This window comes from Gossypium hirsutum, chromosome D12, assembly GCF_007990345.1.
Source record: "Gossypium hirsutum isolate 1008001.06 chromosome D12, Gossypium_hirsutum_v2.1, whole genome shotgun sequence".
In the NCBI taxonomy this organism is placed as follows: Eukaryota; Viridiplantae; Streptophyta; class Magnoliopsida; order Malvales; family Malvaceae; genus Gossypium; species Gossypium hirsutum.
Window position 1 is genome coordinate 40096415 of NC_053448.1, and position 72089 is coordinate 40168503.

Below are 72089 nucleotides of genomic sequence, written 5' to 3' on the forward strand. Positions count from 1 at the left end.
AATTGATCAACTTCAATGTAGAATCAAACTAATACGAAACACAAGCAATGAAGAATTGGAAAGAATAAAAAAAAACTCACACATGACATACACACATTGTTGATGGAGACGCATACATTGCAATTGCACATGGTGGGATTCGAACTTGAGTACTCAATACCCTAAGGCCTTCGCCTTAAATAGCAAGCCAAAGCCTAATTGGCATTTAATCACTTTGATTTGGTATAAATTGGTTTTCTATTTTTACAATATTATTAGTATATATAAGAGTGTGTTTGATATAAACCATAGAATATTTTCATTTTATTGAAAAAGAAAATTTTTAATATTTAATATTTTAAATGTGTTTAATAGTCATTTTAATTTTTTACTTAATATAAAAATTTCAACAAAAAAAATGTTGAATTAGATAAGTAGGTAGGTAGCTACTTATGACTTAATGTAGAAAATATTAAGTTAATTTTATTTTATTAAAAATTAAAATAAGTTATCTTTTTTTAAATATTCAAATTAGCATAGGTATCTTTTATCCAAAACTATCCAAAATAATATAAAACATTATATTAATAAGATTAAAAATTAAGGGCAAAATACAAGAAAAAACCATTTTTTTAAATTTACCGAAATGGGCCCGATATTTTATTATTTACCAAAATGACCTATTTTCCCCGAAAGCGCGTCCACGTCAGCGCGGTGCCAGGGGACGTGGCAGAAAAACGCGTCTCTAAGGGCGCGCTTTGCTTATGTGGACATAAATCGCTCCCTCAAGGGCGCGTTTTGTTGCCACGTAAGCGCTCCCCTGGGGACGCGTTTTGCCCGCACATGAATAGTAGCAACGGCTACTTTTTCGACCATTGGTGACCCCCCCAACGGTAAAAAAAAACTATAAAAACCCCCCAACCTTCATTTTTTTTCACAACTAAATCCTTTCTCTCAATTTCTCTCTAATATTCTCTCAAATTCCTATTTAAAAGAGCTTCAAAATTTTAATTATTTTAAAAATAGTTTTAAAATTTATTTTTTTGAATTCTTTTTTTAAATCGTAAAAATTTTTACCAATTTAGCAATGGCCGGGGAATTAATTCGTCTTGATGACAAGCATATATCCGTGGAATAAATGAAAATGGTAAGTGTTAAATTTAATTTTTAAATATTATTTAGGATTTTTTTATTTATGCAATTTTAAATAATTATTATTTTATTATTTGTTATAAAAATCTGTAAATCAGATATTGTAATGTTATATCTGCAATATGCATGGTCCTCCATCACTGTTGGTAGAGAATTACCTGCGGGAGGCGGGTTTTTGGCACGTGGCGACAGTAGGCCGAGGATGCAAGTTGGACCCGAAACTCATCAGTCCGTTGATTGAGAGGTGGAGACCCGAGACGCACACATTGCATCTTCCATGTGGAGAGTGCACTATCACTTTGGAAGATGTCAATTTGCAATTGGGGTTGCCAGTGGACGGGTACGCAGTCACCGGGCCTGTTAAATCTGGTGATTGGGGAGCGGTATGCTACGAGCTGTTGGGCGCTATTCCGGAGAATATTAACGGAGGTCGAATCGAGATGGGCTGGTTACGAGACACATTCCCAGATCCGGATGATGATTCAACCGAAATAGAAAGAATTAGATATGCTCGGGCATGCATTCTTCAGATAATTGGAGGTTATCTGATGTCAGACTTGTCACGGAACCTCGTGCATCTAAGATGGCTGCTGAAACTCGTTTATTTTCGAGCAGCTGGTGAATTTAGTTGGGGGTCTGCCGTGTTGGCAACATTGTACCGAGAGATGTGCGAGACGACGTGACCGAATAAAGCGAAAATCGGAGGTTGCTTGTCACTACTGTAGTCATGGGCACGGTTTCGCTTTTCATTTTTACGTCCTCAAGTGGACCACCCGTATACATTCCCACTTATAACGAGGTAAATTTTATATTAGATTTTACAATTATTACGTAGATTTAAAATATAATCGAATGCTAAAAATTTATTTAATTAGGTGGAACCATCCGACAAGTTATACTCGATTACCTACCTCTCTTGAAGATATACGACTTTTATTGGACCAACGGTCAGAAGCACAAGTAAGTATTAAATAAAATATATATTTCCATAATGAAATAGTCGATTGGTATTTAGTATTTAGTACATAACTAATATTTCCATCATAGTCATATAGTTTGAATGAACACCATACGAGGATCTAGCAATTCGGGAAGTAATTTCGGATGAGTACTTGCAAAATCCAAACGGTTGGCATGTGAAAGTCCCATTGGTCAACTTTGCGACTGTAGAGATGCACTAGTCGGACAGAGTATTACGACAATTTGGATTCCGACAACCGATTCTCATGTCAGCTGAGGTGTTGGATGATCATCATAAAATCGACCTACGGCAATTGCATACGGATTGGTCGAGATTCTGGTCACACTACATCCAGATGTGGGAAGATCGATATAACTATATACCTACTCGGAAATCGATCATCGTTCCAGAGTTAGCGTGCGTGCCGAAATACATGCCATGGTTTAAGATCCATGGCAAGCCGTATTTACTCTCGCCAGAAGAGAGGCAGCAACAATTACGTGTCCAAAGGGAACGACGTGAACCTTTAAATCCAAGAAGGGACGATGGCACAGGCCCATCAACAAGGCCCAAAAATTCACCTGGCCCATCATCAGCGCCTATAACTTCATCAGGCCTAGCAACAGCACCGACACAGTCACCCGACCTAGCAGTTCAACCGATGATACCCACGACACAGCCTTTTCAGATGATGCCAGGTGCGTATCCTAGCCCTTTTATGTATCCTAACCCTTATATGTTTCTTTTTCCTAGTCCCATGGTAGGTTAGAGTCAATGGCCCGGTTCATCTCTATTTTCGATTACGCCGAGTGGACCGCCGATGTATAGGCCATCGTCGTATGATGGATCACAAGAGGGGGCGTCGGGGAGCACTTCTTTTTACCAAACCCCATCACCGTATGGGTTTCAAACACCTTCGCCGTTGGTGATACAAACACCTCCACATTCATTATTCTACCAAAGTGGCTCATCGTCCCAACACCAACAACCAGATCCCCTACCGGATGAACTAGAATCCCCGCCGGAAGCTGGACAAAGAAGGAATCCAGCGCGTAACAGTTAATATTTTTAATAATAAAAATTATTTTATATTAATGTAATAAAATACAAAATAGTTTATTTTGAATATTTTGATATTATTTCATTTAATAAAATACAAAATAGTTAATATTCTTAATAATAAAAATTATTTTAAATAATTCAATATGTTGAACACTTAACATATTATTTCATTTCACAAAATATGCAAATATTCTTAATAATACAAAGTTGTTTACATAACTAGCTAACATAGATGAATCCATCTTGGGATGATCTTGTGAAACACCTATAAATGGAGTACATTAAATAATGCAACATTACATAATAATAGTATTATTTAGAAACTGTCAATACTGTACCTACAGCACATGTATGTAGACCTTTGTACTTTTTTATCTCCCACAACCCTGTCTTTTTCTCAATGAGGCGTAGATTTTCCATGAACATGTGTCGTCTTGCACGACACACTTTGCCTCAAACTTATCAGATTTAGATTTAACCATGTGGTAGTTAACACCGTTGGTGATGCTATGTTGTTTCAAAGCACCAATAAAACTATCCTTGTTGGAAAACTGATTACCAACTTCAAATTCACCCGAATCCAGCCCCGACCTTGTACGATCACGCAACCGGTGTGGTAGCTCTAGAAACTCCAATGCATCATCTGCAAACAGATCGACATTATGCATGTGGGCTAGAGGTGAGTAGGCTCCGGTTCAGAAAATAAGCCAACTTCTACACCATTGGGCCCGAGCTCTCGAGGTGGATCCATATCGGAGTCATCTTCTAACCCAGCATCATCTGCAACGTACGAGGTCCCCTCACCGGTGGACGTCGTAGGGAGTATATCATCCCTTCTTCTAGGCATTTCATAACCTCCCCAATTGAATGTAGATTGCCAACCACTAGAATTTGATGTCGTTCCCTAGTACGTATTTCCAGCATCATACATCGAGCCACCGACGTACATGTCCCATCCACCGATAGAGTGTCTTGCAGGGGATGTGCATTCCACACCGTTACCAAACATGGGCTATTTCGTGTTTTGTAACCTGCTAACCGAGTGTCGTCCAGGAGTCGTGTATACCTCTCGAATACCAGTCGCAAGTACATCATTTGACGATGTAAATTGTACATATAACTCAATATAAAGTACTCCACTAGCAAGATGGGTCTGCACCATTGCCTTCAAGCTACGAGCACCTTTTATGTCGAACGAGTCATATGTCACCGGATCAACAGAAGAACAAAATCGATACGTAATAGACAGAACTTTCATTGGCGTGGTTCCGAAAATTTTACGCCTAATTCATTTACAAAGTTCTGTCAAATCTATGTTCTGGTTAAAAACCAGTCGCACTGTATTCTCTGATAAAAAAACACCGTTCTCGGTGTGGAAAACCTCACCATCATAGTAAATAACAGTACTAATACGTTCACTCATCTTTAGTTTCTAACCTTCTTAGCCTCTTTAAATTGTTTTTTCTGTAACTTATGCAATCTGAGAACATTTTTTTGCCTTATTTATAGCCTTAGCTCAAACATGCTATTGTAGAAAAAGCGCGTCCACGTGGGAGCAATTTCAAAAATTCTTCTGATAAAGCATCCTGCTTGAAGCGTTTTTATACTATTTGCTCAGAAACGTCAACTCGAAATTATTTTTCAGGACCTATTGTAGTAAATGCGCATCCACGTGGGAACGATTTCAAAAATTCTTCTGATAAAGCATCCTGCTTGAAGCATTTTTTATAATATTTGCTCAGAAACGTCAACTCGAAATTATTTTTTCAGGACCTACTGTAGCAAAAGCACGTCTACGTGGGAGCGATTTCAGAAATTCTTCTAATAAAGTATCCTACTTGAAGCGTTTTTTATACTATTTACTCAGAAATGTCAACTCGAAATTATTTTCTCAGGACCTATTGTATAAAAAACGCGTCCACGTGGGAGCGATTTCCTTAATAAATTTTTAATTAAATTACTCACGTAATCCTAAACCCTAATTTAATTGATTTTTTTCTTAAAAAATCATAAATATGAAACCTAATCCAATTTTGAAAAAATTATAATTAATTTAATTAAGAAACCCTAAACCCTAATCCCTTATTCATTTAATATTTTCTCCAAAACCTTAAAAATCTTAAAAACCCTAAACCCTAACCCTAAAAACCCAAAACCTAACGTGGGAGAAACGAGCAAAACACGTCCCCAAGGGAGCGCTTATGTGGCAGCAAAACGCGACCTTGAGGGAGCGATTTATGTCCACGTAGGCAAAGCGCGCCCACAGGGACATATTTTCTGCCACGTCCCCTGACATCGCGCTGACGTGGACACGCTTTCGGGGAAAAGGGCCATTCCGGTAAATATAAAATACCGGACCCATTTCGGTAAATTTTTTTAAAAAAATGAGCTTTTAATGGTGTTTTGCCCAAAAAATAAAAACTAATTTTAAGATCAATATTTACTTTTATCAAACAACATAATTATGTTCAGTGCTTATATTTATTAATTTACCAAACAATTTTCTGATATAAATTCAGCACATATAAAATTTAGCATTAAAAATTGAGTACTTAATTTTTAAGTACTTAAATTTTCAGTTTATCAAACACACCCTAAATTAATAAACTCTTAAGTTAGTTGCTATTGTTAAATGAACAATTTGATCTTTTTATTTTATAATTATCCAGTTATGCCATCAAGATTACGTGAAAATTGAATCAACTGTGTTCAGTCAATAATAAATTTACATGTCAGTCTACTTAAGGTTGTTAAAAACGGTCACCATGTTAATAGTTGCAAAGTGTTACCAATTTGGACCTACTTGTAACAATATAAAATTAGACAAAAATATTAGTTAAATTAAAGTAGATATATTAAATTCCAAATTTCAGCATAGTAGAGGAACTAAAACCACAATCATACCACTAAAAATGATAAATATTTGTGGTAAAAAAAATAAGTTCAAGTATGATTCAAGTCCTTGCATCCTTCGTATATTTGAAATTTAGTCAATTTACTTTTTATTTCAAGGAAATTAGTCCTCCTACTTTTCTGATGTAAAAATGTAAGCCCAATTATTAACATCATTAATTTTTTTTTGCTAAGTTCAAGTTTATTACAACATCAATTTTTTTGTTACATAGCTATTGATGAGTATTGTTTTTATTTCAAAACTCTATACCAGTAAATTTAATGGAAGAACCTTAATTGTGTTAACAATTATACTTGAATTTTAAAATATGAAGGGTAGAAGAGCTAAATGCACGACAATAAAAGAAAAGAAACTAAATTTCAAATATACGAAGTAAGAACTTAAAGAACATTTAAAAAAATACCATGAAATTATTCAATTAAAGGATGATATGTTTTAATCCCATTTAGCCTTGGTTAAATGGTAAAACTGTAATTTTAAGTCCTTTAAAAATTTCAATATAAGTCATTTCCATAGGTAAAAGTACCATTGATGCCCCTATACTACGAGTTTGTAACACCTTATTGTCGGGCCTGAGTTACGAGGTATCACATTCATTTCTGAAGAAACTACGAGCAAGTTACATTCAATACATACCATAGTACATGTAAATTCGAGTATTATAGGCAAAAGATATGACAAACAATCATTCTCGAGTTTTACACTGTAATGACTCAGAAGTCAGTGGTGTCAGAAAATACGATTTTGGGACCCTGTTTCTATAAACTAAGCCGATAAATATTTACAGAGTTGTATTATAAGGGAATTGAATTTTGGATAGCTAATTTTGTTGAATTAGTGTTCAATTAAGGTATAAAGACTAAATTATAAAATTGGTAAAATTCCAATTATTATAGGTTTTTAATTAGAAAATGGATGAGTTATTGTCACTTTGGAAATGATGGTGGACGATGGACAACCTATTTATAAAACTTATGTGTTATAAAGATTTTAATTAAAATAAAATAAACATTAACTAAATTGAAATAAGTAATAAAATAAGCTTAGTGGAGAAAAGAAAGAAACAATTTTCTCCCTTCATCTTCATGCAACCAAAATAGGAGAAGAGAGGATAAGGGTTTCAGCCATAAGGGTTTTAAACCTTGAAGCTTTAATTGGTTAGTGCAATTTAGTCGTTTTTTTGTAATTTTTATGTTTTGAGATCAAGTGAGCTTAACTAGTTAGCCCATGTATCAATTTGTTGAATTTTTAAAGTTTTAGAAAGTTTCCATTGTTGATTTCTTGAATTTTTAGGTATTAAATTGATAGATTTTAAGCTTAGAGGTGAAAATAGACTAAATTGTAAAGCTAATTGATAGTTTTGTATAATATGGACTAAAATGCATAAAATGTAAAATTGGATGTAGAATTTAGAAATAAGAGGTCCCTAATGGGATATAGTGAAATCGAATTAAAATTTGGAGTTCTAAATTGAAAGTTATGATAGTCTTGATTTTAGGGACTAAATTGAATAAAATGAAAATTTTGTGTAATTTGAGAGTTGAATCTGATTTTGATTGATTATTGATTGTATTGTATGTTTATATTAATCCATAGCTAATGTCGACCTAGAATCCATAAAAGGAAAAGGAAAAGCTATAGCCGTTGACGAATAGCTCAAAGTTATCAATAAGTATTTCTATGGTTTAATACTTATTTAAATTTCATATTTTAGTGTCACTTTATACCGTAGATTGTCATAATGAACTATTGTGGATGAATCAAATTGAATTGGGGTACATTAAGGTTGAATATTGATAGAAGGATTGAAATAAATAAAGTAAAAATTATAGATTTAATCTGTATTTAATAATCAGTATGAGAATTTAGTTGAAACATATTGAAATATACGTTAACAGATGAACTTTAAATTATGAAATATAAATTGGTTTGTATGAAACGAAAGGAAAGATGGACGACCTGTAGCCATATGACATGTGACAGAGCAATTGGGAAGTCATTATTACCGGGCAATCCAGGGTAGCAGGTCATTGTTGCTAGGCAACCCGAGATGACAAAATTGAATCAATAAACCATCATTTCTGGGAAATCCAGGGTGGAAGCCATCATTTCGTGACAATCTGAGGTGGTAGGTCATCGTTACCAGGAAATCTAGGGTGATGGGCCATTGTCGCCGAGCAATCCGGGGCGGTTGGTCATCATTGTTAGGCAATCTGGGGTGGTTGATCATTGTCGTTAGGCAATCCAAGATGACAAATTGAAGTAAGTTGAATATGCACTCGTGCGCTCAAAATATCATTGAAAGGATAACACAATTTGAGTTTTCATGTATTAGAAATGTATATTGAATGCTGATTTCATGCTTGAGTTATAACGAACAAGATTTTTAGATAACGATTCTATGTGTTGTGAATTATACCATCTCCTTATACTGTTTCATATTTATAAGAATACTACTAAGTGATATACTTATCATACAATTTATTTCCCGTGTGTAGAATGGTTTCATATATACATTTTAGGCATCCACTTCAGCATCTTATCAAGATTCCTGACTCCATAAAGTTTGTGCCTCTTGTTTCTAGTTAAATTTGGCATGTACCTAGTTAGTCCTATAAGTGTTTTGGTTTTGCAAATGGTGTTAAACATAGATGTTGGTATGTAAAGTTCATTTTGGTATAATATGTATATGTTTTTTATATGCATAGGTAAAATAAATATATACAAATTATAATGTATATAGTTTAATTAGTGAGTAGGATAATGTGTTATGTATGTTAGTTAATGCTATAGATGATGTTGGTTTTATGGAATTGATGTTTTAGAAGGTGATATAGAAGTGTTTTGGACATGTTACAAATGCACAAAAACTGTTCATTTGGTCATTTTTGTGGTAAAAATGTAGTTGGACATTAGTTGTTATTGAAGGTTTGATGTCATGAAATTGCAGAAATAGATTGCCACGTCATGATGAGGAACCCTGTCGTCACGAAGAGGCTGGGTAGTTTGTCACATTGTGACGAGGAACACCCTCACGTCACAACATCGATCTCGTACTTTGAATTTTTACATTTAGGTCCTATTTCATGCTCGGGTCTACAAAAGATCCTTTGTAAGCTTGATTAAGCTCGAATTTTTTCGTATATCATAACGTGAATGTGTTTATGACATGATTAAATGTTTGATTGATTTATTTACAGTGTATTTTAATAGTAGTTTATCTGGCAACGAATGTGACATCTCGTTATTCGGACCCAATGATTAGATCAAGTAATAGGGTGTTATATATATGAGCTAATGAAAGCTTAAATGCCATCCTGAGGCCGAACTAGGACTAAAATGCAATATTTCTAAAACTTAGGTTGACGTCACAACATAAGGGGGTTCCCCATCATGATGTAACATACTGTTTTAGGCCTCGTTGCAACAACCATACTCAACGTCGCATTGTGGCATGGTGTCCTAATCTCGTTGCAACGACGCTCGATGGACGTCGTAACATCACATATTGTTTCTGCATTTTCTATATAAACATCAACCTGTAATATTTTCCAAATCAATATCTATGCACATTCAACTCATAAACAACCAAAACATATACCCTCAAGTATCAATTCAAGCACATTAATACCTTGTTCAACAATATGCTTATTATACCTTATTACCTCTAAGCCAACTGTCAAGTGCAATTCATTCAAATCATATACATGCACGCTATCCACAAGTACTAATTGCAAATACATCATTTATAGATTACAAAACCATATGATAAAATCATATGGAGAATTTTGCATTCATATGATTAAGACCATTTAACAACTTTCAATTCAAAGTTCTCAAAACATAACAAAATACCAAACTGACTTAACCTAGGTACATGTCGTATAACCAACAAAAAAGAACTATACAAACATGGCTAAGTTTAGGATCTTTAGCTGGATGCTGGAGTTGATGCTCGAGACCTCAATACAAACCTAACCTGTGCATGAAAAACAAAATTGTACGCTAAGCAATAGAACTCAGTGGTATTTCTATGATTCAAGACAATATAATGTAAATTCCAACTAATTGCATAAAATTAATTTCATATTCAAATATCAACCAATTCATATACAATATCATTTCATATACAAATCATGTTAATCTACAATTCACATATCTTTACAACATGCCATAATATACCAATTATGCCAAATGAATTAGCTATTTAATATTTTACTATTAAGCAAGATGATAATACCATTCCAACATCACCAATTTTCATAATCCTACTCAATTTAACATATACCAACATATTCACCTTTCAGTTTCATATCAAATCGATCATTCCTTATCTTCTCATATCGGCCCTTAGGCTCGTTAACTAGATCGCATGGTATTTCACATGCTATTGATAATCAAATATCATAAATAAGTGCAACTTGTAATGTTTGATCATTTCCAATACCGATTAACCAATTAATACATTATATTCCTCTATTAACATGACTCAGACTCGAACGGATACACGGATCCTAACCAATACACCAATTTGACACCTAATGCCTCATCGAAAAGTCCGAAGTAAATAGATTATGCCTAGAACTCATCGGTATAACCGAAGTAAAAGTTGTGACACACTCATCGACATATATTCAAAATAACTCGTACTCAATTTATCCTATGGCATGCCAACTAAATTTGACTTTGCCCGAACAGTTAATAGGGTAACTAGTTATTCAATTCATCATATAACACAATTTACCTTTCGTCATCTCAAATTCACAATCCAATTAATCAATTCATCACATAAAATATCATATTCTAGCCCAATTCAAAGTCAATCTCATATTTCATCAATTTACACTATTTTATATTCTATTCAATTTAGTTCTCTATTCGAATAACCAATCTCAATTATAATAATTCAACTCAAATCATTACTTCCATCTTACCTCAATATCATACTATGCAAAGTAGTACAAATATGCAACAATTTTAGTGATTCAAATCATAGAAATACAAAGTGAAGAATCGAGTTACTCACCGTCGGCTCTCGCCTTTTGTAATGGCCCAATTTTAAGATTATCGGAACAGTGGTTTCGGGACCACAAATCCGTTGAGGAAATTTTTATTTTTCTTATATTTTTATGGTCTATGATTTCATGAAAATTTCGTTTGAAAATTTTGATGTTTGGGCACTCAATTTAGTCAAAAGAACTAAATTGTAAAAAGTGAAAAAGTTGAGTCCTACATGTTAGAGGTGTCCAATTGTTATGAAACTTTAAATTGGAGGTATTTATATGGTAATTAGACCATTGGTTAAGTTTTTAGACAAAAATGGACATGAGATAAGTGAAATAGGAAATTTTTAAGTTAGGGGCAATTTGGTAATCTAGTAATTAAAATGAATTAAAAGGAAAAAGATGGAAAATTATGCTCATCTTCTTCATTTGGATGAAATCAGAAAGGGGGGAAGCCATAGTTAGGGTTTTCAAGCTTCCAAGCTCCATAGTAAGTGATCCCAAGCCCCGTTTTTAATGTTCTTTACGTTTTTGGAGTCCCGGTAGCTTAATTTAGCTTATTCTAGCAATAATTTAACCTAGGGTTTATATTTGGAAAAATACCCATAGGTGAAAAGTGTTTATTTTGATGTTTTATGATAGAATTTGAAGTTATAAATTATGTTAAACAACTTTTGTTAGCCAATTTTAAGCAAAAACGAGTAAGTTGACATAATCGGTAAAAATCTCTAATGTACATAAGTAAGTGTTAGAGTGAGAATTTGATGTTGTTATAGAAGAGAAAAATGTTCAACATGTAATAAAACATAAGAATATGAGATGAAGTTTAATTTCAGGGCCTGGGGCAAAAATGTAATTATGCAAAAGTTTAAGGACAAAATCGTAATTTAAAAAAATTAGAGTCGAGGGCTGTTTTGATGAATGTGAGTATTAAATAAGTTAAATTTTCTATTTTATATCAAGAAGAATGAAACTCGAGGTTAGACAAAGGAAAGAATAAAGTTGAAGACTAAATTGGTGAATTGGGCTATATTCGGTACCGAGGTAAGTTTATGGTAAATAAATGCAATATTTCAATATTTATTATTAATGTTTTTATTTTCTAGCAACTATGAATTTATTTCATGAATTTACTTGATGATGATCCAAGCATGGATCCAAGCATGAAATGATAGAGAATTAAAATTAAAAGTCTCGTTGATACATAAGGATGGTACTAAATACGAATGTCATGACATTTGGGTAAAGAGGTCCCATGTAAGACCATGTCTGGGGCATGAAATTGGCACCGAGATGAGAGGTCCCATGTAAGACCATGTCTGGGACATGGCGTTGGCACTGAGATGAGAGGTCCCCCGTAAGACCATGTCTGGGACATGGCATGGGCACTGAGATGTGAACATCCCATGTAAGACCATGTCTGAGACATGGCTTTGGCATGTTATTATCAAAGAGACCCGACTATCCTTATTATTCCAATGTAGCTCAACGGGCTAGTAAACGAATCATGTTCATGAAAGTTCAGTTATGAGCATAAATGACAAGCTCAGGTAAGTTATAAGAGTTAAGAATTTATTATATTATCCAATGATACTCAACATTTCAGCAAGGGAAGAGTAAGTTATGATCACGAGTTAACTAAGTAAACAAGCAAGAGAACTAGAATGAGATTAACTAAAGAGTAAACTAGAGATATGGACACTTGAGTTTAATTATTTGTGTTTAATGTTGTTATTTATTTGCTAGTAAACTTACTAAGCTTAATGCTTACTTCTTTTATTTTTTTTCTTTCTCTTTTAGTATTGCAAAGCTGCTTCAAGGATCCTGAAGAAGTCAGAGATCGTCTACACTATCAAGAACAATTGCTCGATATTTTATGATGAAACACGTTTGAGTTATGGCATGTATAGGGAGAGACTTAGTTATTTTGCATGTTTGTAATTATGATTTTGATAAAGAATGAGGTGTAAGTATTTGATGATGAATGGTAATTAAAATGGTTAAGTATGAAGGTGTTTGTGGTTATAAGAGTCTAAGTGATAAATTATGCATGGAAATCATGAAAGGGGTAAAATTTTGCAAAGAAACAGAATTCAAGCTGCACAGTGACGTGACTTTGAAAAATCACCTAGGATAGTATATAATGAGTTAGAAGGTGAATGATATATATATTGAAATCTTATTAAGTCTATTTTCATGGAAAAATAATGGTGTAGTAAAAGGAATTTTATATTTTAAGGTATGTGAATTTTTAGTGAGACAGGGTCAGAACTGTTTTTGGAGTCCCCTGTTCTGAGTTTAGAAAATCACTAAAAATGGTAAAAAAATAGTTATGAGTTTTATTTTATATTTATAGAATCCTTATTGAGTCTATTTTCTGTAGAATCAAGCGGTAGCACTATATGAAAATCCCACAATGAGAAATTTTATTTTTAGTGACAAGAGGTCAGGACAGTCGATTGGTGAAACAGGGGAGACTTTAACTAATAAATTGTACTAATTGGCTACGGCAAAAATTCTAAAAATTTTATGGTAGGAAGATATATGAGTCTAGTTTCAGGGAAAATTTACGGAGTTAAATTTCAAGTTCCATAAATCGAGTTATAATTAATTTAGTAACTGCTGCGCGATTGAACAGATTGCTGTAAATAGTGAAATTAATTTTCAAAACAAGTTTTTATGCTTCGAATTGTAAGATAAGATAAGTAATGCCTCGTGCTCGACTCCGGCAACGGTCTCGGGTAAGGGGTGTTACACCTTTCCTTTCCCTCTTGATGCCCATGCGTAGTCTTTAGCTATGAATAATAATCCAATAACACAAAATATTAAATTCCAGTTCAATTCACAATCAATTACAAACTCACACATATTTTGTAATTTATTCAATTTAGTCTTTAAACCCAAGAAAAACATAACTTTCAATCTAGACCTTCGGGTTAAAATTCGATTTCACATATATTCATTAGGGACCTTCTATTTTCTATTCCTACCGAAATTTCATGTTAGTTTTACATTTTTTTCAATTTAGTCTCTAATGTACGAAACTATCAATTGAGCTTTAGAATTTAGTCTTTTTCTTAAACTAAGCTTAGTTTCTATAAATTTAACACCTAAAACATTCAATTCTCAACAATGACATCTCATCAAAACTTCACTAATTGATCATTGGGTTAGCTTAATCAAGCTTTCAAGATTAAAAAAAAATCTATAAAAATCAAGGAAAAATGGCTAGGGACTTACATGAAATTAAGGCCAAAAAGCTTAAAGAAACAAGAATAGTGTTCTCCCTTTGTTTCTATGTTAGGCCAGTTGGAGAAAATAATTTTTCTTCTCTCTTTCCGCTAATTTACATATATATATATATATATATATATTAAATTTTAATTAGTTTAATTAATTAGTTTTTAATCTTAATTAACCTTAATTTATTTAATTTATCCACAATCATCATTACCATCCACTAGCACATGGTTAGTAATGGTTTATTAACCATTTTGGCCCTTTGAATAATTGTAATTTAGGTTCCCAAGCCATTTACCAATTAAAAGCTCATAGCGATTGGATTATACAATTTAGTCCACAAGCCTTAATTAAATAGAATTTATGCTAAATTAACTATCCAAATTTCAATTCATCTAAATATTAACTCCATAAATATCTCTATTTAATATTTACGAACCCGACTTACAAAAACAGGGTCCCAAAATTGTATTTTTCGGCATTACTGAAAATCGTGTCGCTATAGTCATTTCACATTTTACCCCCTTTACTAAAAAAGTCCACAAATTAGTCTCTATACGTTAGATCAAAGAGCAAACTGGTCATTTCTATTAAAAATTTTAGCCATTTTTATTAATAAAAACTTGTGTGAGTGATGGAATAACTAGATAGTTACAAGTGACATGCCACGTGTACCTCATGATGACGTACAATGACCAATTTTTAACAATAAAAATAGATATAATTTTTAACTAAAGGACTAGTTTGTTCCTTAATTTAACATATAGGGACTAATTTGTTCATCTTTTGAGTAGTGGGCGCAAAATACAATCTAACTCCTAGTACATGGGCCTCCATGGTACCATTACGCATTTTAATACAAAATTTTTTGTCTTCCCCCACCATTTGGTTTTATCTCGATCCCCTATCGCTTAATTTGTGGTTTCACTTTGTAAATAGTTCAATATCCCTTAAGTCAATCTTCAGATTATATTTTATAAATAAATAAAAAATTAACACTGAAAGACATTATCTCCCTATTAAAATTATAACTAGCAAACAAGAAAAAAATTAAAAGGGAAAAAGTATCATGATTCTTATATGCGAAGATTGTCACTTATAATTCTATCTTTTAAGAGATGAAAACAATGAGGACAAAATCAATTAGTGACCATCTTTTTTATTCGGAAAAGTGAAGTAAGAAAGATAACATGGCGTGTTAAAGTTTCCAAATCCAAGTGTAACCAATCACATTTAATATAGCAACTTATCAAAAACAACCGTACTCCACCTTTAGGTTTGATTGTTTATGAAGCAATTTAAAAAGTGTAATTATCATAATTACAAGTTTTTGGAGTTAAGGATGGAAATCAACTATGGGGGTCCCATTTTAATTATTATTTTAAGTTACTTTTACTTTTGGGGGACAATAACAACATCATCATTTCTTTAAAGAATCCACATTTATAGAAAATGGGCTGAAGAAGCCCAAGAAAAATATAGTAGTTCAAAGGTCAAAGTTAATACAAAAATCTTAGTTTAGGTAGTATTGGTATTGTTATAAGAGAATGTGGGTTTAAATGCATTTAATACGTTTTATTCTCCTATTTTGAGTTCAAGAGGAGCTATAAATAATTCTAGGTATTTTATAAAAAAAAATTAGAGCAAAATTAACTCTCGTGCTGATTGAGTCTTAACTCAGTTGGCATTGACATTATTGTCAGTGCAGGAGGATGTGAATTTGAGTATGCTGAAGTTTATTATCCTCTTTTTTAAGGGTTGGGAAGGGGCTATGGGTAGTTCTAGGCATTATATAAAAAAAAGACTGAAAATCATGATGCTACACTCATATGAAAGGAAGTAAATAAATAAAAAAGTGTCACCTTGTTGGGGAAAGAGGGGGAGATGTCCAAAAACACAAAGCCTCGATGGCGACCAAAGGCTGGATGGTAAGTGTAACACCCCTCGCCCAGTCCGGTCACCAAACTCGAGTTATGGAATGCTACCACAGTTATCAAACATATCACATTCAAATCATGATTCAAAATTCAATTACATACTAATTCATGTCATAATATCATGTATAAAGTGAAATATAAACAAATCAAGTCTAAATTGAGCTTACAATAATTATAAAGTTGACTTGAGCATGAAAAATGACCATATTGAAAACTTTTCAAAATCTGAGTATAGGTATCAATACCAAAATTCATTATTGATACCGAGTTTACATTTTGCCAAAATTCAAAATTTGAAACAAGTAATTTTGTATTGATACCATTATTTAAATATTGATACCCATTCCCAAGGATCAATACTTTATACTGGTATAGATGCCAAATTAGCATTTTGTCGTTTTAAAATACTATTCATTTGATTAGATATTGATACTCTTATTCAATGTATCAATTGATACCTAAAATGGTGCCTTAGACACCATTATAACCTGCACAAAACCATTTATAACACAATACATATAATCATCGAATGATCCTAAGTTCAACTAACTAATATGCCATCACCATTGAACCAAATCATGCTATTTCACACCATTCATCTATTCCTTATAACATGACATTCCAAATATATATTCACATAATATAATGTAAACTATGAACCTGATCAAAATGTCATTATCTTAAATGTTCATATTCGCTATGATTCAAACATATTTGACATCACAATTCATTTGACACTCCTAAGTACATATCATATATAACCAAATTCAAATGATTAAAAATCTATCGAAATAAGAGATGGATAGTATGAACTCCTTAAATATTCAATTGGCATAATCCAAAAGACCAAATCTACAAGAAAAGAAAAGAACGGGTAAGCATTATAAAATGCTTAGTAAGCTCATATGTAAAAGATAAATAACTTACTTCAAATAACAAGTACATATGAAAAATTAACACGAATAATAAATTTTACCTAAATCACTAAAGCACAATATAACAAGGTGAGTTATATTCATGTTCAAACTCACCCCAACTCATTTAATCAAAATTGACAATAGATCTCTCACTAGGATATCTTTGAGCATTTACACAATTCATCTCATTTTCATTTCACATTTCGTATTAGTATATTACCCGATGAAACCCAGTAAACAACTCAATAACACAAGCATTAATTTCATCATAGGCTCATCTGAGTTGAGCATACAATCGTGTCTAGTTACTCGTACAGGCTAAACTTTTATCTTGACACATCAAATAGTTTGGCTAGAGCTATAAATACATGTAAGATTACCAATCCAGACTAAACCTTTAAAACGACAATAGAGTACCAATCTAGGCTAAATCTGTGTCACATGTATCCTCGAGTTCGCAACAAATGCTGGAGCTCGGTATAATCAGAAATCAACCTATAACCATGTGTAAGATACATTTATGAAATTTCATCAGGGTAGTTTTTGTCGTACAAGTTCATATTTATCCGTTTTTAAATTAAATCCAAATCTCACCCATTTTGTACTAAATTGCAAGCAAATCAAAGTTCATTAAAATTATATATAATCACATTATAACATACATAAGGTTCAAAATATAAATATACCATATGAACTTACTTGACAAAATCAACAGTCTAATTGTACCACATAGACTAATCACAAATTTTACCTTTTCTTTGATTATCCTCAACTTGAGTCAAATCTTGATCCATATAGTAATTAATTTCAAACTATCAATTCCAAACATTCCACAACAACATACTATTATAATATATCAGTTCAATTTCATTTATTGAATATTTCCTCAACTTTTATATTTTATTCAATTTAGTCCATAAAACCAAATTTTGCCATAACTTTCAAAATTGAGCTTTGATTTAGAAATTGATCTCAATTTCATCCTTCTACAGCCCTCTAACACTTATAATTATAGAAATTTCATGTTAGATTCAAACTTATTACATTTTAGTCTCTATGTTCAAAACTAGCAATTTTTACTTTATAAATTAGTTGTTTTACATATCTAAGCTTAAAATTGATCAATTTAATATTAAAAGCTTCAATATTCAACAATGGCAACATTTCAATTCTTTAACAGTTTTGAAAATCAACACACAGATTAACTAAACCGAACTATAATGATCTCAAAAACATAAAATTTACGGAAAACATAACAATTTAAGCTCACCATGCAAGAAAGTAAAACTTGGCCGAATATATGAAGCTTAACAATGGCTTCACTTGTTTTCTTCCCTTCCAAACGGTGGTAAAATGCAAAGTGGAAGATGATGATAATTATTTTTATGTTTTAACACTTTAATTATTAATTTAATCATAATTTTAATATAAATTATTAAAATAAAACTCAACCAACCGCCCACTCATATTAAAAAGTAGTAAATTGGCACTTTAAACCTTAAACAATTTCCTTTTAAGCCTTCTATCAATAAAAATTTATACCAACTAATTTTTTCAGTTTTATAAATTAACCCTTATACCTTAATCACTAACCATTCAATAAAATTACTGGACTGAAATTCTATATAACTGTATAATAGACTCATAAATATAGATAAATAATATTTATTGACTCAAATTTAAAAAACGAGATTCCAAAACTACTGTTTTTGATACATTGAAAATAGACTACTGATGACAACCATTGAAGACAAACCTGATCCTTTTCAGTCTCTCATCGTCAGCCTAAAGTTGGGCAACAAAATGAGGGAGAGGTCTTGAGGTTATTATGCCTAATACATAAGACAAGCAAAAGGAAATAAAATGGTAAGCTAGCAGGTAGGGGTGAGCGGCTCCGATCCATAAGGCGTGCGGTTGCTCGCAAAGAAGCTGACATTGCTTCAATTTCACCAATCCATGTCTACATCACCAAAAAAAAGGAAAAAGATTCTCAAAACATGGAACTAATAAAAGGCTTAATTTAAGAGGAGGTCCTTAAATTATGTCTTTTGTTTAAATTAGGTACTTAATTTTTTTTTTGTGAACCGGGTACAAAATTATAGTTCCATAATCAATGTTGGTCCCCATTGTTACTCTCTGTCAGGAAAACTCATAGCAAATCAAATTGTATACATGAGCTTTAATTTGGTGTAATTTTATACGTGAAACTTTAATTGTGGTTCAAATGTATATTTGAAACTTTAAATTTGATTTAATCATACACATTTAAAGAAATAAATACATCAATTTATTTTTTATATTGGATAAACATAATTATTTATGTATACAATATATAAACATAAAACAACATTATATTAATAATTGTGTTAATAATTTACAAGAATTTGATCAAATCAAAATTCATATATACAATTACACATAAAACCACAGTTGATGCATAATTTTAATTTTTCTCCATAAGAAAAACTAAATAAATGTTTTGAGAGATGAGAGGGAGAAGATGGAAAATGGGAGGGAGATAATTTTTATTTTATTCAATATTAATATAATTAATTTTAATGATGTGGCATTTCTTGATTGACCGCAATAAGTTCTTTTTTAACCGATATATACGGAAATAAAATTTAGCTACTTCGTTCCACTAAATTTTTTAAAAATATCTAACTCAAACAATTGGTATAATTTAATGGCTTCCCATTTAAATAATTAAACCTTAAAAAAGGAGAGCCAAATTTAAAATACCAATTTAGAAGAAATCAAATGGGAAATCCATTAAAATAAAATTGTTAAAAAAAGAAAATAATTATCCTACAATTATTAAAATAAAATTATTTATATCAATATAATCACAAATACTTTGGGAACTGCAGCTGGCAAGTAGCTGGCAGCTCATGTATGACCGTTGGATTTGCGCCAAATCATGATTGATTTTTTGTGCTAAATTATTAAGGGTAAACTACACCCAATGTCACTAAACTATTATTAAATTTACGTTTTAGTCACTCAACTTCAAAAAGTTATAAATTGGTCAGTAAACTATTTGAAAGTTTTCATTTAATTCACCAAACTATTCAAGAGATTTTATTTAAGTCACTAGGCTGTTAAGTTTTTTTAACAAAAAATTTGATTAACAAGCTCCAAGAGACGATTCGACAATCGGTATGATAAATTAATACTCATTTAAGAGTAGAATAACATACTTTATATTCAAGTTACTTTGGCAGTTAGTGCTAAACATCAAAGAAGAAAAGCTGAAGTGTAAAAGAGAAGGATAACGAAAGCTTTTGATTGGTGCAAATCGTGCAAAAAGAAAAGACCATACAACAATAATTTTAACAGTCCAGTGGCCTAAATAAAAATTTTTGAATAATTTATTGATAATTTCATAATTTTTTGAAGTTAAGTGATTGAAACTTAAACTTACAGTGATCTAAGGTGTAGTTTACCCAAATATTAAATAGTCAAGTAAACGCCTTTTTCTTTAAGTAGGGCTGACGTCTGGTTGGCCCATTGAAAAATAATTCCCAGCCCTTTAATAATTATCAACAATTTACCTTAAAACCCCAAAATTCTTCTATCCAATCAATGTCCTCCGCGTATACATTCTGTGACTGACATTCTGTAACAGGCAGTGATTAAATCAAACACTTCCCTGTCTTCAACTACTCCACAAAGAGGAAAATTCAACGAAGCTGAAAAATAATACACAAGTCATTTTGAAGCTTTCGCTTGAAAATTCCCAATAGCTTTACCAGTACAAAGTCAGGTACAATTTTCTGTTTTTCTTTATGTTTTAATTTTTAATTTTGTTTTAAATTCGCCGATCTTCGTGCGATTCTGAAGAAATTTCGTTGTTTTCTTTTCTAAATAATTTTTTCCTTTTTAGATGAAGTTTATTAGTTGTTGAAATATTTTTTAGGTTATAATTTATGTTTTCTTTTTGTTATTAATTAACAAAGTTTTAACAGATCTGTGGAGAATTTTTGTTTCTGCTTGGTTTAATCGGTCGTTTGGTTTAAGGATATAAACTTTAGGTAAGTTTTCTTGGTTTTTTGGTTTGACTTTATCTTTTTGCTTCAGGTTTATGGGATCTGCTCTAGCTTTCGTGATATCTGGGTTTTGAATTTCGATTTTTAAAGATTTATTTTTAGAGATTTGATTTTCAGGGTTTCCTTGAAATTTCTGGTTTGGAATTATTTTATTCTGTATAGAAATGACTTGGCTGTTTCTCTGTATGAAGTTTGCCCTCATGTTCATGGAGGAAATCAATCAAATCATGTAGAAGTAGAATAGGCCTAGCTAGGATGGATAACCTGAGAGAAAATAAGGCAACTAAGGAGATCTCGATGTATTTGTTATGATTTATTGTTACACCATATCTTTTGCATTTTTTTATGATTTTGATGTTGAATATATGGTCTTGACTGCCATCAATCATTTGGTTGAATCTACAAAATTCAGTACTGATTTGATGCTTATCAGGTATGATGTGGTTAGATCTGTTCGGTATGGTATTGGACATGGTTTCAAGTTAATTTCTCTTTATTATCGGATGGTTGAACTAATGGTCTAATTGTTATTAGTGGGATGATATCAGTTTCAAGCTTTGCCCTTGCTTGGTATAAAGATGATTACTTATGGAAACTTCAGGGTGTTTGATGTCTGTTATAACCATGGAGTTATTGACTTGATTTGGTTTATCAAGTATTATTTCATTTTGATGATTGCCTTTGTTCTTGATCTTGCAGTAAATACATCAAAATGAGCCATCCTCAAGAACCACAACGCTCTTTCTTCCATTTTGGAAATCCTTTCCGTTCACCAAAGGGTTCTCATTTGCCTTCTGGACTTCTTTCTTTATTGGATAAGTTTGAGAAAACCTTGTCAGAGAGGCTGCAGAAACTTGTGCCTAAAGACAAGAGTGACATCCTTAGCCTGTCATGGATGAAACTAGCAATGGAATCACTTTCCGAGATTCACCGTGACATAAAAAACCTGATAACTGAGCTTGAGATCCCTGTGACTGATTGGGATGAGAAATGGATAGATGTGTATCTGGACATCAGTGTAAAGTTGCTTGATATTACTATTGCTTTTACCTCTGAACTTACAAGGCTCAACCAAGGCCATCTCTTACTTCAGTGTGTCTTGCATAAGTTGGAATCCAACTCCTCGGATCAATTCCTGCGGGCTTATTCCTCACTTCATAGCTGGAGAGAGCAAATTCGCTCAAAAAATCCCAGAGTTGAAACATGTCGTCCTGTACTGGACAACCTTGTGGAATCATTGGACTTGCCAAAGGTAAGGAACTCTGCTAAGGGGAAGGTTCTGATGCGTGCAATGTACGGAGCTAAGGTGGCAACCACATATATCTGTAGTGTCTTTGCCGCAGCTTTCTCTGGTTCTACTGATAATTTGTTAGATTTGAGTTCGACTGTTCCTGCTATACTGCCATGGGCACAAGTTTTCTATAATGTTCAAACAACTGTGAATACAGAAATTAAAAATATATTTTCTCGTGGAGAATTTACGGTTCTTAGAGAACTTCTTGCTGTTGATAATTGTGCCAATAAATTGTATCCTTTGCTTCAAGACGGGTTCAGTCCTGCTCAAGAGGAATCGTTCAAGCATTCCGTTTCAGATTTGAGGAAGACGGCAGAGAAACTATCGCAAGGGCTGGATAATCTTTCAAAGGTAGTAGATGACTTTTTCAAAATAGTTTTGTCTGGGCGTGATGCTTTGCTTTGTAATCTAAGAGCAGGTTGTGCTTCCCCAAATTCAGTTCTGGGAAGAAACACCGACAAGCAAAGTGTGAGGTGAATCATGAATGAAGTAGAGCTAAACTCTTCTGTATACAGATGGTTTAGGTATGAGACCTTCTGTTTTCTAACTAATAGGGATATGCAACCTTGTTTGGGTAATGAAAGTATTTATTGTGTGAGTTGTAAGGTGTGTACATGTATTTGGACCATCCTATGTCAAATGCTATATAAAAAGGGTTTATGTTTGTTTGCAAATGCTTGCTTCTTATTGTTATCAATCACCATTTCCCTAGGATATCACTTATAAATGTCTCTATTCTGATTGCAGTTCAGGCCATTTTTGACATATATGTTCGGATTGAAGCTATGAAAATCTCTAGCCGTGTATTTCTGGGTTTTTTTTAATTAATATATGCATTATTTTTCTTTCATCTGGATATTATTCTATTTCTTTTTCCTCAGAGTCATTCTCAAGGATGATATCTTCATTTGACAGCACACCAAGCTTAGCTCTGACCATTTTCATGATCCCTGGCTTGAGTGCTTAAGAGATCCTCAGGTTGTATCTATTATGGTAATATGAAGAGATAAAAGTAACATTTAGTCCTTGAACCTGGTAGCATTTTTCAGTTTTGGTCCATGTGTGACTCACCTAAAAATGATAACTTTTAATAAAAAAACTAGGTGATGATGTGGTATATTATCACAGGGATCAAAATTGAGAAAAGTTGTCAAGTTTCAAGTCTAATATGGAATAAAAAAAGTTTCGGGACTAATTTGAGAAAAGTTGTTAACTTCTCATGATATGAAACTGGGAAGATAGTATGAATTGCATGTTTGGTCTGTTGGATAGTATTGTTGCAGATGCAGCGGCTGGTGGTACTATATATACTATTCTTTGATAGAATGGTTCATGGGACTGACCACTGCCCGAGAGCCTGGTGGCTAGTGCAGATTGGCACTTGACCATGGCTTGCTGCCTTTTGGTCAAAGGACTTGGAGCCATCTTAAATGGCTCTTATTGGCCGAAAGAAAGCAAAAGCTTTAATGGCCTTTGGGGTTATGGCTATGGATTTACGAGTGGTTAGAATCGGACTAAACCGGTTTTTAAGTTAATGGCAATAGGTGGTAGAGTTGATTTATAATTTGTCAACATTTTTTTTATAAATTATTTAATTATTGTTGAATAAATATTTAAATAAATTGAATTAGAAATTAGTGATACAATTTTTGATACATTAATTGCTGGTTTTAGTTTATCTGATATAACATCATCTGCTATCTGCTTATCCCTGGAAATGCGATGGTGGAATTATGATGCAACACTCATTAATATAAAATTATGGTGGTTCAGACTCATCTTATACACTAATAGTATGTAGAAATTCTTTTGGATGATTTGTTCTCATTTAATTCTATACTGATTCTATTAATTGATATAATATAAAAATTTTGATGTTAAATCATTTCCTCAGTATCAACTTGTGCATGTGAACTCATATTTCTTAGTATCAAACTTGTAATCTTCTGTTTAACTATTCTTTATATTTAGAAGTAAAATGTAATAATTTAATTAAATTATTCGATCTAAAATTATTAATATAGATTCATTATGAATTTGCTTATACATTATTATTAGTTAATATAAAATTAAATATGTAAACCTGGATTCAAAAGAGGAGTTAATACAAAATAAAAATAAAATTTTAATTTGATTTTTCTAAAAATTAATAAAATAATCAAAATATATTGTATAATCTCACTGGAACTTCATTACTCCAAGACGAGAATAACTTCGAGTGTGACGAGCTTTAGACAAAAATCATCTCTTTCCACAGCGATTAACACAATGCAGAATAGAATCCATATTTTATTACTGCGGCATTTAATCTTTAGCACCTTTAAGAATAATCCAAATGAAAAAGAAAAACACCATCAAAATCAAATAACACAGAAAGAAGAAAACTGTATCAGAAAGTTGAAATCTTCACGAGAAAAGCTCTTTATTTCCAGTTCAAAAGGTTCCCACTCATGACTTTTATCATCTTTGGAATAATTTTGAAAATTAATAGTAAACCCTAGACGATATTTTCTCTCTGAATTTTGCAGGAAAAATATTGTTTTTTTTTTTGGGTGGTTGGAGTTTGGGTCCGGGTTTAGCTAAAATTCGGATCCAGAAAGCATGTCAATAGAATCAAGGTTTGGGTCAGCTGATCATGGTATCAAAGGAGTAGCAACTCATGGTGGAGGCTATATTAAGTATAATGTTTATGGTAGCCTTTTTGAAGTTTCCAGAAAATATGTTCCTCCTATTCGCCCCGTCGGTCGTGGTGCTAATGGTATTGTCTGGTAAGAAATTAAAAAAGGGGTTAATTTTGCTATTTTGATTGAGTTTTTGTTTATTTCATGATCTGGGTTTTTCTTTTATCTTGAGGTTGCATACGATAATGTTTTTTTTTTATATAGTTTCTTGATTTTAGTAAGTTATTTTTAGATTGATTGAGCTTTGCTGTTGGATTTTGGATTCTTTTGAGAGGGGTTTCGAAGTGTTGGTCATCCAGAGCTAATGGATCGTATAATAAGTCGGTATCATTTCTGAGTCAAGTCGAAGTTTTGTCTTCAGACACTAGAGAACTTGAATGCTTGAAAAAGTCGAGTGATACAGGTTCACAGAATAAGAGTGCCTTACTAGGTCGGACTTTGCGTGGTGCACAAAGCTTGACCAAGTGGTATCGCTCCTCCCTTCTAGTGACCTATATCCTATAGCTTAGGTTTAAACCTTATCATTGGCAAATGGCCACAATTTCCTTTGGGAGGTGACCATATGCCATGTACAGTTCGACCCAGTAGCAAGGCACTTTGGCTCTATAACCCATGCTCTAGACGGTCTCTTCAAGCACTTAGGCTTTCCGCAGGGTCACGAGACAAAATCTCGACTCAACCCGAGGACAATACTAGCCTATTGAGGTGTCCAATGACTTTGGACGGGCGACACTTAGAAAACTTATTTGGAAGGAGTCGGCTTTCCCTTGGCAAGCTTATTTCATGGTGAATTAATTTAATGAATTGACTGACCTTAGCCTTTGGTTACTTTCATGTAGTGTTGCCTTCTAAATGAAAAATGAATCTAAAGCTCAAGTTTTGGCTGTATTAAGGCTTGCTGTCTTTATGTTATTAATAATATGAAGCTAAGATGCCATTGTTGCTTGTTAAGTGCTCAGTAGAAACGCTAGAGAAACAAATTTACAGAGTGCTATTTCTATCATTCTTTTCATACTTTCTCTTGAATGCATTGGCTATGTTTATATAGAGACTATCTTATGACTAACTGCTTATTAAACTGACTAACAGACTCTATAACAGACTAACAATTGTAACAACTTATACTACTGTTAACATTCACCCAACTTCTCAAGAGGTAAGACTGAAGCAAATTTCGAAACCGAGCAAACAACGAGACATACAAAGGTTTAGTGAGAATATCTGTAACTTGATTACAGGCCGGAACCTCACCGACAATGAGAGACCCAGCAGCCACATTTTTGCACACAAAAAACAAGTCAAGCTCCACATGCTTGAACTTAGAGTGTAATACTGGATTAGCTATAACGGCTACAACACTTGAATTATCACGCCAAATTGTCAGAATGTCCGAAGAACGAACTTTTAACTCTGTCAACAGAGAAACCAACCACGTAATATCACTAGACGCCGCAGCTAAACTTCGATACTCAGCTTCTGCTGTAGACCTGGAGACAACTTGCTATTTCTTAGAACACCATGACACTGGCGTATGACCAAAACACACACAAAACCCTTTAGTGGATCTTCGATCATCAAAATCAAGTCCCCGTTGGCATCAGCATATCCAACTAACGACAATCGATCAGACGAACAAAAAACTAGCCCATGAGTGATGGTACCATGTAAATATCTCAAAATACGTTTCAACGCAACCAAGTGAACCGTAGTAGGTGCATGCATAAACTGAAAGACATGATTTACAGCGTAAGCAATATCGGGTCTCGTCAGGACAACATATTGAAGAGCTCCAGCTAGACTCCTGTATTGTAGGATCAGCAAGACGATCACCTTCATCTTTGGACAATGTTGAAGAACTAACCATTGGCGTATGCACACTCTTGGCATTAGTCAACGAACTTCGGTGAAGAAGATCTCGAATGTACTTACGCTGGCATAAATGCAGACTGCCATTAGAAGACTGACTGACTTCAACCCCTAAGAAATAATGAAGATCACTCATATCCTTTAGAGAAAACTTGCGATGTAATTGCTCAGTAGAAACGCTAGAGAAACAAATTTACAGAGTACTATTTCAATTATTCTTTTCATACTTTCTCTTGAATACATTGGCTATGTTTATATAGAGACTGTCTTATGACTAACTGCTTATTAAACAGACTAACAGACTCTATAACAGACTAACAATTGTAACAACTTATACTACTTATACTACTGTTAACATTGCTCCTCTGTTTGTTCTTTTTAGTGCCGCCGTGAATTCAGAGACACGAGAGGAGGTTGCTATCAAGAAAATCGGCAATGCATTCGACAACAGGATCGATGCCAAGAGGACATTGCGAGAGATCAAGCTTCTTCGTCACATGGATCATGAGAATGTAAGTGTACTTTTAGCTCCACAATTTAACATGCTTCACCTATTCGATGCATGTTTCGAAAATGTCGTTTAAGTCAATAAAACCGTAATCGTTATGCTCCTTGCATGCTACAAGGGGTCAGCTTTAACCTTCTTGTTGATTCAATTTCCATAGGAAGATATTCGATTTTTGAAGATAGTTTTAACTATTAAACAAGGACTAAGCTTGTAATATTATGCATGATCTAAATGTTCATATCAGAAACTTTTTCCTATCATATTTATCGATGCACCAATGGAGGAACAGGTTTATGTTAGTTTCTTACTCCTAGGCTCGACCAAAGTGGTTAATCTCCGATTGTGGAATTTATAGTTGAAATGGTCGGTCCTTTTCTTCTTCAGGTGATCGCCATTAAAGACATCATACGGCCTCCATTAAAGGAGGACTTTAATGATGTCTACATTGTTTATGAACTTATGGACACCGATCTTCATCAAATCATACGATCTAACCAGTCGTTGACGGATGATCATTGTCGGGTTGGTACCAATATTCCTACCGTTTATTGTGTTATTTAGATAGAAACATTATTTGATTTCTGTAGGCAAATTAGAAACCGGACGATTGCTGATTATGCATTGTTAGTTTTGCAGTACTTCCTATATCAGGTTTTACGAGGGCTGAAATACGTACATTCAGCAAATGTTTTGCACCGTGATTTAAAACCGAGTAATTTGCTTCTGAATGCGAATTGTGACCTTAAAATCGGAGATTTTGGACTTGCGAGGGCAACATCTGAAACTGATTTTATGACAGAATATGTGGTTACTCGTTGGTACCGGGCACCAGAACTGCTTCTGAATTGTTCTGAATACACTGCCGCAATCGATATTTGGTCGGTGGGTTGTATTCTCGGTGAAATCATGACTAGACAACCCCTCTTCCCCGGAAAAGACTATGTGCATCAGTTGAGGCTTATCACAGAGGTATGTTATCTACGATCTCCCGAGAAACTACCCGAAAGCTCTTCGGATGGTCTGTTACTAGTGGCCCCTTTATTATAAGGTTTTCAGTTCGATTTTGCTTTGCATGCAAAATGCATTATCTCGGACCCGTTTAGCTTAATTCTGTAAAATCAATATTGACTTACCTTCCTGCGTGATCGTTATTTCCTTGCTCTTTTCTAGTGCTGTTTTTTCTTTGACACTACGTAATTTCCTTTTCCTTGGAATATAGCTTATAGGTTCACCCGATGATTCTAGTCTTGGTTTCCTTCGAAGCGAGAACGCTAGAAGATATGTTAGACAGCTTCCGCAATATCCAAAGCAAAAATTTTCTGCTAGATTTCCTAACAGCTCGTCTGGTGCTGTCGATTTGCTCGAGAAGATGCTTATCTTCGATCCCCATAGGCGCATTACGGGTACTATAAATTGCTTATTTCTTTATGCTACTTCAAAATAGCACTGTTCCAAGTTTCTTTCAAGCAAAAGTTCCGATCCCATGCTTAGTTCGGAACAAGCATCGGGAAATCGAACCAAATCATCTCTTATCCTCCTTTTGCTAACATCCTTTTTCGTTGCAGTCGAAGAGGCTCTATGCCACCCGTACTTGGCACCTTTCTACGACATCAACGAAGAGCCCATTTGCCCGAGGCCGTTCAATTTTGATTTTGAGCAACCGTTGTTTACCGAAGAAATCATCAAGGAGCTCATCTATAGAGAATCTGTAAAGTTCAATACAGAACCAATTCATTGAGACTTTTGTGTGTTTGTATATGCCATTTAAGGGTAAAACTAAAATGGAGCTTTTGTACTACGGGTCAAGTTATATTTTGCTTCTTTTATTAAATAAATAAATAAATTAGTCTGTGTATCTTAAATTAAAGAACAAACCGATCCTTTCTATTAAATTTTTTATCAATTTTTATTGTTAAAAACTGATATAGATGACAATAATTAGACAGTTACATGTGACGTGCCATAGGTACTTTATATTAACATATAGAGACTATTTTTTAACAGTAGAAATGGATGAATTTTTTAATAGAAAGATCAATTTATTCTTTGATCTAACGTATAAAGATTAATTTACTCATTTTTTAGTATGAGACAAAATACAATTTGACTTTTAGTACAAGAACTTCTATAATACTTTTACTATGATTTAAGTGTACTTAGTGAATTTTTTTTTAATTCAATACTTGGTGACTTTTGTAACATCCTCAAAACCCCATTGGTCGTAAATAATATGAGATAAAATCTTAGCGAAATAAGATATAAGATCAAAGCAAATGAAAGTCGCAATATATCAAAAGAGAGTTAAATTAAGAAGCATGATATAATGTATTAAGGAAGGAACTAAATTGTAAATATGCAAAAAGTTCTATGGCACAGGTATGAATGTAACATCTCTAAAATTGATATATAATAAAAGTAGTAATAAATTGAATAATGTATAATTGATTTTTCGGTAAAATGAGAAAATGATATAAAGATGATAAAAGAGAATATTGAAGATAATAATAATAATAATGATGTTGTTGATGATGATGATGATGATTAAGAAGTAGGTTTTAGGATATTGATTTAAAGTAAAGGCTAAATCGTAAATATGTGAAAAGTTTTTGGCTCAAGTGTAAATATTTAAATTTTAAGGGATCAAAGTGTAAAAATAAGAAAGTTGAAGGACCAAAAGTGAAAACAAACCAATTTACTAAGATATGGAATTGGCATGCAGGGACCAAATTGAATAGGTGAAGAATTGTGAGGGACTAAATCGTAACTTACCAAATTAAGTGATGATTCAAGGATAAAATTTTGAAATATTATAAAGGGCAAAGTGGTCAATTAGCAAGAGAGAGAATTTTAGAATGTAATGATGATGTTGATGATATTTAGGTGATATTTTAATTAATTAATCAGTTAAATATTATTTTTTATTATTTTACTTAGATATTTATTATTATTTTATTTAGAAAATGGTAGTATAAAAAGAAAGGAAATTATCATCCTTCCAACGTGAGTGAAAGGGTGAGAAAGGAATTTTTTTCTTTACAATTTAGTCATTTGCCATAAAAACTTACCTTTTTATCCAAAATTTTTGAAAATTTTAGAGAATATGTTCATCAATTTAGAAGCAAGAAAATAGAAAATGAAAGTGGAGAAAATGAGAAGGAAAAGGAAGGAAAGTGGTGAAGATGAGAAATGCATGGAAATGAAAAAATTCTTGACAAAGAAGGTAAGTTTCAAACTAAACCTACTCGTATTTCAATAGATTGAGTTAAAGATATTTTGAGTGAGATGTACTTAATCTAAATACTAGAAATAGAAAGTATTTGATGAAGAATAGAGACTTAAAACACTAAATTGGTAAGAGAGAATGTGATTTGTATGGTGAAAAGTACTAAGATTAAGAAATGAATATGTAATCTACACATAAGCATAAGTGTCTAAATTGTATAGTAATTAAAAGTATGACAATTATGCGTGATTGAATGGAAGATAGTACAAAAGAAAATATTTTCATTAAAACAGTTTGGACAGCAGCAGTGACTTAACTTTGAAACTTCACCAAAAATTATAGATTAGAGATTGAATTAAATATGAAATTAAAGATTATTGAGTCTAGTTTTGAGATATATTAATTTTTGTGAAATAAGGTCAGAGTGGATTCGAGTTCCCCTGTTTTAACTTTGGAAGATCATCAAAAATTGTAAAAAAAGTTATTAGGGGTTTAATCAAGAATTTTCAACTAATTTTACTGGAAATTTAATCAAGTTGTATATAAGTATCCTAGTAATACATATCACAAAACAATCCTAATAGAAATCTAATAATAATAATAACAATAACATCACACGTACATCACCATCCTCTTAAAAATGAAACAAAAAGGGTTAATTCAAGACTAACCCCTCATTAATAGCTACAAATTCAATTTAATCATTAAAACAAAATCGAATTTTAATTTAGTCACAAAAATAAAAAGAAATTTTTAAATTGGTAAATAATTCATAGAAATGTTAAAAAAATCTAAAATTTATCATTTCATTTAAAATTTCTGAAATAATTTATTATAAAAATAATATTTACCGATCCATCATTCTCCATTACAGGTGAGGCTGAAAAGAAGTGGTGCCCAACCGATAAAGTTAAATAAGTCCAAGGGTGACATTAATATATTAAGAAAAATGCTTTGGATCTCATTTGGATTTATTTATTCCATAATTTAACCAAAAAGGGTTTGTTGCTTACATATTTCTGCCGACAGAAAGTAACCTAAAAGTTTTGTCGGCCAAATGCACTAATATTAACAGATTAAGAAATCCAACTTGCTGATACTATTATAAAACAAAAACATTTTTAGATATTTATTTATTAGTATAATTTTACCAAACCTTGAAGAATTAATTTGCAAATTCATCCTTAAAATTTAAAATATATAAATAAAATAATAAAATAAAAATATTGTTTTAAGTAAGTTTTTTCGTTAATTTAGTTATTAATTGAGGGAGTCAACTCCTTCCAAAAAAATCTTCAAAGTGCTGTCCATCGAGTAGTCAATCAATTCCCTAACAATTGAAAATATTGTCCCTCAAAGGGTTTAGTTTTTTGTACTTTGTGGAGAGTCAGTGTACCATAGGCAACTACCCTGAGTAGATCATCAAATAAATCAATTGAACTCGATTGGAACAGTACTTTAATTCAAGAATTGGTTTGTAATGTTTTTGAAATTTAAGGACCAAAGTAAAATTGGCCAATAATTTTAAGAGGTTTGATGCAATTAACTCTTAAATTTTCCCCCTTATATCGGTGTTGGCTGGTTAGACTCAGGGTATTGCCTTGGCTACAGATATGGCTACTACACGTTTGCATATGGTGATGGTTCCATGGTCAGCTTTTGGTCACCTTATACCCTTCTTTCAACTCGCTTTACAATTAGCCAAAGCTGGTATCAAAGTCTCCTTCATATCAACCCCCGGAAACATTAAAAGACTGCCCAATGTTCCATCAAACATAGCAACCCTTTTAGACTTGTTGGTCTTTCCATTGCCAAACTTAGACGATGAGCAGCAGCTGCCCGAAGGTTGTGAGGCGACTGTCGATATCCCTTTCGAGAAAATCCAGTACCTGAAGATTGCATACGATCTGCTTCGTCAACCGGTGAAGCAGTTCGTCATAGATCAAAAGCCAGATTGGATTTTGATCGATGTGATTCCTCATTGGATGGTGGAAATAGCTCAAGAACAACATATCCCTCTCATTAATTTCTCGGTTTTTTCGGCTTCAGTTTATAGTTTCTTTGTGAATCAGACGTTGACGAGGTCATCCCCGGAAAGTTTGATGTCACCGCCTGAGTGGTTTGGTTTTTCTTCTCCATTGCGTTATCCTAAATCCTTAGCTACAGCCATGCACGAAGGGTTTCATGGGGAGAATGCTTCCGGGATATCGGATGCTGACAGGGTTCACAAAATTTTACAGGCATCTAAAGCTGTTGCGTTTCGTACTTGCCCTGAATATGAAGCTGAGTACTTAAACGCATTCGAGAAGATAACCGGCAATGGCAGCAAACCAGTGTTTCCCATTGGTTTGCTACTACCAGAAAAACCCCAAGGAAGACAAACCGGTGAAATTTTTAGGTGGCTCGATGTTCAAAAGCCTAACTCAGTTGTGTTTGTAGGGTTCGGAAGCGAGTGCAAGCTAAGCAAAGAACAGACACATGAGATAGCATATGGGGTGGAACTATCGGGGTTACGGTTTTTATGGGCACTAAGGAAACCCCACTGGGCTTTCAATGAACTCGATGCATTGCCTTGTGGTTTTCAAGAGCGTACGCGAGGGAGAGGGATGGTCTGCATCGGTTGGGCACCGCAGTTGGAGATACTAGGACACTCTTCAATAGGGGGCTCTTTGTGTCACGCCGGGTGGGGCTCGATTATCGAAACACTGCAGTTCGGACACTCTCTCGTGGTGCTACCTTTTGTGATAGACCAACCATTGAATGCAAGGCTTCTGGTAGACAAGGGTTTGGGTGTAGAGATAGAGAGAAGTGAAGACGGGTCATTTAGCCGGGATGATATAGCTAAAGCTCTGAGACTTGCAATGGTGTCCGCAGAAGGAGAGAAACTAAGAATCCAAACTAGGGAAGCAGCTCAAGTTTTCGGCAACCGAGACCTGCATGACAGTTACTTCAATAGATTTGTGGAGTACCTGAAGGAAAATGGAGCTGCAAATTAAACAAAAATGGAGGAATGAAGGATATGCAAAGTTATTTATTTCGGACAAAATGTTAGGTACCTTCCGTTTTATTTTAATGTCCACTTAAATAATTTGACTTGCCCTATATGTTGTCCCATGTTATATTACCATTTCCAATGACTGCAATGGCATGAAATTAAACGACACCAAATTCATAGTTGCCCCGATCAGTACAACATACTACTAGAGTTTCTTTCTTAAAAAACATTTTCAACTAGATTGCCGATGTATAAAATATTAGTTCACATGACTTAGAATTGTGGTTTCTAGTCCTACGGCGTGCTATTGTCTACCAAAACATATATATGCAAAGAAAATCCTTTATCAAATCATACCTAGAGGCGTTCATGGCCGGGCAGCTCAGCCAGCTTTGGGCCGGGCTTGAGTTTATGTTTTTCAACCTCAGAGACTGTGCCAGTTTTACGGTTTATAAATTATAAAAATATAAAAAATAATTTTATATTAGTATTTATATATTTTTTATAATTAATTTAAACAAAAACATTGTTTTTAAACAGTAAAATAGGCCTTTGGAGGGGCATAAGCACACCGTGCTTGGGTAGGGATTTTTTGGAACTAAGACTCAGCTCAGACCACGAACACCTTTAGTCATACCCATTTCTTCATGAATCCATGTAAAATGGCGACCCTCCAGTCCCACAACAATGCAAAAACACGAAATCACCAAACACGATTTGTATCTCAAGATATATTCAAGTTGTGGAAGACGTCTAACCGCATAAACTGCAACTTGGGTGCAAAAGATCTCATTCTCTTAGCATCACTGACCGATAGGACATTGGAATGTGCTGCCCAATGTAGCACCATGCTTCTTGATAATCTGGACAGACTGCAGAAGAATATCTTGCTGTGTAGAGTACAATTCATCTTTGCTCTATAATTGCATATCAAAACAGCAATGTAGATATCAGTGAAATGAGAAAAGGTAACAGAAGTCAGGCTTAAAATGATGAATTTCAGAGATGATCAAATCGCAACAAAATCACAGAATGCGAAAACAATGTTAATAAGTCGAGGTTGAAGGCTAGGTCAAGGCAAGCCAAAGATCAAAAAAAAAAGAAAAAGAGTTGAGATCAATTAGGTAGACCAAGCTCATACAAGATGCATCTGAAAAGTACCGAGGATGAGAGGTTACCATATGTCTGAGATTGCATCCAACAGTTAGTTCTGCATAAGAACCTTCTACATGAGACAGGAAACAGTAAGGGACCTCCTTTCCCAAGAAAACTTTTGAGTTTGATTTCAGCATGCTCTTGATCTCATTTGATATCTCGGGAACCTTGTCCAGATCTTCAATTTGCAAGGGAATTTTGGTCACCACTGCAAGCCATCGGGCACGTGACTTGTTTACAATAACCTGAAATTTTACATAGTAAATAATACAACGATGATTTTGGCCTTTTTAGTACGACTACTGTGTGTAAATAAACAAATAAGCATACGCTCATAAGAGTTGATGAGTTGAAAACAAGGATTTCTTCTCTTTCAACAAAAGAAATGAAAAAGAAAAATACCAACCTGACTGGAGAAAAGTGAGTTCGGAACCAGAACCGGAAATCTCTCAGAGTTAAGTACTGTTGTGCTTGTCAGTCCCATTTCAACCACCTGACCTTCTATAGATCCTGCCTGCAGTAAGAACAATTTATTAGTAATCCTGCAGAAAAGAAAAATAAATAAAAGAACAAACTAAAACTTTTAAAAATCACAAGTGGAAATCAAAATTTATCTCGCTACCACCAAAACAAAGGGCATTCAGGTATTATGACAGAGTTCCCGGTATGATGAAATAAATAACTGACATCTCCGCAAAGGTCAGAATTACCCATGACCTCATATATCATGAAGCATGTATCAAATAAACCCCAATTAACTTCAGAGAATTAACTTAAGAGTCAGTAAATAGTGGAATTAGGAGGGAAAGAGCCAGTTCAGGCTAAGTTGAAAGATGATAACTGATTCAAACGGACAACTCAGAATTAGCCAGCAAGAATAATAAATTATTAAGTACAACATCCAACCATGCAATTTTCTAAGAGAAGCTCAGTTCTTAACAATCTAGGATGAAATACAGGGTTCATCAGATACATTTAGAAATAAAGAAAAAACTATTTTTGTCTTTGTAGACTATAACTATTACAAAAGCTGAGTGGATCCATTCACACGGAAACAAAGAAAACATTTTTCCTTCACTAAAAGAAAAATACACGTTCATTTGTGTTACCTTTATTGTATCACCCAAGGAAAAGGGTTTCGAAAACTGCATGTACAATCCACTGAGCACATTTCCAAAGATGTCCCTGGCAGCAAAAGCAGTAGCCACTCCTATTAAGGAGATTGAATTAGTTATATGATTACTTTGAAGATGATAAACGAGTGACGCGTACTATATCTACAAATATGAAGATTCAAGAAACAGCAATTTGGCGCCTTTCTATTTTGGCAATAAAGCACATAAAATTAGCATTTCCTAAACCATTGCATATTCTTAAAAATCATTCTAACAAAAAAGATTGATGATAACAAAAACACTAAAAGAAAAGTCTTATTTGAGTTATCACAGATAAAAGCACTTACTTTTTATACTGTAAACTTAACCAATTGAATGATCTTATTGTTAAAATGGACTGGAACAGATGAGAACATATGCATTTAACAGAAAAATCTACCTCCTACGCCACCAACTGTCAGAATAGATTGCACAGCTACACCAGATGCCTCTGCTAAAGCCATAATCCCAATAACAAATAGACCAACAGATGAAAACCTGTCTATAGTTAACAACTTCTCCCTATCAAGCCCTGCTAAAGTCTTAGTAGCCAGTGCATAACCAAGTACGTTTGTTTTCCAACGATGCAAAAACCAGACAAATGAAAGTATAGCTGCACCCCTCCATGCCTGCACAATGTATTGTGATGGAACAGTACTTGGTGCCACCATCATGCAACTGCAAGTCCAGGTATCTTTATTCATTATTCATAGACCCCCAAAAAAATGTAGAAACATATGAACAAATGGATACAAAGAGTTGAACATAGAAATCCAGAACCACCGACATTTGAGAGATTGCCATGAAGGTAATTACATATCTCACTGGATCCTCCAAAGCTCCCCACAAGCTTTTATCATATGGCACTTGATCCCCAAGCATTCTTCCAGATGGCAGGATTGAAGTTTGTATCGCATACTCATGAAATCTTCTCAAAAGCCTAGGCAAGACCACCCAAGCTAGTACGGTGAGAGCCAAAGTAAACCCAACAGGAAGAACCACATCCTTAAGATACGGATGAGTATCAAGCAACTGATTAACATGAGGCTTCAGTTCATTGGAGACTTCTTTAGCCTTCTGCCTAGTATAACCTATTGCATCCGCAGCACTATGCCAAGCATCTTTGACTTTATCACCCCAACCACTACCAATACCATCACTTTTACTAACATCTACTTCCGCTCCACCAGAAGCAGCTGAAACCTTATCTGCCTTGCTACTGAAAGACAATGACTGCGATTGATGTATCAACACTGGGCTTATCGAAACAAAAGGATACAGACTCCGGAAAGGCAAATTTGATGAAGTTGAGGATAATGCAGACATGGGATTGGATTTGTGATAACAGACCGCAACTTTACTACAAATATTCATAAACTTTGCAGCACAACGAAGTTTTGTTTTGTTATAGAAACCATTCACAGAACCATAAGATGGTCTGACATAGTTTTTATAAGCAATTCCTGTAGGCTTCATTAATGAATTGTATAAAGCCGATGACGATTTTGAAGAGGAATATAGGGAAGTAGAATATAACCTCAGTCTTGAAAGCTTAATTCCAATCATTACAGCTACAAAGCAACTGAGAGTTACTCACATGGTTCAAAAAAGTGAACATCTACAAAATTTGAATAACAAACTGAATCCAGAAACAATTCTCAATCTGCAAATAACAAAATCTTCAACGAATTATTATCAAATCTAAATTCAAAAACGTCAATCACAATTTCATGATCAAGAAAATTTGTACAGAATTGAACATTGGAATAAATTTAGACACAGTTAATACAAATTCAATAATAAAAATACGAATTAACAAAAAAAAAAAGAGTTAGAACTAACGGTTTCCGCGAGTAGATTTCAGTCCAGTTGGTGTTAGATGATAAGTAATTCAAATTCATATGCATAAAGGACCTAAAGTAATTCAAATTTCTAAGCGATTAGCTTCTTTTTTTTTCTTGCATTTTCTCAACAACCAAACGAAACATGGAGATTATTATAAGGAATCAATAATAAAGTAATAAAAGCTATAAGAAACTTCACTAACCTTTGACGGTAGCCTTTTAGGGTATCTTTGAGGTGAAGCTTCCAAAGAAGAACAAAAGATCAATGGAGGGCGGAAACGGAGGGTTGCCGGAGACTTGTTTAGTTCATGAAAATGTGTGTAATCTCGTTATCGTACACGTTGTTTTATGTTCGTCTGATATTGTGATGGATTATAACAATAACGATCTAACGGTTGAAATTTATCATACCTTGCCTATTCAATGGGTCATTTATAAATCCACTTAGCTTTGAATGTTTACATTTTTGTTGATTTGGTCCTTATTTATTTTAGTTAAATTTAACTTTCTCAATCTTTTAAAAAAAAATTTAACTATCAATCTTTAAAAAAAGAGTCAAATTATAATTTTTTAACGAAATTGGTAATTAAAATGTTAAATTTTTAAATATGATAGCCCATATGACAATCAATGTGTACTTCATACTATTTTTTCAAAATTTTTTTTATTTTATTTTTTTGGACATTTTTATAATTTTATATTATTTGCTGAGGTGATATGCAAGATAAATAGTGTCATATCAACATAAATTATAAATGGATTGCGTAGTGGGTTAACACACCAAAATCGTTAAAAATTTAATGTTTTAGTTAACATTTCCATTAAAAAAATGATTCAACTCTTTTTGAAATATTAACAACTAAATTTAACTCAAAAAAGAATAAGGGTCAAATTGATAAAAAATATAAATGTTGAGGGTTAAATTTAGCATTATGCCTATAAATGGATTAATATAATTCTTTTGTCTCTAAACTAAGCAACTAGGTCCATTTTGATGAATATACTTTTTTATCCACTTTGATACTTGAACTTGATGGCTTTTCCTACTCTAGTATTTAAACTTGAATTTCATAAAAGTGTGATGACATGGTATCATAATATTATGCTATGTCATCACATTTTTACGAAATTCAAGTTCAAATATGAAATGAGACAAAAAAAAAATACACATACCAAAATGGACTTAATTACCATGGCTAAGGGCCAAAAATTACACTAACTCATAAAATTACAAGGCCTTCCTTCCTTTCTCTTTCTCTTTTTTTTTTAATCTTAATTTTTTGTCATAACCAAAATATCCATCGTGAGCAATAATAATTAATCTCATCACCACAAATGCTATCCGAAAAGATAAACTGTAGGTCATGAAAAATCATTTTTTTTCTTTTTATACATATTATTCACTATAAAATTGAGCAACATGAAATAGATCCAATGTTGATCATACAACATTTGTATGGGTTAGGTAATTTTGGCACCCATATTAAATCTGATCTGTTACTGGTTGGGTTACTCATTCAAGTTCGAAAATCCACTCAAAATATGAAATGATTTAAACAAAAAAATCCAAACAAATAAAAATTTAAGCTCATTTAAAATATGAGTTGAGCTCGAGCTCAACAATCAAGGCCAGAGCCCGACTTGGCCTGACCTATTTTCTAATTATCTAATGTATTGTATTATATAATTTATAACATATAAAAATTAAATCTATAGTGATAGATAACATTATAATATAACATTAAAAAATTGTTGAGTTACCTATATATAATTTTTTTAACAAATAAAAAATGTATAAAATTACTAATTAACATAAATACTTTTAAAAAACTTAAAAATAAGATGGATGAGCCTAAAATGAGTTTAGATTAGTTATTTACAAATATTAGTAGATTTTGACAAAAGTTTAAATCTGTATTTTCTGTCGGGCTAGACCAGACTTAGACAAATATAAATTATGCTCATGTTATACTTAAATCTGATTTGATCCCAACCCAACCCATAGAAAAAAGTGAAACATTGTATTTCCCCATGTTCTTCCTCCTATGTTGTACTATTCTATGCATTTTTTTAGAAATTTATATTGTTGACTTTGAAAAAGAAATATACCAAATTTTTTAGTTAAAACATTAAAAATCTTGGTATAAGTTTGTAAGTAATGCTAATAGTCAAGACTTAATGATTGGCATCAACACAATTCACTTACTAGTTTTTCATAAAAAAATCAAGTTCTTCCTTTTGTGGCATAATCATAATTGTCAACACATTTTCCTCCAATAAAGTGTTAAAGCAAAAGTTGATTGGGAAAATTGTGGTTTCACCTTTTTTAGTGTGGCACTTAATTTTTTTCCAAATACAACTATTCATGGATCAGGTTTGTGCAACAACTTTCATGCTTTGATCTTATTTGGTATTTAATATTGAATTAGTAAAATGGGTTTACTAGTCAAGTCTGTTAAGCTTAATTTTTTTTAAGTGAAGTCATGATTTGATTCATGAGCAGATTTCTAGATAGGGCGAGACTGTTTTTGCCCCCCATCCTTTGACATCAACCCGGTATACCCCCAACATAACTCCATCCCAAATTAAATATTAATTACTTACCATAAAACTGACCTGAAAAATTAAAGCTTTACTTCACTCCGACTCGATATGTCCCCCATCCTTTGACATCAACTCGGTATACCCCCAACATAACTCCATCCCAAATTAAATATTAATTACTTACCATAAAACTGACCTGAAAAATTAAAGCTTTACTTCACTCCGACTCGATATGTCACAGTTTTTTAGATCAAAATTCATTTTTCAACAATACTATTAATTATTTTGTAGGGATAATTATACTATTAATTTATATTGTTATTGCTATGACAACAATTAAGATGACGTGGATTTGAAAATGGTTAAGTGCATATTTTCTCTAATTTAGAATTGTGAGGGATTATAAGATATAAGTAGACATTGTATTAAAAAAATTACCAGAGCAAATATTAATATAAATTTATTATTATATATTTTAAAATAATATTATATAAGGGAATTTTGATAATTATGAGGAACAAGCAGAGACAATTTTCCTAAATATCGGAAAAACCCCACTCCTTGGTTAAGTGAAAACCTATTGAAATTTATTTTTGTCGTCCTTAGGTCTAGCACTAAGTATTTTTAGGGTCATACAAAGAATATATTCCATTTTTTATGTAATAAATTTCCAAAATAAAAATAAAAAGTAATAACATTAACATGAAACCTGAAAAATAAAATCAACACCATATATTTAAATATAGAATGATTAACTTAAAAATAACACAAAAATAGTTTTTATCATTTCTTCTTTTCCCTCGCATTCTCCTTATTTTTCTTATTTATCAACCTGTAAAAAAACCAAAATTTCACTTGTCAAAACCTCAAATCACAACATTTACCGTGCGTTCATGTATTTACTTTTTATTAATAATTATAGATTATTATATTAGTTTTTTATAAAAATTATTAATTATATATATTTGAAATATTATCTTAGCAACCATCAATACATAATTTAGTTTATAAATCTATATTAATCTTCTTTGTTTCACAAAGATTATAAAGGAAAACATTATTAAGTCTTTATTGTTTTTTTATATAGTTTTAAATTTCAAATTTTAAGAATGTATCCATTGTGAATTTCTATTTAACTAAGTAACTATAGTTTAGTTTAGTTTTATATTTTATTTTATTTTATTTTTGGCATAATTTAATTTGTATATTTTTATAGTATTGTCAGTAGGTTTAATTTGATAACACTATTAACTATATTTTTAATAATAGGAGCCATTAAAGTTACATTATTATTTAACATCAAAGTAAGAGCTTTAAAAAAATTGCATGTCTGAAACTCGGTCGCCAATGGAGTTTGCAATTGGCTCGAATTCATCGAGTTCGAATAGTGGAATTGGCCGGGCCACGAAGAAGGTTAGAAGGCATGTGGATCAACCCCTAAAGTCGGAAGATCCTACGGTGGATAGAAATGGTCAAATAATACTACAGGATCGAATTCGAGGTTTTATTACAAGGAGACGCTAATGGGTGGAGGTGTTAACTTGTTTGAGCATGCTTGAATGGAGGCTGAATTTTAGCTGCAAGTCGGAGACTTTACGACGAAGATGGTGGATGGGATCCTATCAGTTAATTTTTTTTATCGTGTTCACAGTTTTATAGAGAAGAAAATGGAGACCTCTTTGGTGATTAAGTTGCTTGGGGGAAATATTAGGTTCAATGCACTCTTTAACAAGGTACAAATGTTGTGGAAACCTAAAAATCTCTTTCAACTTATGGATTTAGAGAATAACTTTTACCTTGTTCGTTTTCTTAACAAGGGGGATCTAGAAAGTATAGTTATGGGTAGAGCATAGGTGATTTACGGGCACTACTTATCTGTTCAACCATGGACTCTCTCCTTTTCCACTGATAAGGATGTGATTGATAGCCAAGTGGTTTGGATCAAATTACCTGGGTTATTAGAATTGCTTTTACTTAGAATGCCTTATCAAGGCAATAGGACAACTTATTGGCCTAGTGGTTAAAATTGATGTGAACACTATGCAGGCAAAAAGAGAGGTTTGCTCGTATGGCTATGAATATTAATCTAATGAGGCCCTTGATTCCGAAGATTAAAGTTGAGGGATGATTACAGAGGGTGGAATACGAAGGTTTGCCTAATGTATGCTTCAGTTGCTGGGTGTATAGTCATAGTACAGAGATTTGTCGGGGAGTCCAATTGGGTTCTTCGGTGGGTGAGGTTAAATAGCAAGAACCGGAGTTGGTGAAGGTTACTGTTCAGAAGTCAGTTGAAGAGGAAAGCTTTGGGTCGTGGATGTTGGTGGAGCGCCGACAACGAGGAAGGAGAAAGGACTCAACAGATAGCCGAAAAAAGTGGCCGGAATGTTGATGCGGGTGGATCGTGATTTGCTGCTCTTGATATGCCAAATTTGGAAAGAAATCCCAGGATTCAAGAGGATATTACTAATGGACAGTTGGAAAATTTAATGGATTTGGCTCAAGATGTGTAGCTAGGTGTGAAGAGGGATGAAGTGGTGGCTAAGGATATGGAGGCTAGGGTTTCAGTGGGTAAAGGAAAAAGTAAAAGTAAAGGAAAGGGGATTGGTGTTGTTAGTGGGCTTAAGGTGGCTCGACAGGCTTTGAAGTCTTCTAATGGCTCTAGTAGGTCGGTGGGTGTGGGCTATGATGGTTTATTAGGTACCAATTTTGAGCAAGCTAATGTTGCTTCTAAGTTGGACAATGGGAAACATAAGGTTGTCTAGCCTTTAGTTTGTGTTAATATAGAGGGTCTAAAGGGAAGGAAAATAGGCCTTTCATTTTTTGCGGTTACGTTCTAGGTGACTTTGACCCAGAATCTTCTTTAGCTTCTAAAGTACGTTTCCAGCAAAGTAAACCACCAAATGGGGCGTTGAATAATTCGGGGAATAATATGATAGAGGTAAGAGTAGCTATGGAGGAAATTGTTGGGGCGGTTGATAGTATAGTTGCGCACAATAATAGTGATGAACATTTGGCTTCGTGTAATAAGAAGAGGGATGCAAATTGTGGAGGTAATGTGGTTATTTCCTCGTGATTTATTTTATGTCACTAATGGATGTGTTTTGGTGTTTTAGTTTATTGTTATTAGCTGTGGACACAAAAATAATTTTTTGGAAGTTTCAAGGAACGGGACATATTCGGTTCCATAAAATTGTTGCTAAATATAGGTGGGAGTTTAATCCATATATTTTTTTATTTTTTTGAGACTCGGATAAGTAGTGTTTGAGTGGATGGGATCATTGGTAAGTTGGGATTTGATAATTCTTTTAGGATAAAAGCTTTGGGTTTTTTTGGAAGGATTTAGTTTTTCTAGAAGGATATTGTTTTAGTCGATATTGTGGCTCTACACCATTAGATGATTACTATGAGAGTTTGTGACAGTGTTGGTTCAACTGAATTTCTCTTTTCAGCGGTTTATATGAGTCCACAAATATCTTCTAAGAGGTTGTTATGGGACTATTTAAGTTCATTTGCTTTAAGTATTGAGGGGCCTTGGCTGGTTGCAGGTGATTTTAATTCTATTTTGGATGCCTCAAAGAGGGTAGGAGGATTTATGACTGTGCGTAGAGGTTGTAGTTTGTTACAAAATTTTTTTTTTGATCATGGTCTTCGGGATTTATGTTGTATTGGGTCCAAGTTTACCTAGAGTAAAGCGATTTGTAATGAAGACTGAGATGCGTCTTTTCCTAATTGTAGAGTAAGGAATTTTCACCGAATTAAGTCTGATTATAGACCCATCCTTGTGACTTTGAATTTGACGATAAATAATGGTACTCGTCTATTTCGATACCTGGATAGTTAGATGATTCATGGAGATTTTCAGTCTTTAGTAAAAAAAACTAGAAATGTGAGGATTCAATTGTGGAGAATTTGGAGAGGTTTCGATCCATTGTTATGGATTGGAATAAGAGAGTTTATGGGAATATTTTTTAACGTAAAAAATAATTCATTGTTGAACTCAAACTTGTTCAACGTATTTTGGAGTTGAGAGTTTCTGACAAACTTCGTAATAGACAGTTGGAGCTTAGACAGGAAATAGTTGAGGTTCTGAAACATGATGGGATTTTATGGTTCAAAAAATCTCATGCAACGTGACTTGTTAATAATGGGGATCGTAATACATAATATTTCCATAGTCGTACCTTGGCTAGACAGAAAAGCAATCTAATTGAAGGCTTTAAAATCAACGATGATGAGTGGTGCTTTGATAATGATTTGTTGAAGCACCATGTAGTGGGGTTCTTCACTAATCTTTTTCTTCAGATTATTCAGTTGATAGGTGTTTTTCGTGCAGAGGTTGGTTTCCTAGTTTGTCCTTGATGGATAAAAATGCACTTGATTGAACTGTTTCGGATATTGAAATTCATAATATTGTGTTTGGTATGGCCCTTCTCAAAGCACATGGAGTGGATGGTTATCATGCTAAGTTTTACCAGTTACATTGGGATGTAGTTGCTCCTTCAATATACTTCATGGTTCGTCGAGTTTTGAAAGGTCATCTGATGAATCCTACTCTTAATCAAACCCTATTTGTGTTAATCTCGAAGGTTCTTGAACCCGAACGAATTACATAGTTTCGTCGGATCAATTTATGCACAATACTCTATAAAATTATCGCCAAGACAGTGGTCAATAGATTATGACCGTTGATGGGGCACATTACTAGTTCTAATCATGCTAGCTTTGTGATTGGGTGAAGTGCCATTGATAATATTGTTGTTGCTCAAGAAGCAGTTCATTCTTTAAGGAATTTTAAGGGCAAGAGGTTTGTGATAGCTATGAAGATAGATTCGGAGAAGGCCTATGACTGTATCAAGTGGGACTTTGTAGAGGATACGTTATTGGAGGCGGGGCTTCCACATTTGTTAGTTAAGGTCATTATCCACTGTGTTTCTTTTTCTTCTTTTTAAGTGCTTTGGAATGGTACTCTTAGAGTTTAAGCCTTTACGAGGAATTTGACAGGGGGGTCTATTATCACCTTACTTATTTGTACTCTGTATGGAGAGGTTGAGTCATCTTATTGAGGAATCCATGGTACAACGAAGGTGGAAATGCTTTGGTTGTCTAGGAGTGGGCCAGCTTTGATGCACCTATTCTTTACAGGTAATCTGTTTCTTTTTGGAGAGGCTGATAGGGGGCAAGCTTGCTTAATCAATTATATTCTAAATATTTTTTGCCATTTTTGGGGGAAAAAAGTCAATAAAAGTAAGCCCCAAATTTTCTTTTCTCTTAATGTTCCAGTTGATATTGTAACTGATAATTGCAACATAATCAATTTTAAACATGTGAATAATTTGAGTATGTATTTAGGCATGCCATTGTTCTAAGGGAGAGTTGGAAAGTAGAATTTTGATTTTGTAGTGGACAAAGTTTGAATGAAGCTCAATGGATAGGACACAAAGAAGCTTTTTCTTGCAGGTAGAATTACGTTAGCTAAAGTTGTTTTGTTAGCCAATTACTTTATGGGTACTATTCATTTGCATGTCTCTATATGTCGAGAAATTGAGAAGCACGCTTGAAACTTTATTTGAGGATCAACTTCATTGGATTGTAAATTGGCACTTTTAGCTTGGGAGGGCTGTTGCTGTCCTGTAGAAAGAAGGGGCCTTGGATTGCAGAATTTAGTTTATCAGACTGAATTTTTTCTTCTCAAACTAGGCTACCAGTTATTGACAAATACAAAGGCCTTTTGGGTTTGCATTTTGCAGAAGAAGTATAATATGGATGGGATACTACCGGTGTCTATTACAAGGACCAATTGCTTTTTTTATTTGGAGGTCTTTGTCAAAGGTATGGCCCAAGGTTCTAAAGAATATCTTATAAACCATTGGCGATAGTAGAACGACTAATTTTTGGAATGACATTTGGCTAAAGTTGCATAGATGGCTTCCTAGCTCAATTTTAAATTATATTGCAGTTGTGATTCCGCCATCACTGACAAGTGCGTCAGATCAGTTGATTTGGAAATGGATGGTAAGTGATAAGTTTTCATCCAAGGAAACGTATAAGAACCTGTACCAAATTGATTTTAATGGCTTGACTATTCGTCGAAATCTAACATTTGGCAAAATAGGCTTTTAACTAATGGGGAACGAGTGAGAAGGCATATGTCCACTGATAGCTGTTGCCCAAGATGTGAATGTGGGGTTGAAACCAGTATCCATGCGGTGATGGATTGCTCTTTTCCAATGGCAGTTTGGATGACGTTAATGTCGAGATAGAGTTAAGAATTTTTTCTTTTCTCTACCTCTTAAGGATTGGCTGGAATGGAATTTGAAAGATGTTACTCTTTGTTTTGATGATGGGATCATTTGGAATTCTTTATTTTCCATTATTTTTTGGCTACTTTGAAAGAATCGAAATTTGTTTGTTTTTTCGAATGGCCACAGTTGTGTGCAAGAAATTGTGGGTAAAGGCACAAGTTAGACGCCAAGTGTTTTATCATCGTGTTCCGAACCTTCTTATTTTCATCCAATGGAAATAGATTCATATTGGGCACGTCAAGAATAGGGTTATGTTAAACTTAATATTGATGGTGTTGTATTCTCTTCAAGGGCTTGTGCCTCTGTTGGAAGCATTATTAGAGATGTTAATGGGGTGTGTCAATGTGGTTTTTCAATGACGATTAGAGAAAGTACAATATTTCAGGTGGAAACAAGGGTGATGCTTGAAGGGCTTCGCTTAGCATGGGATAAAGGATTTCGAGAATTGGAGTGTGACAATACCTTGTTGATTGAGATTATTCTTACTGGAGGTGTCGTGGATAACAGGCTGACAGAACTTTGAATGATACATAGCATGCTTATTTGTCATTGGAAAGTTTATGTCAGACAAATTTCTCGGACTCAAAATACTGTGGCAGATCCATTGACAAAAAATTTAAATCCCGAGTTATTGCAATTTTATCTATTAGAGGATCCCCCGCCGTCGGTTAGGGAGCTTGTAATAACCCATTTTTAGTGAAATCAGAACAATGGTTTTGGGATCATAAATTCGAAGTCAAAAAATTTATTTTAATATTATTTTAATATCTACAGCATGATAGTATTATGGTATAAAAATTTTGTTAAGAAATTTTACCGTTTGTATGGTCAATTTGTGTGAAAGGACTAAATCGCATAAAGTGCAAAAGTTGTGTTCTATTAGCTAAAGGTGTTAAATAGCTATAGAACTTTAAAGTGGAGGTCTTTATAAGGTAATTAGACCACTAAAGGTGATATTGGATGTACATGGCTTGGCAATTTTGTTATTTTTAAAGTTAGGTAAGGTTAAAATAGTAATTAGGTAATAAATGAAAATTTAATAAAACAAAAAAAGCCATATGTTTTCATCTTTCTCCACCTAAAATTAGAAGAGAAAAACCTCAATGAAAGCTTGAAAATTTCAGCCAAGCTATTCCCTTGCATGTAAGTGATGCTTTGTCCCGTTTTTGTTGATTTTTATATTTTTAGAATCGTTATAGCTTAATCTAGCTAACTAAGAGACTAGTTTGCAAAACTATTGAATATTTTGAGATTTCCATTGATGAAAATGCTAGGGTTTTGAATTTTAATGGAAGAAAATGAATCTTTGTTGTTAGTTAAACAACTTTTGTTAAGAGATTTTTAATGAAATTGTCAATTAGGGGTTAAATTGTGAAATATGAGAATTATATGTTAAATGTGTGAATTTTTGGAATATATGGGCTGCTATAAGCACATATAAAATTCGGCTAAGCTTAGTTGTGGATGAAATTGTATGAATTTCATTTTTATGAGCCTAGGGACTAAATTATAAATAAGTCAAAAGTATAAGAGAAAAATGGTAATTTTGCCATAACATGAATTTTGGAATGAATTAAATAGAATGATGATTAAATTGGTTAAATTTTATTATTTAGATCAAGAAAAATAACGTACGGAATTAGATCGGGGGAAAGATAAAGTTGTGGATTAAATGATCGTATTTCCGTCGTACGAGTTAAGGTAAGTTCGTGTAATTATATTGCATATTTATATGATTTAATTGAAATATATGTGTGTGAATGGTTTAATTATTATATATAATCATCGAACACATAACCGACGAGGTACGAAGAATACCGAGCCCCGTTTGAACCTTAGAAATTCGTAGGATACAAATGACATGTCATTAGAGTTATCATTTTGGTTGAGGTCCTACATGTGTTGCGGACTCACCACATCTCGTATGAGCTTACCAATATTCAGCTCGGAAAAGCTTATCGTTTATCACTCGTATGAGCCTATATGTACATGAATCGACAGATTACAGTTCAGTACACCTCGTGTGTACTACCTGCGCATCTAATAAGATTTTAAATGGTTCAATGAGCATAGTATTATTACGAGATTATAAAAGTTCGATACGAACTAGTACAGATATTTACATGGAGATAGTTCATATATATGATATACGGATATATGGTAGAGATGTTACATGTACATGGAATTTTAATAATTGTTGAATTCATACATGATTCTCGGTTTTTATGTGTACACATGGCTAACTTGGTGAATGGTTATGTGATAGGCTTTGGCCAAATTGAATTGAGTTATGCTTTGAGTTACTTACCTAAAATTGTGGTTATATGGTAAGTTTAATTCCATGATTTACGAACTTACTAAGCTTAATTGCTTACTCTATTTATTTTTTTGTGTTTTATAGTGTCTCGAAAGCTCGTTCGGATTGGAAGTTGTCAAGGGTCGCATCACACTATCAAAAAATATTTTGGTACTTTTGACTTATATATATATTTGGGTTGGCATGTATAGGTCTTTTGGCTATTGGAAGACCATATGTTTGTTGTAACAAACTGATTTAGGGCCTAATCGGAATACCATATGTTTGTTGTACTATCAAACAATAAGTTTTGGGATACCATAAGTTGTCAAGGGTCACATCACACTATCAAACAATATTTTGGTACTTTTGACTTATATATATATTTGGGTTGGCATGTATAGGTCTTTTGGCTATTGGAAGACCACATGTTTGTTGTAACAGCCCGATTTAGGGCCTAATCGAAATAGTAGTTTCGGGACCACAAATTTGATAAAAAAAATATTATTATCATTATATGTTTATGGTCTACAAATTTACGGAAAGATTTCGTAAAAATTTCGTTCGAAAATTTTTACGTTTGAGCACTCAATTTAGTCAAGAGGACTAAATTGTAAAAAGTGCAAAAGTTGAGTTCTATTTATTAAAGGTGTTTGATTGTTATGAAATTATAAATTGGGGGTCCTTATGTGGAAATTAGACCATTAGGGAGTTGATGGAAAAAAATGGACATGAAATAAGTGAAATAGGATTTTTTTAATTAGGGACATTTTAGTCATTTAGTAATTAAATGAAATAAAAAGGGAAAGTAAGGTAAAAATTGTGTCCATCTTCTCCATGCTTGGCTGAATATTTCTAAGTCTCCATAGCTAGGGTTTTGGCCATTTTCAAGCTTGATTGTAAGTACATCCTAGCCCCGTTTTTAATGTTCTTTGTATTTTTAAGATTCTTGTAGCTCGGTTTACCTATTTCTACTGTTATTTCGAGCTAGGGTTGAAATTTGAAAAATTACCCATATGTGAAATTTATGTATTTTGATGTTTTATGGTAGAATATGAAGCTATAATTTATGTTAAACAATTTTTGCTAGTCGATTTTAAGTGAAACCGAGTAAAATAACATAATCGGTAAAATACTTAATGTACATAAGTAAGTGTTAGAGTGAGAATTGGATGTTGCTATAGAAGGGAAAAGTGTTCAGCATGTTATAAAACGCAAGAATAAGTAATAAAATTTAATTTCCGAGCTTTGGGGAAAAACATAAATATGCAAAAGTTTAGGTACAAAATTGTAATTTTGCCAAAAGTTGAGTTGAGGACTATTTTGATAAATGTGAATATTAAATAAGCTAAATTTGCTATTATAGATCAAGAAAGACGAGAAGTCAACCTCAATCGGGGAAAGAAAAATATCGTGGATTAAATTGCAAAAATTACAATATTTTGCACCGAGGTAAGTTTGTATGTAGATAATATATTATTTTATTTAAGCTTAAGTGTCTTATTATTTTATTTAATATATGTGTTATATGTGGAACAAATTTATGGTGCAAATTATAAATTAAGATTGGTTAGAGAAGAATTGGTAAAAGATTGAAAAATAAGAATTTTTGTTTGAAACTCGGAATAGAAAAGATATGAATGGTCGTAATTAGGTCACGTGTGGTACGGACTAAGTGTAGGCCACTACGTGTACCAGATTGATAGGTCGCATATGTGGCACAAACTAAGTGCAGGCTATTATGCGTACCGATAATCTGTTATGACACAAGGGTGGCACGGACTGTGTGCAGGCCACCAATAACTTGTTAAGATACAAGGGTGGCACGGACTATGTGCAAGCCACCGAGAATCTGTTATTACACAAAGGTGGTACGGACAGTGTGCAAGCCACCAAGAAATCTGTTTTTATCCCTATATGTTCAACGGGAAATTTATTAAGTGAAATACATGATATGATGAAATGACTATGTGATTTATAAGTGCATATATGTGTGGAACTGAATTGAATATTGACTTGAAAATGGAAAAGTGAATTTTGAATGGAATAGTGATTAAAAGTAAAAAGGTGAAATTATGAAAAAGTAGAATTAGCAATAAAACTGTTTTTGACAGTAACAGTAGTGTGACTTTGAAAAATCACCAAAAATGGTGTAAATTGAATTAGAGAGTGAATAAGATATGAAATAAAATATTAATGAGTTTATTTTTACATAAAAGAAACAGATCAAGAAAAAGAGTTATATATTTTGAGATATTTAAATTTTAGTGATGCAGGATCGGATTGGTTTTAGAATCCCCTATTCTGACTTTGGAAAATAATTAAAAATTGTAAAAAAATAATTATAAGTTATAATTTATATTTTTAAAATATTTAATGAGTCTATTTTCAAAGGAAATAAACAGAAATATCATCTGAAATCTGTACAATGAGATAATTCATTTTTAGTGAAGAGAGGTCAGTGATGTTGAGTAGTGAAACAGGGGTGATTTTAAAGAATAAGCTGTACTAATTTGCCAAGCCAAAAATTCTGAAAATTTTATGATAATAATATATATGAGTCTAGTTTCAAGAAAAATTTATGGATATTTATTTGGAGTCCTTTAACTCCAGATAAAAATAATTTAGTGACTGTGACGCATAAAAACAACTTGCTGGAAATTGTGCAAATAATGAAATTATGTGTGATTTAAATTATATCATCTATGAAAACATGTTAGAAATTTGTTTATTAATCACATACTTACTTAATAAGCTATATGCTTACCCTTCTTCCTTTTCCTTGTTTTATAGTGTTACCAGTTCAACCCGGAATTCGAAAATAGTCGGGAACTCATCAACACTATCCATATATTTTGGTATTTTGTAATCAACATTTCTAAATTATGGCATGTATAGATGACTTAAGTAGATGCTGTATGTTACAAAGTATTTAGTTTAAATGTTAGTGCATGTTATATGATAAATTATTTTTATACAATGCTAGTGATGATAGTTAAAGTGTTGTGTATAACTTGAATATAATTGAAAATATAAATGTTGGTTGGAATACTGGTATTGGTTGGATTATGATCTGAAAATGTGCAAGTGAGGTAATGTATTTATAAAGAAGACTATGTCAAAATTTTTGTAAAAAAAAATTAATTTGTCGTATTTGTGTTCTAATGATACTTCATACTTTGTTCCGACGAGGAACACGGGTAAGGGGTATTACATTTGTTGTGTTGTAGCCATTTAATTTGGCTTGAATTTGGTTATGTATATATGTAAATAGCTATAGTTTATGATCTATGGAAGTTATGTGAATGTTTTTATTTTGAATTGGTATTTTGGGTACCAAATGGTTGAGATTTATAAGTGGATTACATGCTAAGTTTTAGGCACAAAGATTCCATATATGTGCTTGACCAATTAGGTACATTTGGATACATAGTTTGCATGATTATGAGTGGCCATTTGAGGTGCCTATATGTATCATGATGGTAGGTGATATTATTACATGTTATAAACTTAACATTGGTTGGTTTTGAATGCCTATTTATGCCATGGTTGTATGCATATTGACGTGTGTAGGATGACACCAATTTGGGTGAGAAATATGACTTAGAAAATAGCCTATTTTTGTCTACACGGGCAGAGACACGGATGTGTGTCTCAGCCGTGTGTGACACACGGCCAGGTGACACGGTCGTGTATCCCTTGTAACTTCCTTAGAAATCAGTCAGTAGCTTCACACGATCTAGCATACAGGAGTCTGGCTTGGCCGTATGGCACAAGTTAGTATACCTTCCAGTTTTCACACGGCCTAGCACACGGTCTGGCACACGGGCGTGTGAGGCCATTTCGAAGGGTACACGGCCTAGCACACGGGCGTGTGGGTTGGCCGTGTGACCCAAGTCAGTGAGTTACATAAGGTCGGGCACGGGCTGGGACATGGCAGTGTGTCCCTATTTCGAATGCCTACAAGGCCTGAGACATGAGCGTGTGTCCCTTGCACTTTGAAAAATTGCAATATTTTTCTAAAAATTTCTTAAGTACTCGATTTAGTCCCAAACCACTTTTAATATCCATTTTGGGCCTTGAGGTCTCCTATTTGGGACCATATGAATGTTTATGAATGGATTTTGAATTGAATGAGGACTGTACATGAAATGTTTGATTGATTGATTTACAAGTTCGATAATGCTCCGTAACCCGGTTCCGGCGTCGGATATGGGTTAGAGGTGTTACAGAGCTACTTATGGTGGATTCTAGTGTCACGGGCCGCAGTTCAAAGCCCGTGACCATCACACCAAATGCATCCAATGGAGGTCTATTGTTTAGATGGGGATCATTTAGTCCACGATAATTGGCCCGATTCAAAGAACTATTAGAGAAGCCTCTCAGATTGAAGCTTGGTTGGCCCGATAATGAAGATATGGCAACTTAGGCTAATTTGGTAACTAATCTTAGAAGATTGAAGGAATCATATCTTGTAAAGATTAGATTAGATTTGATATGGCATATCTTGTAAATCCCTAAATAAAGGGATATAGTTAATCTCGTCCGTCGATATAAATGTATCTTAACCATCGGTTTTGGGGGAGCTGAACTATAAATAGAGAGCCTCCTCTCATTTGTACTCACCCCATTCATTATTTCATTATTCTTTATGAATAAGAGAATATTGAGAGCATTTACTCAAACACTTTGTGTGCGCTCTTTCTGTTGTTCTTTGTAGCTTCTTTTGGCATAAATCGCTTCCGCTCTTCAACTTGGTGCCTTGGAGGAGTTCTTAAGGAATCCTCACTTGAGTAAAGGCTGACTTAGGCAAGTTTGGACGAACGGATCACCTAAGGCTGCACAGATCGCAAAATGAAAGGTCTAGCCCCGTGACACTAGGTTGTCTGCTTTGAATTAAAATGCTCTTTTGCCTCGCTATTGCTATTTTCTTTACTAAAAGAAAAAACAATAATTTGTCGTCACTTAGTTAACAATGGTATTATCCTAAAAAAAATTAATTTGGATTGAATATTAATGCTATAAAATCTTTCATAAAAATATTATAGAAATGAAAGATAAAATTATGCCAAACTAAAAGGATTAATTTAAATTTCAATATATTAAAGGGATTAAACACAAAATTAGACCAAATTCAATCTAGCAACCAAGAGAGCTTAGAGATTATTTTAAAACAAAATGATTGGATTTTAAAGGGAAAATTAAGTCTAGTTTTCCATTTATATTTTTTATTGATTCGCTGCTATCTAAATTTGGATTTCGTAAAAGTAGGATGAGAATGACACTATAAAATTACATTTTATCATTATTAAAAATTAAAAAAATATTTTTTTAAGTTTTAAGAGATGATATGGGATAATTTTTAAAATCTCATATCATCACATATTTACATGATTCAAATTTAAAGACTAAAATAGACTTAATTTACAATTCATGTGCCAAAATGGACCCCAAAAAATAGGTGCCAAAATGGGCTTGGTTAGTAAATTCAAGGACCAAAAATTAAATTAATCCAATTTTAAGGGCTGCTATTTAGCCTTATATAAAGATTCAATATTCCCCCTGCAACTTCAGCTTATAATTTCTCTCCTTTTTCACCACTCCTTCCCTCTTTCATTCATAGATTCTTTATGAAAAATCTATGTTTACTCTATGATCAACACTGGGTATTGAACTAGAGCAAGGAATCGAAGATCAGATTTTCACTGTCTTCTTCAACACCCAGAATCTACCCCCCCCTTTCTTTTTGTTTTAAATTCCCACCATGAAAAACAATCCAAAGGTTGAAGATAACTTCCCATGGGATCAAACCATGAGAAACCATTTCACCACTTTCCCCAAATTTCTTCTTTCTTCAATCCTTTTAATTTCAATTCTCTGCATCTTCTACACCGTAAGTTTCTCTAATTCATCAAATAAAGACCTGAATATCATCACCGCCGTCCACGACGGAAGAGAGGAGGTAGCCGTAGCTCCACCGCCTGTTCCATCTCCAAAACCAAGCCCCTCATCGAAAACAACTCTTCATCAGATAGTTTTCGGCATTGCAGCCTCAGCTCGATTATGGGATCATAGGAAGAATTACATCAAGTTATGGTGGAAACCCCAGATGCGCGGTGTCGTCTGGTTAGACAAGGGAGTAAAAACCGGAACCGACGACCATCTTTTGCCGCAAAAAATGATCTCCGGCGATACTTCAAAGTTCAAATACAATAACCCAAAGGGTCACCGGTCGGCCATAAGGATAACCCGGATAGTATCGGAGACTTTAAGGTTGGATTTGGACGATGTGAGGTGGTTCGTTATGGGAGACGACGATACGTTCTTCGTACCCGATAATTTGGTCCGGGTTTTATCGAAATACGACCATAATCAGTTTTATTACATCGGAAGTTCGTCGGAGAGTCATTTGCAGAACATTAATTTCTCTTACGGGATGGCATACGGCGGCGGAGGTTTTGCTATTAGTTACCCTTTGGCTAAAGCACTTGCTAAAATGCAAGACCGGTGTATACAGAGATACCCGGGATTGTACGGCTCCGATGATCGGATTCATGCTTGCATGGCTGAGCTCGGTGTGCCACTCACCAAGGAACCGGGATTTCACCAGGTTTGCTTTTCTTTTTCTTGTTTTTATCAATTAATTATTTGGATTTATATTTAATTGCACCATTAAAAATTAATAAACACTAATAAATAAAATAATTATATTATTTTTAATAATTTTTTGAATACATTAAAACATAAACTTCAATTCGATACTTGAGTTTTCTTTTGCTTAATCAAGTACTTAATTTTGGTTTTAGCATCTAATTTGATACTTGAATATTTTATCTTAATTAAGTATCGATATTTTCTTGATTAAAACACATGTGTCAAACATTCATTAGACAGTTTGATTCAAGTACCGAATTCATCAAAATTAAATTTAAATACTAAATTAAAAAATATATAAAAATATATTAACCCAAAACTTTTAAAAGTAAGTTTGGGTTTAGCTAATGCACTGTTTGTGAGATTATTCCCAAATTTATTTGAATAAATAAGTAAACAAACCTAATTCACTCAATGATGAAAGTTTTAAGTGTTTTAGATGATAATACAATAATTGAATTTGAATTTGTTAATGACCTAATCTAATTATAATCCTACTTCTTTGGGGTTTTATTTAAATGTGAGTTGTTGAATTTATTTTTAGGTCCTTAAAATATAAAAAAAGTGAAATTCCTAATTCCTTTTTTGGGTTTATTGAATATTACAGTTAACTATAATATTTTATAGAAATAATATAAATTTAATCTTTAATCTTTATATTTTTTATCAATAAATTTGAACATTGATATTTTAAAACAGTTAAATCCTTTTTTAAATAAAAATAATTATTAAAATATTAATTTTTAACGATATTGGCATGACAGCCCGTGTGGTAATCAATGTATACTTCATGTTGATTAAAAAATTTAATGTTTTAATCAATATTTCCGTTTAAAAAACTAACAATTTAATTTTTTTAAAAAGAATAAAACTAACTTGATAAAAGATGGAAATATTATGAGTTAAATTTGACATTACGTTCATTTTATAAAAAAAATCCTAAATAATTAAATATTTTTTGAAAAATAAATAAGCATAGGAAAATCGGTTGTTAATTAATTCTCATAAATGATGTATATCACGGCATTGACAAGGCACACAGCTTTTGAAAGACTTGTGTTTTTATTCACATGTTTTTGAGCATCATCATCGGCCATGCTTATCACTTTTTTGACCGCCCCTTTTGAACCTTAAAGACGGTGGAACCTAAACCCAATTAAACCCTACCATTTGTTCTTGTCTCATCCTTCTATCTTTTATTTAAAGATTAAAATTCAATGGATTTAATCGAAAAATTTTAAGTTTTAGTCTTTGAACTTGAGAATATAATTTAGTGTGGTCTGATAAATATAAAAGTTTGATGACATCACGCCCCATCAAAATTTGACAGAATTCAAGTTCAAATACTAAAATAGATTTAATTGTTAAGTTAAAACACTAAAGTGAATAAAATCACATACATATATCAAAATAGACTTAATTGCACGTTCACGGACTAAAAGTTATATTAACCCAAATTTTTAAACCAAACTATAAATAATACATCATTATAGTTATTAAAAGTTTTATTATATATGGATTTTCTATTGATTTAATATAAGAATGTAGGAAGAAATATTGTCGTAATAAAATCAATTATGGGTTTTTATCATTTCATAATTGAGTTGGGACTCAATTAATGGGTGGCTCCTAACTCAGTCAAATGCTTAAATAATAATATAGATTAAAATGTTAGATATTCAAATTTAACATAACTTCATTTCATAGTGTTGTCAATTAAATTTTTAAAAAAATGATAAATCTCAAAATTATATATGAATTTTAATTTGGTATAATTATATACGTGAAACTCTATTTATAGTTCAAATGTATACATGAAACTTTAATTTTGATTTAATCATATGCAATTAAAAAATAAATACATCAATTTATTTTTATATTGGATAAATATTATAAACCTAAATGATGTTATATCAATAATTGCATTAACAATTTACAAGAATTGGATCAAATCAAAATTGTATGTTATTGCACATTAAACCAAAAAGAAAAGGTTTGAGTTTCTAAAATTAAATATAGAAAACACCGAGATTCAAAAGTCTTAAAAGTACGGGGAGTTTGGGGCATAAATAAACCTATTTTATTTTAGAAAAAGAAAAATTGGACCCCATTTTACACATGTAGCCTCGCAGAGACGTTTTCGATGTTATGCTCTCCTTTTTGTCTTTTAGTAAAATTTGATTCTTCTTGGTCCACGTGTAGGACAATAACTCGTAGACACGCGTTAACTTCAATGTTGGTGCCTTTTATTTCTAAGTTCACCCACTTTTACCTCCCTAATCTCCTTCTCCTTGTATTAGTTTTACCTGTAAGCTTAAAATATGCATATATTAAATTAGTCTAATACATTTCTCTGAACCCAACCATGACTTTAAATCTTTGTACACTTCATATATTTGGAATTAAATTCTCCTATTTTTATTTTCAATAGTTTAGTCAATAAAAAGATCGAAATTAAAATTTAATCATTTATCTACTATGCAAAAAAAAAAACATATTCACCCCTTGCCAATGCAAGAAGGTCCATTTATATAGAGTTGTATAGATTTGGATGGACATAATTAAAAAAAATTGTAACATCTAGTTAATTTGAATTTGATTAATTCAAAGTCATGGAATTTTTTACTCATTTCTTGTCCAAATTAATTTAGGGTTTTTGTTATTTCGAGTTTGAGTTGTTTGAGGTTCAAGTCATTTTGAATTTAAATTTTTTAAATTGTGAGTTAATTTTTCAATTTGGGGCACATAAAGGTTGGGTCATTTTAAGTCATTTCAGGTTACTTTTTTGGGTCATTTGATTCAATCTTTTTTAAGTTATTTTGGGTTTGGGTATTCTAGTTTATTTTAGTTTTTTAGATCTCATCATTTCCAGGTTTAGGTCATTTTGATAATTTATGATCACTTAGATCATTTTAGTTTTGAATTAAGTTAATTTAGATTAGAATTTCTAATCATTTTATAGTTCAATTTAGGCAAGTTCAAAGCTGTTTTTTTTTATGGTTAAGTTAGATTAGTTGAGCCAAGATGCAACTGTTTAGGTTATTTTGGGTTCAAATTATTAAAAGTTATCAATTAATTTTCAAATTCAATTATCTTGTGTTTAGTCATTTCAAACCATTTCGAGTTCTAGTCATTTTTTTTGTTCTGATTTTAGTTGATTTTCCATTTCAATTCATCTTGGGTTTATATCACTTCAAACCATTTCCGAATTGAATTTAAATGGTAAAAAGACTTTTGCAATTCCTCTTAATTTCAATATTGAGCAAATTGGTCTCTTTTAAGAAAAATAGCACAATTTAGTCATTATCAATTTAAAAAGTGAGCAATTAAGAACAATCAACAATAGCATTAATATTTTCTATCAATTTAAAATAATTTTTATTAGTATAATAATAAATTTAGCCCTTAATATTTACATATTTTATTAATTTAATCCAAAATAAAAAAATCAACAAATTTAACCCTCCGTATTTACACATTTAATCAATTTTATTGATTTTTCGATTAAGTTTAGATAATTTTAAATCATTTCCGGATTAAATTCAAATTATTAATTATTTTTAACGTGATCTATTTTTTTTATCAGTACGACGTATTTGGCAACCTCTTGGGTCTCTTATCCGCCCACCCCGTTGCTCCACTGGTCTCCATTCACCATCTAGACAAGGTCGAACCCATATTCCCCAACATGAACCGGGTCCAAGCCCTTACACGTCTCAATATCCCAATAAACCTTGACTCGGCTGCATTGATGCAACAATCGGTTTGCTACGACAAAACCCAGAGTTGGACCGTTTCGGTCTCATGGGGCTACACGGTTCAAATATACAGAGGCATATTCTCAGTGAGAGAAATGGAAATGCCGGCCAGGACTTTCCTCAATTGGTACAAAAGAGCCGATTACACCGGTTTTGCTTTTAATACCCGACCCGTTACACGACATGTCTGCCAAAAACCGTTCGTTTATTACTTGTCTAAAGCGTCGTACAACAAGGTGATGAACCAGACGGTTTCCGAGCATGTTCAGCACCAAGTTTCGAACCCGGATTGCAAGTGGAAGATGGCGGATCCTTCTCGGATTGAGAGAGTTGGGGTTTATAGAAAACCCGATCCGAATTTATGGGACAAGGTAAATTCTTTGTTTACAATTAATGGTTTAAGTTTCAAATATGAAATTTACTCTTTTTCTTTAGGGACAAAGCAATGTTTAGTCTTTGAACTTGACAAATTTTTTCACTTTGGCCCCTAAATTTTTTCCCGGTCCACCTTAGAACTTGGTAGTTTTTCTCCATTTGGTCCCTCAACTTGGATTTTGTTAAGGTTTAATGGTGTGGCACTATGATATTCACCTGGTTTTTTTAAAATATACATTACTTTTTTTTGTATTTTTTGGATTATATCAAAGTGCCATGTCATCCTACCTTACTGAATTCAAGTTTAAGGACTAAATTAGAAAAACGTTATTAAGTTCCAAGATTAATAGACTAAAAAAAATTATGGACCAAGTTGAAAAATAATTGCCAAGTTCAAGGACTAAATGTTACTTTATACTGTAACTTTAATTTGGTTGCTCTATTTTATGATATTATCATTAGGTCCAAATTAATAACATTGTTAGTTGTTGTCTTTAAACCAATAGCCTGAAACTATTTGTAAGACAATCTTAATATTATCCATTGAACATGGTTGATTAGTGATCAAATAATAGTAACATCATTACTTCAACGGTGTTATTAATTTGGACATAAAAAGACTAAATTCATAGTTAGATGTTGAGAAATAATGGTCACTTAAAAGATCAAACTTTTATAGACCTATTTCGGTAGGGACTTTTCAGGTTAACAATGATTGATTAACAACTAAATATTTTCGATCTTGTTCAAGTAAGAACTTTGAAGAGTGATATGATTACCCGTAAAAACCCTTGCTTGTGATGGTCCCAAAAAAGTTTATTCTTTCATAAAACTATTTGGAAAAGTTTAACCCTAATTCATTCAAGGTCTCAAAGGTTTAAGCCCAAATCTAGCATCGATGGGTGATTGACCTTGTTCTTGTGTATGTTTTGTGCAGCCTCCAAGGAGGAATTGTTGCAGGGTGTTACCTACAAAGAAGAAAGGCACCATGGTTATTGACGTTGGAGTATGTGGAGATGATGAAGTCATTGAATTGCGATGAGCATTTTTCTTTCTTTCTTTTTTCTTCCTTGATCTTTAATATAATTTATTTACTATTTTTCCCTTTTTTTTAAAAGAAATTTTAGACCACATAATAATATAATTATCCATAGTGATGGAAGTTTTTACATTGTTGATTGTTTGAAAATTTTTAAAGCAAAATTTCACAAAATCGGATGGATTAATATGAGTCAAATTTGAATTATAAATATTGAAATATAATTTTAATAATATACTAAACAGTCAGTCTCGTCTAAATAAAATTTGGAAAAGAGAAAAAGTCATGATTTTTAACCACTAGACTTAATCAAGGGTGAAGTTATTGGTTTCAGTTAATTCAATATATAAGATGGTTTGGATAAAAATATTACGTTTAAGTAAAAAATAAAAAAAATCATTTAAAATACGAGATAGGTTTAGCCTAACATGTTCTCTAATTTTATAATATGTTAATTGTTTTTTCATTTTCTTATATATTATGTAATAATGTAATTATTAAAAATATTTAAGTTGCTTATGTTTAAAATTTTAATAAAAGTAAACTATAAACGAGATTAACAAATATTAAATAAAGATGACATATATCTTCCTTTACAAAAGAAGTTATAAACAATAGGAGCATATTGATGGGCGTCGAAACATAAATTCCTACGATAAAATAACAATAAATGATAGTATAGAATAGTAGGATCGAGTCCACAGGGATCGCGGTTTAATAAATGGATAAATAAAATATTTTTTAAGCTTAGCATTAGCATTGGTGTACTCCAATCTTGAATCGATCCTCGAAATAGATTTTCCCTTCCAATCAATAAGCTGGATATAGCAATTGAGGATCCCTCAAATCACCAACTCTTCCTCTCATAGTCGATCTCGGTATCACTTGCAAATCAACCCTTGTCAAATTTCCAACCACGTGGTACATACCCGTTGTCGAAACCATTTTTCTGAAAACAAAAATTTAGTTGTCGACTTAAAAAAAAAACAAAATTGGGAGTCGCCACCAATCTTTTATTAAGGTGTGATTGGATCACCTAAAAAAACGATTTTGGTCTACGAGTTTCAGAAAAACGGATTCGGGAGTCAGTTACGTACGAGGAAGGATTAGCACCCTCGTAACGCCCAAAAATTGGTACCAAATTGATTAATTAATGTCTTAAAGTCGAGAGTTAAAAAAATGCGATCCTTAATTAAATTATTTATTAAGACTTTCTCATTTAAAAAAAGAAAAACATTACACCCAATGCGTTAGGGCACAACATTTTATTCTCTTCAAGATGAGTTAGTCCAAAAAACTCGTGTAATAAAATTTAAGAAAATCTGATTGTTTAAAATTTATGAAGAAATCGCAGCCCAATACGTTAGAGCACAATTTCCTAAAATTCCAAACATTCAATATTTCCTTTATTTTTTTTAAAAATCTGTCTCGAGAAATCAACGTGTCACATCCAATACGTTAGGACACAACATATTGAATTCCCAATGACAAGTTTTATTTTGTTTGATTAAAGAGCAATCCTCAATTGTTAGATTTTACAAAGAAAATCGAAACCCAATACGTTAGGGTTCAATTTTCTTGAAAATCCTAAATACGAGTATTATCTCTATTTTGAAAAACTCTATTTTTAAATTCGAATAAAAAGATGACGTAATGTTATATTGTATGTACGGATGTCACAATAACAAGTACAACAATGGCATATAAATAATATAAAATAAATAAACGAAATGAATATATAAAAAAAATAATCCATGACATGCAAAAATATCAAATAAATAAAGAATATAAATGTAAACACAATTAAATAGCGAATGAAGAAAGCAAACAAAATAAATAAAGAAAAGAAGGTATATAGTATACACATAAAAATTATGAAGATTAAAATATACATGTGATTTATAAAACCTTGGATTATAAAAATTATATAACAAAATATATAATGCAAAGAAAAATATAAACATATAAAACATGTGTTAAAAATATATGTATTTGAGCTTTTTTTAAAAAAAGAATAAATATACACATTTATATATATAAATGTAAAAAAAACATTCGTTAAAAAATATAAATATAGACACACGTACATATATACAAATATATAAAAAAATCGAAATTAATAAAAAAATAAATACGTATATATATATATAAGAGAAAAATGTACATAAAAGAAAAATAAATACACATATATATGGATCAAAAAATAATTACATATAAAAATAATAATAATTACATTATTGAGATTATTTTAAAAAATGAAATAAAAAAAACTAAATTGAACTGTAGGTGACAAATCTGGGGTAAATCCGCAAATAAATAAATCTCAAAGGACTGTATTGAACGCGCATATAATCATGGAGGGACTGGAAGGGAAATTTAAAATTAATTAAAAGCGAATTTAAAAAAACAAAATAAACTTAATTGCAAAAATATTAAAAGGCGGAGGGGCTAAAAGAGCAATTTACCCCTCCGCTCAAAAACACATGGATCCTAGGCCGGGTCGGGTCGGCCTCCCCAAAACGACGCCGTTTTGGGCGTCTAGGGACTCTCCAAAACAGTACCGTTTTGGTACCCTATATAAGCCCCTATTCTTCCAAAAAAAATCACATTAAACCATTTAAAAAAAAACCAAAATCCTTTCAAAAAAGTCTCAGTCCCCCTATTCTCCAGCCAGGGCCCAGTCATCGGCCGGTCACCGGCTACCGCGCCGGTCCCCGATCTTCAGCTCCGGCACCACCGTCTGCGGTGGTAGGAAAAGGAGAAAATCTCCTATTCAAACCTTTCGAAGCCCCTAAGCCCAAATCTGGGTTTAAATTTTCCAAAAACCGACAAAAGCACCCTAAAAAAAACCTAGAAACCTTTCAGCTTCTAACCGTCTGTCCTCGGGGACGAACCTCGACCATCCCAACGGCGTTCTAGAGGTAAGCGAAAGTAAGTTCTTTCCTTTTTGTTTTATTGTATTTTAGCAAAGTAAAAAATAAAAGAAAATAGAGAAGAGGACGATGCTAAAATATCAACCTTTTGATTTCTTGATAGATTTTTGTACTCTTTGATATTCTGTTTGCTGTGAAAATAATAACTTTTTGTTTGTATTGATTTTCGAAAATCCCCCTTTCTACAATATATTGGTGGCTTTTTTATAGTCGAATCAAAAAATAAAAAGTAAAGAAACAGATCTATTTGATTCGATTTACAAATCTTTGATTTTCTTTCTATTTTTGCTTTCTTGCAGGTGAAGATCGTGCGGGGCTTGTGGCTGCGGCGCTGTTGAAACCCTAGGGTTTTTGACTGTCATCTGGGGGTTAATTTGGGCCCCTGTTTGGCTTGGGATTTTGGGCCTTGTTAATCTTGAGCCTCTGTTTAGTTTTGTTTGGGCCCTTATAAGCCTGTTTGTAATTTGGGTCTTTTAGACCCGGGCAAAATCTGGCATGTATAGCTGCCTCTCTTTGCTCGTTATTGTGTAACAGGAACCGAGCAAAGACTGTAAAAAATGCCCAATTTTGCCCGGTTGTGCTGGACTTTAGTACTCTTCTTCTTCAAGTAGCCTCATTCTCTTTTATTGCATCTTTAGAGGTATAGGAACTAATGCCTAAATCTACTCCACTGCAATTTCAGGGAGATAAGACTAGATGCGGTCTGCTCTCTGCAACTTTAGAGAGATAAGATTTGTCATCTTCAGTCTGCCTCACTACCAATATAGAAAGACAGGATCTGCTATTTTCGATCTACTTCAAGCCAATACATGAAGATAATATCTGCTTTCTTCGATCTACTTCGCCACCAATGTGGGAATACAAGATCTGCATCTTCGATCCACTTCCTACCAATACAGGAAGACAGGATATGTTATCATCGATCTACTTCACGCCAATACAGGAAGACAAGCTCTGCTTTCTTCGATCTACTTCACGTTAATACATGAAGACAAGATCTGCTTTCTTCGATCTACTTCGCCACCAGTATGGGAAGACAAGATCTGCATCTTCGATCCACTTCGCTACCAATATAGGAAGATAGGATCTGTTATCTTCGATCTACTTCAAGCAAATACATGAAGACAAGATTTCCTTTTTTCGATATACTTCGCCACCAGTATGGGAAGACAAGATATGCATCTTCGATCCACTTCGCTACCAATATAGGAAGACAGGATCTGTTATCTTCGATCTACTTCACGCCAATATATGAAGACAAGATCTACTATTTTTTAGCCTGCTCCACTGTTGCCCAGGGAGATAAGGCTTTATGATTTCACTGATCTATTTTTTGTGAAACATGACCTGTATGATGAACCCAATTATGCCTAAGATGAGGATGGCATGATAAAAAATGCATCAAATGATCTTAGCCAGACATGTATAAATGGTGTTTGCATGAATGTAGAATGTTTTTTTTTTGTGAGAATGTTCCTTATTTATCACTTAGGTTATCATTGCCCGAATTTTATTAAGACTTTATCACTGACGTGCTACAACACCTTCCTGCTCAGCTAGTGTTTTCAAAGAAACACTTAGTCAGATTGCCCTCACTGTAAACCTCAAGGTTCGATCCACTGGGATACAAAATTTGGCTTTTCCGCAATCTTTTCCTATCAAATCTCAAGGATGCAGATCATGAAATACCTTAGTTCTTTTCACCATTCCCCAGGTATCATACTAAATTCTTATGCGCAAATGAAGAATTTCTTTTCTAAAGGGAACTTATCCCATGAAGCTTTGTCACCAATCAAGACTTCTTGTCGTCTCGTTCAATCAACATTTGGACAACAAAATTTCGAAAGAACAATCTTAATTTAGACTTTTCTTTCTTTGACATTTCAACTTTTACAGTTGGTGCATTCTAAACAATAGCCCCGTTTCAGGTTACTAAATTATTTAGAAATTCCCAGAGTAATATGCAAAACTTCTTTTGTGAAAGTTTATTAGTCCATCAATCGTTATTCTAATGCGACATATTTTCAAAAATAATGACTAGGGCATAACTCAAAAAATAGAGAAGGAATTTATTGATAGCAAGTGTCTTGAAAAGAAAAAGTATTCAAGAACAGCAAAGAATAAAGTATTACAAGAACAAACAAATTCAATACAAGTAATATGAAGACTAGGTGCGTTGGATATCACAGCTTGAACTTCTCCGTGCAAACTAAAAAACATTTTGGATTTAACATGTGTTTAGGGGATCTACAGTACTTTGTCGATGCCTCAAGACATCGTATATCCTTTTCCTATTGATTTAGGTGTAGCTGAATCACTGCGTGCCCTAATGTTTGAGTCGTCCTTTGCGGGTTTTCACCTTGGCCTCTCATTTTTTTTTCGAAGCGCCCTTTGTGGGTTTTCACTTTGATTCCTCCTTTTCCTTCAAGTGAAATAATTCTTGACTGAATCTAAATTTATAGGATTCGATAAATTTTTGCCATCCATTTCACTCAAAATCAAAGCGCCTCCAGAGAAAGCTTTTTTTACAACATAAGGTCCCTCCCAATTTGGCATCCATTTCCCTCTAAAATCTTTTTGTAAATGGAGGATCTTTTTCAACACCAAATCCCACTCATGAAATTCTCTGGGACGAACTTTCTTATTATAAGCTCGCATCATTCGCCTCTGATACATTTGACCATGACGAATAGCTTTTAGTCTTTTCTCTTCTATCAGGTTCAACTGATCATACCGAGATTGGATTTATTCGGCCTCATCCAATTTTAATTCAGCCAAAACCCGGAGAGAAGGAATTTCAACTTCGATTGGTAGGACTGCTTTTATCCCATAAACTAAAGAAAAAAGGTGTTGCCCTAGTAGAAGTCCTGATAGATGTTCGGTAAGTAAGAAGAGCGAATGGTAACTTCCCATGTCAATCATTGTAAGTTTCAGCCATTTTTGCCACAATTTCTTGATATTTTTGTTGGCCGCCTTTACTGCACCATTCATTTTTGGATGATACGGTGATGAATTATGGTGTCTAATATTGAACTGGTTGCAGACTTCCGCTATCGTGCTGTTATTCAAATTCAACGCATTGTCAGATATGATCATTTCAGGCATTTCATATCGACATATGATCTCTTTCTTCAAAAACTTACTAACTGTTGACTTCGTGACATTAGCATATGAGGCTGCTTCTACCCACTTAGTGAAGTAGTCAATAACCACGAAAATGAAACGATGTCCATTAGAAGCCTTTGGCGATATTGGCCCAATGACATCCATTCCCCACATGGAAAAAGGCTACGGAGAAGTCATAACATGAATATGTGAAGGAGGTGCATGTATTTTATTCCCATAAATTTGGCATTTGTGGCACTTCTTGGCATAGTTGATGCAATCTTCTTCCATGGAGGACCAGTAATATCTGAATCTCATGATCTGTCTGGCCATGGTGAATCAATTGGCATATGTTCCACAAATACCCTCATGGACTTCTTCTAAAATTTCCTTAGCCACCACAGCATCCACGCATCTCAACAGTACTCGATTCTTTTCCTTTTTATATAGAATCTCTCCATCTAGGACATAGTCAATAGCTAACCTCCTCAATGTCCTCTTATCATTCTCCGTTGCCTGATCAGAATATTCGCGATTCTTCACATATAGCAATATATCTTGGTACCAGGGGCGATTATCATTCTTCACTTTTTTGATACTATAGCAGTGAGCCGGGATCTCGTAAATACTAATTTGAATAGGCTTCATATCCTCTAACCTATTCACTTTAATCATGGAGGCTAAAGTGGCCAGAGCATCAGCCATCTGATTTTCTTCCAGTGGGAGATAACAGAAGGTAACGTTGTCAAATTCTTCAATCAATTCTAGAACCAATCTCCGATAACGGACCAAATTAGGGTCTTTTGTCTCCCATTTCCCTCTTAGTTGGTATATTACCAATACTGAATCTCCGTATACTTCTAGTGTCTTAATTTTCCGCTCTATTGCTGCCCAGATACCCATGATGGAAGCTTCGTACTCAGTCATGTTATTAGTACAATAAAAGTTCAATTTACTGGTGAAAGGATGATAATCTCCATTTGGAGATACCAAGACTGCCTCAATCCCATTGCCTAACGCATTCGAAGCTCCATCAAAGTTTAATTTCCAAGAATGATTTTCTTGGGAATTCTCTTCAGCATTTGCCACATACATTAAGTCTTCATTCGGGAAATCAAAGTCCAGAGGTTCATAATCTTCTAAAGCTCTGCTAGCCAAGAAATCTGCTATCGTACACCCTTTGATGGCCTTCTGAATTACATATACTATATCGAGCTCGGAGAGCAAGATTTGCCATCTAGCCATTCTCTCATTCAACGCTGTTGACTCCATCATATACTTTAAAGGGTCTAATTTTGAAATTAGCTAAGAAGTATGATAGAGTAAGTATTGCCTCAACCTCTTTGTCGTCCAAACCAAGGCACAACATAATTTTTCGATAGACGAATATCTCATTTCACAATCAGTGAATTTCTTACTGAGATAATATATTACATTTTATTTCTTTTTAGTCGCATCATGTTGACCCAACACACATCTCATGGAATTTTCAAACACCGTTAAATACAAAATTAATGGTCTATCTGGGCTAGGCAGTGACAGCACTGGAGTATTGGATAGGTATTACTTGATCTTTTCAAAAGCTTCCTGGCATTCTTCATTCCAAACACCTGGATTATGTTTCTTCAGAAGACGAAATATGGGATCACATTTCTCGGTCAACTGTGAAATGAACCGAGCAATATAATTCAGACGTCCTAAAAAACCTCGAACCTCTTTCTGAGTACGTGGTGGCGGTAAATCCCGTATTGCCCTAACTTTGTCTGGGTAATCTCGATTCCTTTCTCACTGACTACGAAGCCCAACAGCTTTCCTGATCTGGCTCCAATAGTGTATTTTGTTGGATTGAGTTTGAGCTGAAATTTTCTTAGTCTTAGAAACAACTTCCTCAGGACCCCCACATGTTTCGCCTCTGTTCTGGATTTGGCAATCATATCATCAACAAAAACCCCAATCTCCTTGTGCATCATGTCATGGAACAAGGCTACCATGGCTCTTTGATATGTTGCTCCTGCATTCTTTAACCTAAAGGGCATCACTTTATAACAGAATGTTCCCCACAAAGTAATGAACGTGGTCTTTCCCATATCTTTAGGATGCATCTTTATCTGATTATATCATGAGAAACCATCCATGAAAGAAAACAGTGAATATCCTGCCGTATTTTCTACCAACGTGTCAATATGCGGTAATGAGAAATTGTCTTTTGGGCTAGCCTTGTTCAAATCTTTGTAATCCACGCACATTCGTACTTTTTTATCTTTTTTCGGGACTGGAACGATGTTGGTTACCCATTCAGAATATTTGACCTTCTGTAAAAACCCAGCCTCAAACTGCTTCTTGACTTCCTCCTTTATTTTAAGCACAATATCAAGCCTCATCCTTCTGAGCTTCTACTGAACTGGCTTGCAATCCTCCTTTATGGGCAAGCGATGTACCACAATGTCAGTGCTCAATCCGGGCATATCCTGGTATGACCATACGAAAACATCTTTGAATTCTTGGAGTAATTCAATGAGATCTCGTATTGTCTTTGTGGAGATCTCAGTTCCAATTCTTACCTCATTTCCTTCTTCCAGGCTCACAACTTCTATTGTTTCCTTGTGAGGTAGAATTTGTTTTTCCTCTTGTTCTGCCATTTTTAACAAGTCCAAAGATAAACCACAATCTACGTCACCTTCAAAGTCATGCGATCCCTCTAAACAAATGTTTTTTTCAAAAGGAAACTCTGAGTTTGTAGCGGCGTCATTCACGTCATTGATATACAGGGACCTAATATGATTACAAAAGAATGTATGAATTTATGTGTAATTATTTGTGCAATATGACTATAAATGAAAGAATAATTATATAATATTTACTCGTATGGGAAGAATAAAGAATATTTGCTCGAAGAATTGCAAAGATGTGTTTTATTCAAATAACGATGCTTGAACGTAAGCCTTTTTCACAAAAAAGTTCTTATTATTTCTAGGCTAAAACAACAAGTTTGTTCTAAATATTACTCTGAGACAATTCTAAAGACTTCAGGTATTTCTTCCACAGCCAAGTTATCTAGAACACTCCTAGGCTCACAAGGGCAAATGTCTGACAAACTTTCTTATTCCTTTGTACCCTGACAAATGGCATTGATGTGCACATTTTCTAGTGTCTTCTTGATGCTTTCCTCAGTTGATATCCTTCTCTCAAAGTGAATAATACCCCCAGACACGAAGGTTTTGGATATGTGGGGAATTATCATTGGTTCCCACTTAATTTCCTCCCCATTTAAACGCACCATTCTTCTTTCTTGCCTTCTTTCCAGCTCTTTTCTTCTCTGTCCTCTATCTGGCTTGTACCCTAAACCAAAGTTGTCTTGTTTTTCATTTAGCACTGGAACCCCAATCTTCCCTTGAAAGTATTTCCCTAATCTTCTTCTGGGTAAAGCTCTTTTCCCCAACAACAATTGTAAACCCATCTCTGTAGTTTTGGATATTTTAGGCACCAAAATTTTACTCCCTTCAGGAATAAATGTTGCATTTACAAATTCTAGAGATCGAAAGGAACATTCCACTGCCTCGTCATTGGTTTTCACATACGGCACCTCATTGGATACGATCGCTATAATATCCTCTTCAGCGTTTATTGTCACCAATCGACCTTTTGACACCAACTTTAATTTCTGATGTAACGATGAAGGCACAGCCCCCGCCGAATGTATTCATGGTCTCCCTAGTAAGTAATTGTAGGAGGGTTTGATATCCATCACGAGAAAATCCACCTCGTAAACCGTTGGGTCAATCAATAAGGGTATCTCAATTCTTCGCATGACTTTTCTTTCTGTACCATCAAACGCCCTCACTATATTTTGGCATGTTTTCATGTGCGAGCTGTCTATGGAAAGCCTGTTAAGTGTGGATAATGGCAACACATTCAAAGTTGATCCATTGTCAATCAACACTCCTCGCAATGTATACCCCTTACATCATGTAGTGATATGCAAAGCATTGGAAGACCCCATGCCCCCATGTGGTATTTCATCATCATTGAAGAATATGAAATTATCAGCACTGATATTATTGACCAATTGATCTAATTTACTGAAAGAAATATTGTTGGCCACATAAGTTTCATTCAGCACATTCATCAATGCACTTCGATGTACTTCTGAATTCAAGAGTAAGGCTAGTACAGATATACGAACCGGTTGCTTATGTAACTGTTTGACGACATTATACTCACTATACTTCAAAATTTTAAGGAATTCCACAGCCTCTTCCTCTTTCACCGGTTTATTGATGGATAACGCAAGCTCATCTATTTTTTGTTCTACTGTTATAGCCCTTCCTTTCACAGGTTCTGGATTGGCACTCACACCCTGGTCCTTTGCAGTCTCCTTTTCAGGGACAGTTGTATTGCACTCGTAGTTTCACGGAACCCTCCTACTATCTTGGTAAGGAAAGGTTGTAGGTTTCTTTATTATGATCCTTAGTGTTACTGGTGTTCTCACTTTATTATTCTTTGGTCGCGAAATGATGACCACCGACTGCGTTACTCTTGGCACCTCCGTGGATTCGGATGTGCAGATACTCCCTTTCTCCTTAACTTCTTCGTAAAACTCCATTTCATTGTTATCCATCATGCCTTGAACCAATGCTCTGAATTCTGTACATTATTGAATCTCATGTCCCTCATCATGATGGAACTCACAATAGTTTTTCACCCCTTCGAAGCTTCTCTCTAAAACAAATAATCCCCTTTCTACCATATTCCTCCAGACCCATCTCAAAGGAATTTTCACTTCTACAATATCTTCCTTGATTTTTCTACCCATGCTCCCACCTATCATGTTCACTCCATTATGATCAAGTAACGGATTCTCTGTCTTAGGCGAATCATCCAATTTAACAACGCCCATACTTATGAGTCTTTCAACCAGCTTTTTGAACACCGTACAATGCTCTATGGAATACCCCACGATTTTCGCATGATAATCGCATTGTGCTTTTGCATCGTACCACTTGAGGTACGAAGGCTGCAGAGGTTCTAAATAAAAAGGAGAAACTACGTGTGCATTGAATAACTTTTGATACAACTCCTTATACGACATTGGAATGGGCGTAAACTGGGGCTTTTCCTTGTTTTGCCTTGTGTTGGCTCCTTGTTTGTC

The 72089-nt window shown here is 33.4% G+C and overlaps 5 protein-coding genes across 10 annotated transcripts; 4 read left to right on the plus strand and 1 right to left on the minus strand.

Moving 5' to 3' along the window:
- Positions 1-20674: 20674 nt before the first annotated feature.
- LOC107945952 (protein BPS1, chloroplastic) lies at positions 20675-23182 on the plus strand. Of its 3 annotated transcripts, none has more exons than XM_016880121.2 (3): positions 20675-20931; positions 21134-21199; positions 21914-23182. In XM_016880121.2, the coding sequence occupies exon 3, from the start codon at positions 21927-21929 to the stop codon at positions 22983-22985; it is 1059 nt and encodes a 352-aa protein (XP_016735610.1). In that variant the 5' UTR covers positions 20675-20931; positions 21134-21199; positions 21914-21926; the 3' UTR covers positions 22986-23182. The 3 variants fall into 3 exon arrangements, with proteins under 3 accessions (XP_016735610.1, XP_016735612.1, XP_016735613.1); XM_016880123.2 differs by having other exon boundaries at positions 20747-20931; positions 21125-21199; XM_016880124.2 differs by lacking the exon at positions 21134-21199 and having other exon boundaries at positions 20747-20931.
- A 1530-nt stretch (positions 23183-24712) lies between these two features.
- LOC107945951 (mitogen-activated protein kinase 4) lies at positions 24713-29466 on the plus strand. Of its 2 annotated transcripts, XM_016880120.2 has the most exons (7): positions 24713-24948; positions 25037-25276; positions 27438-27567; positions 27948-28085; positions 28200-28532; positions 28783-28966; positions 29129-29466. In XM_016880120.2, the coding sequence occupies exons 2-7, from the start codon at positions 25110-25112 to the stop codon at positions 29299-29301; spliced, it is 1125 nt and encodes a 374-aa protein (XP_016735609.1). In that variant the 5' UTR covers positions 24713-24948; positions 25037-25109; the 3' UTR covers positions 29302-29466. The 2 variants fall into 2 exon arrangements, with proteins under 2 accessions (XP_016735609.1, XP_040962625.1); XM_041106691.1 differs by lacking the exon at positions 24713-24948 and having other exon boundaries at positions 24971-25276.
- Positions 29467-32227: 2761 nt separating this feature from the next.
- Positions 32228-38292, minus strand: LOC107945948 (mechanosensitive ion channel protein 1, mitochondrial). 3 transcript variants are annotated; one of them, XM_016880118.2, is made up of 8 exons: positions 38138-38292; positions 36878-37753; positions 36491-36768; positions 36046-36146; positions 35343-35450; positions 34960-35181; positions 34540-34698; positions 32228-33755 (listed from the first exon to the last, which is right to left on the minus strand). In XM_016880118.2, the coding sequence occupies exons 2-7, from the start codon at positions 37654-37656 to the stop codon at positions 34585-34587; spliced, it is 1602 nt and encodes a 533-aa protein (XP_016735607.1). In that variant the 5' UTR covers positions 37657-37753; positions 38138-38292; the 3' UTR covers positions 32228-33755; positions 34540-34584. The 3 variants fall into 3 exon arrangements, with proteins under 3 accessions (XP_016735607.1, XP_040962626.1, XP_040962627.1); XM_041106692.1 differs by lacking the exon at positions 32228-33755 and having other exon boundaries at positions 34249-34698; XM_041106693.1 differs by lacking the exon at positions 32228-33755 and having other exon boundaries at positions 34249-34698; positions 36878-37661; positions 38138-38291.
- LOC107945950 (putative UDP-rhamnose:rhamnosyltransferase 1) lies at positions 32400-33947 on the plus strand. The gene has a single exon (XM_016880119.2). The coding sequence runs from the start codon at positions 32400-32402 to the stop codon at positions 33780-33782; it is 1383 nt and encodes a 460-aa protein (XP_016735608.1). The 3' UTR covers positions 33783-33947.
- A 16355-nt stretch (positions 38293-54647) lies between the features above and the next one.
- LOC107945946 (uncharacterized) lies at positions 54648-61032 on the plus strand. The gene is made up of 3 exons (XM_016880116.2): positions 54648-55686; positions 59317-59859; positions 60801-61032. Exons 1-3 carry the CDS (start codon positions 54841-54843, stop codon positions 60903-60905), a joined length of 1494 nt encoding a protein of 497 aa, XP_016735605.1. The 5' UTR covers positions 54648-54840; the 3' UTR covers positions 60906-61032.
- Positions 61033-72089: the final 11057 nt, after the last annotated feature.

Excerpts from the sequence above, each read along its gene's own strand:
- LOC107945952 (XM_016880121.2), top strand. The coding sequence starts at position 21,927 with ATGAGCCATCCTCAAGAACCACAACGCTCTTTCTTCCATTTTGGAAAT.
- LOC107945951 (XM_016880120.2), top strand. The coding sequence starts at position 25,110 with ATGTCAATAGAATCAAGGTTTGGGTCAGCTGATCATGGTATCAAAGGA. Across the intron at positions 28,086-28,199 it reads TGACGGATGATCATTGTCGG|TACTTCCTATATCAGGTTTT; the intron begins GTTGGTACCAAT and ends TTAGTTTTGCAG. Across the intron at positions 28,533-28,782 it reads AGTTGAGGCTTATCACAGAG|CTTATAGGTTCACCCGATGA; the intron begins GTATGTTATCTA and ends CTTGGAATATAG.
- LOC107945950 (XM_016880119.2), top strand. The coding sequence starts at position 32,400 with ATGGCTACTACACGTTTGCATATGGTGATGGTTCCATGGTCAGCTTTT.
- LOC107945948 (XM_016880118.2), bottom strand. The coding sequence starts at position 37,656 with ATGATTGGAATTAAGCTTTCAAGACTGAGGTTATATTCTACTTCCCTA. Across the intron at positions 35,451-36,045 it reads CCTTGGGTGATACAATAAAG|GCAGGATCTATAGAAGGTCA; the intron begins GTAACACAAATG and ends TTCTTACTGCAG. Across the intron at positions 35,182-35,342 it reads ACTCACTTTTCTCCAGTCAG|GTTATTGTAAACAAGTCACG; the intron begins GTTGGTATTTTT and ends GTAAAATTTCAG.
- LOC107945946 (XM_016880116.2), top strand. The coding sequence starts at position 54,841 with ATGAAAAACAATCCAAAGGTTGAAGATAACTTCCCATGGGATCAAACC. Across the intron at positions 55,687-59,316 it reads AGGAACCGGGATTTCACCAG|TACGACGTATTTGGCAACCT; the intron begins GTTTGCTTTTCT and ends TTTTTTTATCAG. Across the intron at positions 59,860-60,800 it reads ATCCGAATTTATGGGACAAG|CCTCCAAGGAGGAATTGTTG; the intron begins GTAAATTCTTTG and ends TGTTTTGTGCAG.